Here is a 72,089-nt window from a genome sequence, read left to right on the forward strand (position 1 = left end):
TCAAACTTTTATAAATACATGATTAAAATCCTATGGTGAATACTAAGTTGTCTTTAACAAAGAAGAGTATAAGGAGCTCCAAAATCTACCAATAACTATTTTAATAAATATTTGTGAGTTGCATGAAAGTTGGATCAAACTAGTGAATTCAGTGTATATGTTAAGTACATGCTATGTTCGAGTGCTGCTATGTATGTGCATCTTGAAGATGAGGAAGATACAGTCCTTTTCCTTAGGATAATTCCAAAGAGATAATGCCATTTGGAAAGTTGTGATAGGATTTATATATATATATATATATATATATATATATATATATATAGTGTGATGTGCAAACAAGTCATTCAACTTGGCTTCCAGGAAAGAATTCAAGGTGGGAGACATGTCTGAGCTTAGTGATAAAGGATGAATAAGAATTTTCCAAATAAATAATGAAAGGTATGCCTGGTATCATATAGACAAAGCCATGAAATATTTAACAAAAAGTTTAAGAGAAACAGAAATAGCAATATTGCAAAACCAAGTGAGTTCAGTTATTCTCTAGTAGTGTAGTAACCAGGAGAAAAGAAAATCATGATCCTATCCCAAATGTCTATTATCTATCTATCTATCTTATCTAACTACTATCTATCTATCTATCAATCTATCATCTATCTACTATCTATCTTTCATCTATCTAACATCTATCTATCTACTATCTATCATCTATCTATCTATCTATCTATCTATCTATCTATCTATCTATCTATCTATCTACAAGTCCTTTTGACTGAAATAATAATTGCATAGAAGGAAAATGCAAAAAGGCACACACATAAAACAATATGAATGAGAATGAAGGTTTTTCATTTATAATCATTCTCCTTTTATTCTGGTCAATATTTAGCCTAATAATGTTCAATAATTAACTGAACATCTTGATAGATCATAAAACCCCATGTTTTATTGACTTGTTTAAAGGGTAAGCTTGGCCCCAAACTGTATTATTCTCAGGTTATTACACAAGCATTAGGATTCCTAGAATTTACTCATAATAACAAGGTCCAATCACTTTGCAACAAATTTTAAACATCACAATATTTGCTAACACAGGATTGATCAGCATATACTAAATAAAATATTTTATTTTAGTTGTCCCTCTACTTACTATTTATTAGACGTGTAAAATGAAGCTAACTAAGCTTTGTAGAGAACTGGCAATTGAACATTCTAAGCATAGAGTGGAGGATGATCACCAGTTGCCCTCCTTAAAAGTGGTGTATGCAGCATTTTATTATAAAAATTTTAATAAAAATACTTTTAATTTGCCTTTAAATCAAAATGTAAAAAATAAGTCACAGGGATAAGGTAGCTTGAGTTAGTAAGTCATTTCATATATAATATTATACTAAGTTTGGTAAGGAAATTGAAATAGAAAATTATTCCTGAACTTGTGGAATTTACATAATGTTCACTTATTATACAAGTGGCAAAATGGTGGATATTGCCTTTATCAATGTCAGTTTTGTTAAGAGACACAATTAGTTTTAAAGAAACTCCATGATACATAATTTATTAGACCTCTGATGTTTAATTTTTAAAACCCAATGAGGTATTACTTTCATAATGAACAAATATTAAATATATATATATATATAGTTTAATTTCCTATCATAATAGTAACATTACCTTAAAAAAACAAAATACTTGAAACTCTTTATGTTGATCATCTTCTTACTCTAACTTGTCTTTGTTTTTCTTTTTAAAATATCAGTTGTAAAGTGATGCTATTTATAGTTTTGGGGAATCCATTTTTTTTGAGAGAGAGAAATAATAAAGATTCTATCCAACAAAAGGTCCCCCTGCTATGGAGATGACTTAATCTCCTATTCTTTCTGCCGATTTATGATCCATTACTCCATTCTGAATCTTCTGCTTTCTCCTCTGTTTTCTGTCTTCTGACATTTCCCCAGAAGTCTAAACTATAAAAGGGACTAGGTTTACAATGGTCTCAAAACAAGCATGAAATAATTTCTTGCTCATGTATCTAAACCATCTAACAGCATTTCAGTTAACTTTCTTATAGACGAGATACAATGAACACAAGTAAATGTTACAGCATTTGATTTTTACATGAAATTCCATTGCATTTTAGATGAGTTTCATTTAACTGGAAACTGGCAGCAGCTATAAATGAGGTTCTGGAGCAATTTGCACTGTTCAAGATAGGGTTTGTAGCATGAGTGCCACAACAATAACACATTGTTTTCTAGTCCAATTCGTGGCAGCTCACTATTCATCCTTATCTCAGGAGGAAAGAAGAGAATGCAAACTGAACAGTTGATTTTAAATGTACATTTAGAAGAAAAAGTATCCCTATAAATTTGAATCTCTTAGTGTGCTTGGCAATCAGCGCAGCTTTCTTCATGAATTTTTAGAAGGCAGGACACAGTTGCTTTCGAATATTGTATATCTATTGTTGTCATGTTTATCTGGTAATAATGAAGAGGCATTCATCATTGTTCTTTTGAGAAATACTAACAACAAAAGCAACAAAATACATTTTCCTCCTCTTTCAAAAATAGGTTTCAAATAATTAGGCATAAAATTTCAAGATAGGCAAAATGAGTATTGATCTTATAGAATTGCCCTAAGAATCCTATGTTATAGAAAATTTACATTAATCTAGACTCCTCATTGAGTATTTTCTACTTTATTTTCTGAGCTGTTTCAACAGTAGAAAAGGCACACTATATTTGGCAAGAAACCCATATTTGAATGACTACAAATATTAACAAAATTTGCCTTAATTACCTTAATATGTTTCAAGTATTAAATGCAATTTTTTATTTGAATCAATTTTCAACCACCTGCTATTTTTGTACCTTATTCACTAAATTTTACTTAACACATTTAGCCAAGTTGACAGAAAAGGAGTTCACAGCAGTGCCTTACATCTTTAAAGGAAATTTGCTTTATTTCTCCCACAGAGATCTCACTACAGGTTCAGCATTTACATTTCTCAGGATTCTTGATATTCTCAGCAGGGTTAAAATAATTGTTTCAGGTATTTATTGCTATAATAAATCAATACTAGCCAAAAATATCTGAAACATGTAGAGAAGTTATGCCAAAACAGCTGCATCTCACATTTTAAAACAACTATTAATTTATACTCTTCTCTCAACCCCACTCCTCAAAAAATGTAAAAACTAAGATTAGCCTAAATTTATAGACTTAGCTTGAAATTGTCTGCCTTCATGAAAATATGAAAAATGTATACATTTAAACTAAATGTATTTACAAAAGTAATTCAATTAAATATTTCATTGTTAATCAAAAAATAAATTATATAATGTGATAGTTTATTACTAGAACTATAGCATATTCACATTCACAGTGTTAGGGAATCTTAGAACTACAATCCCCTCCAATAAACACTTTGCCAATAATCAAAATCTTGGATGGCCATACAGCCATTGAAAAGCACATCGGTCAGTGAAACACTCCATGGTATTAATAACAGCTTTACAGTCTTACTTATATTAACTAAAATCTACATTGTTCATTCCATTCCTATTATGTCAGCTATGGAACCAGCTCAACCCTCCCTCATGAGCACACAGTTTGAGCCAATGCATGTTCTAAGCAACAATCCTTACTGAAAGACACAGGAAGAAATGGTGGGGGGTGGTTTCCAAGGGACCTGTCACCTCCGTTGATGTGGAAACTGAGGACATAGTAGAAGGCAAAGCTAAAAATTCGGCAGGAAAGGATCAGAGTGATACAATTCAAGGAGTGCCAGGTGGTGTCAGTTAAGTGGAATGCACATGAGCCAGAGTTGGCAGTTTATGGAGAGCAAGCCCAAGAAAGTCTAGATCAAAGACAGAAAGCTGATTCCTAGTTAGTTTCCTACAGAACTCAACATTTTTTACTAATTTTTATTAGGTTGAAATATGATCCCAGGTTAGCCTAGTTTAAGTGGTAATTTAAGTAGAATGAATTCACTTGTGCTTTGACCTGTTCAGTTAAGGTCTCCAGTTATTATCAAAATATCCCACATGGCACTTGCTAGTTTGTCATGCTATACAGAAAAATGAAGCATCTAGAATTAAACAATGCTCCAAATAGGAATTGATCTGTACTTTCTACAGTAGGATTAACACATTCCTTTGCATTAAAATAAATAAATTTATTTTCTAGACACAGTTTCGTGTGCTTTCCCTATAAAGACCCATTTTCTGCAGTTCTGGATCCATAAAGCTATGAAAGCTGAGAGTTTTCTCATGTTTGCTGCAGCACCTGATTTGACCCATCAAGAGGTAACTCATAGTCTTCATTAATCCCACTTGATATGAACACAGGCAGTTTTCCCTGCAGAAACGTCAAGGTGTCTTCAAAACCCACTGGGTATAATGCAATGTAAGTACCATTTCATCAGCTAAAATTGGAAAGATTTTAAATTCTAAAACACTGCTGGGCCTGTGATTTCTGGTACGTAATTGTCAATGTGGACTCAGTTAACTCTCAAAATGAACACATGTAGTAGATACCATCACTGAGTTACATAATATAGTGTGTGAGTTGTCCAAGGTCATAGAGCTAAATAATAAAGGAGCCAGGATTTGAAACAGCAATCTGGATTCAGAGTCTATTCTCCTTCTGAAATTTTATTATCCCCGAAATGACCCCATATAAAATTCTCAAAATCCAGCAGTGACAACATTCTGTTCAGTAAACATGATTTACTGTCTATTTTTCTGGCTGTTTAAGTTCCTCATCTGCCTCCAAACTTTGCATTTCTAAACTCCATTTTGTTCATCCTTAAGCCTTGCTGCACAATGCAGGAGAAATATTCAGATGTTGTACTAAAGAGTCCTTATACTATTTTGTTATGCAGTAAGTAAGACAAAGAAGGGCAAGATGTTGTTGTTTTGTTGGTTTGTTTGTATATTCATTTATTTACCTATCTATTTATTTTTTTATTTTCCTGAAGCATCTAAATAATCTATGGGGAAAAATAAATAAGAATAGGATTATGGGAAAAACTCTGTCTCTTAAACCAACATAGAAGAAAAAATATCACTTATTCATTTTTATTTTGGGGGGTTATTATATTTTCTTTTGTTTAAGGCCCATTTTTATCCAAATTTTGTAATGTTCCAATTCTCTCTTACTACAGGTATATTATTGACACCAGTGACTTTGTAAAGTTTGAAATAATTTCATGGTGAAACCTCATCTAAAGTCAGATATGATAAATATATATCATATATATATATGTAACCTACACATATGATACATATATACACATATTCATATACACTATCTTAGTGCTGCCACAAACTTAAATATCACAGTTTAAATAACAGCACAATAGTTACATAGTAAGCACTTCATCTTTTTAAAAACTAAATTTGAAATATATAACTCCCTCTGAAATACAACTCAATTATGTGTTGGTCTTACGTGTATTCCTATTAACTATATTTTTCTTTCAATCTATTAAGCATCTCTTTCAGCATAACTTTAGCTAGAGACTTTTATCTGTTGTCTTCAGTAGGTAATTTATATTCTTGTGATTTATTACATTTGCATATTATGCATTTATAGCTACACTTACTAAAAAAAGATCAGATTTTTGAAGAAGTTAACAAGCTTATGAAACTTGTGCATTAAGAGATTTATTCTTTCATTCAAGAATTATTTGTTAGTTTTTCTACAGTGTGCTAAGTCCTCCATCAGCACTAGGAATACATAAGAAATTAATGCAAAATGCCCTGTCCTCCTGCTGCTTATGGTCATTTTCCTATTCCAAAAAAAGGCATGTAAATAACACAGAACTTCTTTAAAATATTTGCCTTTTTCTTCCTAAAATAAATTTCTAAGTTTTAAACCTATGAGGTCTGTTCTAGCACTGTCTGATAGAAGAATACTTATTCTCTTAAAGTAAACAAGTAATTAAATCCTTACAATTACAATATTTCTGGAAATTGATATAAAAATGTTAAAATAGTCCTCTGAAGACTCAATATTTAGCAAAATGAAATATGTAGGCATTCATACTCTAAAGGAAGAGGCTAAAGGAAGTTGATGTGACAACTATTCCCTTTTCCAGTCTTATCAGTGTTTGCTGAATATATTTTGTGACATTATTAGGTAAATTCATGTTTTAAACTGTTGTTTTTCTGAGGAATTAATCATTTTATCATTATTATTATCTTCCTCTTTGTCTCTAGAAATATGTTTTGGGATTGGATTCTATTTTGTATGATATTAATAAAAACACACTTGGTTTCTGAGCAAGCATTAGTATTTGCCTAGTATATTTCTCCCATTCTATTTCTAACCTGTCTGTATCCTTATATTTAAATTAGGTCTCTTACAAACAGCTTGTTTTGTTTTGTTTTATCCACTCAGACAACTTTGTCTTTAATTGGATTGTAAGGTCCATTTGTATTAAATGCAATCTGTGGTATAGTTGGATGTAAGTATACCATTTTAGTATTTGGTTTCCATTTGCCACTTGTTTTTTTCTTCTTAATTCACTACATTTTTTAAGATCTGTTTTCATATTTCCTCCACTATTGGTATTATTTACACTTCTTAGTGGTAGTATTTTTACTGGGTTCTCTAAGGATTAATATGTGTCATTAACTTAGCACAGTTTACTTTAGACTAATATTGTGCTTCATATACAGTAAAATAACTTTTTAAGAGTATAATTCATTCTTGTAAGTGAATTTAAGATTCTAAGATTTACCCCATCTTTCATACTATTGTTACATACATTTCACTACTGCATATAAGCCCCACTATACATATTAAATTTTATTTAAATCATCAATAATCTTCTAATAATTTTTGACATGTCCTTGTGTATCTACTCCCATACTTACCATTTTCATTGATGCTCATTCTTTTATGCAGATTAAGGCTTTTACCTACGATTATCTATCTTCACCAGAAGAAATTCTCTTTGGTATTTCTTTCAGTGAACCTATACTGGTGGCACAAATCTCAGGTTTTTTTGTTGAAATGTCTAATTTATATTTATTTTTAAAACCATATTTTTCACTTGGATATACAATTCCAGGTGGACAGGACATTTTTTTCCTCAAAGCTTCTTAAAAATATAACACATATTGCTCTGTATTCTGATATGAATTGCTCTGTATTGTTCTGGTAAGAGGCAACAACTTTATTTTTGTTATACTAAAAACAGTATTTATTTATTTCTCTCTCATAGTTTTTATGATTTCTTTCTTTATCTTTAGTGTCAGCAGTTTGTCTAAATGTGCCTACATATGTGATTGTTGGGTTCGCTGAGCCTCTTGAACATAGGGGTTGATATAGTTCATCAGTTTTTGGGGAAAAAAATAGCCACTATCTAGAAATATTTGAGTCTTTCTCTCTAATTCCCTCTTTGATTCAAATGGTATGTATGGTAAACTGATATTGTCCAGTTTATCTATTTTCTTCAAAATCGTCCACCTTTTCATTCATTTTGTCCACTTTTTCTGTTAAAATTTTAATATATATACATATATATGCATGTAATAGCTATTTTAATGTCCTTGCCTACTAATATCAGCATATGGATTATCTATGGGATCCCCTTGTATTCACTGTCTGTCCCTCGATTACAAGACAATTTTTTGTTTTTGTTTCTTTTCATATTTAATTTTGTTTTATTTCATTAAAAAAAATTTTTTTTCTAAACATTTTTAAAAGTGTAATATAGAGAATTTAGTTTGTGTTATCTTTCCCTAAAGTGTATAGAATGTTATTCTGACAGGCAGTTATTGCTTGAGGGTTACTTTTATAATATTGAGCCTTGATTAGAGGAAGTTATTTTGGTTTTGTCCTCAGTCCTATAGCACAAATATGACCTTTATGGTATTTCAACTGAATGCCTGAGATGCTTACCAAAGGAACTCGTAAAAATAAACAAGAAAATAAATTCTAAGTGTGTAATATAGATGTGATTATTTGTGGTAAATAGAGAAATAGGAAAACCAATAATATGATATTACCACAAGATAAAGATATTATCCCTTTACAAAATGGAATTTCAAACTACTCCTCACTACCCCTTTCTATACAGAACTAAAATATGGGGTATTATCTACCATGCAGCAGTAAATATTTAAATAATAAATCACACATAAATTAGTGATTCTTAAATTTCACGTCTATTTTGCATTTCTATTATATAATTCGAACCTTGATTTATGCATAGGCTAACAATAATTACTTTGGAATGATTATTGAGATCTCTCTAATAATATATACTTTCCTTAAACTGTGTTGATCATTTAATCAGCTGATAGTATTATGGCAAAACATTTCTATGAAAACACTTTCAATTCCTCAATTTTTTCATTAAAGAGATCACAGTATTTCTGGCTTTTGTGTTTCACCTAGCTGTGAGAATACAGACACAATATTTTACTCTTGTACCCTTTTACTTACTGCTAAAATTGGGGTTATTGGATAATATAATCTCTTAACTCATTATCCATATCTAAGGATAAAAACCCCAAATGATTACAGTTTAATCATTTTACTTATATGTTGCAGTTAGCACTGTAAAACATTCATTAAATTATCATTTATTAGCACCTACTATTACTACAATGTAGTAGGCAGAAAAATAAAAATATAAAATATTATCTCTTCCTAAAAAGTTCACAAATTAGAAGAAACCAGTAAGTATATAGACAATTTGAACAATATGATGTACTTAGAGATAAAAATAAGTAGCCTTGAGAACAAAACTCCACATGGAATTTCCTAGTCATGTCTTCAAAAATTCAGGTAAGCAAACATTCTTGTTTCCAGTAATAAAACTTCTTAGCAAATTGGTTTGAACTGGAGTAAGGGAGCAGAAGATAATTTGTGGCATAAATGCATTAAAACTTCGCTACAATGGAACTATGTTGTGGGTTACTTCATTTTACTGCTCCTGTAACTTTTAATTTTTTTAAAAATCTCTCCTCTACTCTTTTCCCTTGTTCATCCACTCTTTGCTTTTTCTTCATTTTTAAAATATGGCAAAAGCAATTGCTTCTGCTCTCAGTGTCAGATGTCTTACTAACCCTTTAACAAAACATTAATTCATCTAACAAATTTCAAATCGTGTAAATTTACCATTTTAATCATTATTTTGTACTTGCTTTACAACTGCATAATACAGTCACAAGGAAATTAAATCCTGACTTTTGGAAACATTTTTTTCTCACGTGTATAAACAGATGAGAAATCACCACAGGACCCAGTTAAATATTGCAATTAGTAATACAAGCGCCCCCCCCCACAGGCTCCACTATTGCAACAAGGACCTTAACACATTTTTAACTTAATAAATATTTGCATTAAAAAAATCCTGACAAAGTTTTTAGGGTAGAATAGCCTGAAATAGCTAATGAAATCATCATATCTGGGGAAAAAAAACAGTAGGAAATGAGTGGATCATTAATTTATCAAAATTAAATGTTGGGTACATAAATATATATACAATTTCATCTTCTTGATGAATAGCTCCCTGGTCTGGCAGAGCTGCTGGTTGTGTTCTGTAGTTAAGTGGGACCACTAACTAGGCCCTGCAATTCCTGTGGTCATGCAGGTTCATAGGCTCTGTTCTCTGGCAGGGTGGTACCACTGGGGGGTCTCTGCTATTTGGCAGGGCCACAGGCTGTGCTGTCTGATGGCTCCTGTTTGCAGGAGGGCTGAGTTTCCTGACCAGATGGTTCTACTGGCTGGACTCCATGTTCAGGCGGGACCTCAAGCTGAGTTTTTTGATCATATGGGGCCTCAAACTGTGCTCTGCAATCAGATGGGGCTTCAGGTGTGCTCCAGCATTTGTCGAGGCTGAAGTCTGGGCTTTGTGATAAGGTAGGTAAGTTACTGACTATGCTCCACTTCTGGGTGAGGCCACTGGCCAGGCTCTCTGGTCTGGTGGGGCTTCCAGCTACACTCCAGAGTCAGGCAGGGCTGGAGACTGTGCTGAGCAGTCAGGCTGGGTGACTGGCCAGGCTCCCTGGTCAGCTGCAGCTGCAGGCTATGCTCCATGATGGGTTGGAGTCACTGACTGGGCCCCCTGACTTGTGTGAGACTTCAGGCTGTGTTCAGCCGTTTGGCAGAGCTAAAAGCTGGGCCCCAAGGTTGCCCAGAGTGACTGCTGCGGCTGCCTGGTTATACAGGACCGGAAGTTATGCTCAAGAGTTGGGCAGGGCTGCTGGTTTGGCTCTCTGCCTGGGCAGCCCATAGGATACAGTTTGTGACTGCTGGGCATTGTGGCCACACTTCTCATAGAGCTGAGGCTGCATACTATGCTCAACAATGGATGGAACGACAGAGTTGGATCCATACAGCTCAGGATCCATGTGTAACCCATTGGCCAGGGATCCAAATCAGGCAGAACTGCCAACTGAGCTTCCTGGGCAGACAGGCCCACCTGCTCAGCTCTGCAGATGGTTAGAGCTGCTGGCTGGTCCCTGCTCAGGCACCACTGCACACAGGAACGTGGTTTGCCAAGACCTGAGTGCTGGCTGCTCTAAGCCCCCGCTCCGTGTCTCTGTTTGATTCCCCATGGTTGAGCTCCACAGACTCTCCCAGTGCTCTCCATGAGGTGAGACTGAGTGGGCCTCCTGAGGCACCCAGCAATGCTGAGGAAGATGGATGTCCACTGCAAACTATATTCCATGGGGCCTTTGGGTGGGGCCATGCTGGCCTGGGGCAGGGGTGATAGGTCAAGTGTGGCTACCTGTCTCATCCACTAGCACAGTCCTCACTCTCAACCAGAAGGGTGCTTCATGCTCACCCCAAGTTCTGGGATTTTCTCAGTGGTGTCTATGGCTAGTTGCCAATTGCTCTTGCAAAGGGAACTGAAGTCAAAATGACCTATGTCACTACACTTATGGCATCATTCTCCTAATACACTCTTGTAAATTTGACTATAAAACAATTTATTTACTCATTCTTTTTCGGTTTGGGTTTTCCCTTTTTGTTTGTTTATAGTTTTGTTATTACAAACTATATTACACTATAAATATTCTTGTGTATGTATTCTGCTACACATGTACAAGATTTTCTGTCAAGTAAATATTTTGGAGTTAATTTCTGAAATGTAAGGTATGTGACAATTAAATTTTATATAATAACACCAAATTATTTTCTAAAGTGATCATACCAATTTACATTCTAACAGTAACATAGAAGCACTGCTTAGATACACATTTTCTTTACTACTTTGTATTTACCTTAATTTTTAAAAATATACAGTGGAGGTAAATATTTTTTGTTGCATTTCTTAAATGAGTAACAAATTTGAGTATCTTCTCAGATACATATTCTTCAAATGTGCTTTTTCTTTGGGGAAATGCCTATTTTTATCTTGTGAGTGTTTTTCAATTGGATTGTTATTTATCTTTTTATATTAATTACAGAAGTGCTTTATTTTTTGGTTATGTGTGTTTTAAATATCAATTGCAGTTTGTGGTCTGCTTTTCTCTTCTCTCTTGGTGTCTTTTGAGCAGCAGACTTTCTAAATTGTATGTAGCCAAATGTATCCATCTTTAAGTTACCAGTCTGTATTTGTTTTTTAAAAACTTCTTTCTATACTACAATCTTAATATATTCTTCTATATTGTCTTCTAAAGTTTTCAGTTTTGCTTATAACATTTCAGTGTTTATATACCAAGAATTATTTTTTTTAATTATGTGAATACTTATTCATTTTCCTGCTAAGGATAGAAACTGCAATGTATTGAAAACCTCATCTTTTCCCCAAATGATCTGTAGTACTCTTCCTGCATACATCAAGTATCCCTACTTGATATATTGATGCTATATTGTACAGTCCAATCAGTGTTTCAATTTATCTGTCACCATCCAAATACCACACTATCTTACTCACTATAGCTCAGTAATTAATTTTGATACCTAGGAAGGAAAGTTCTCTTCTTCTATCCTACTGACCTTTACATTTTCATATTAATGCTAACTTCAGATTTTCATTTTTATAAGCATTTGATTGGGATTGCATTTAAATTACATATTAGAAGAATTGAGAACTGTGACAATAATCAGAATTGCTATATTATTGTTTTCTATAAGTAAATTTTATCTTTTTAATAAAAAATATATCATACAGGCCACTAAAAAGAAATAAAGGTGGGCTACTTAAGTTCCTATCTTTTCTAGTTCTTAATTAATCAGTCTTCTAGAACTTGGCAGAGAAAGAATAAGGATATAGTTCTGCTTCGTAGAAATCTGTTGATTCCATTTCATTGAAGTCCATAAGTCTCACGAAGTTAACTGTTCATTAATGCGTCATATGTTAGATAAAGGGGTCCATATATATATTTATGGACAGATACAATTTACTTTGTTTCCAGAAAGCATTTAACAAAATGAATGCATACTTAAATCTAATTTGAAAACCAACACTATGATATTTTGTTGGACTTTTTCAGAGACCTTGCTATATTTGAGATTTTTTCTTCCTAATGAGCATCTCAGTTTCCAACTAATCTAGATCTTCTGTAACAGACTCCTATTTGACTTCATATATGAGCCTGGTCCATCCAAAATTATCATGATTAAATCTACTCCATCAGCAAATTACTGTAAAAAACAAATAAAATATTTTACTTACATTGATACTTGGCTCAAAAATTTTGATGGTTTCATATTAGATAAATCTTTCTTTAAGTCAAAGCAGACTCTTGGAGTCCAAGACCTTCTACCATCAGTCACCAACTCATCTTCCAAAAGGTACTCCATCACACGCCATTAGACAAACCCACCAGTCACCCTGCTTTCTCAAAACCAGACATTTTCAATAATAATTTTGTGAGTCCTTTATATGCAACTGACTCTTGAACAAGTTGGGGGTTAGGGGACTAACCCCACACACAGTCAAAAGTCCTCATGTAACTTGACTCCTCAAAACTTTAACTGATAGCCTAGTGTTGACCAGAAGCCTTTACTAATCACATAAACAGCTGATTAACATATATTTTATATCTTATATTTATTATATATTGTATTCTTACAATACAGTAAGTTAAAGAAAAGAAAACGTTGCTAAGAAAAGCATAAGGAAGATAATAAATATAGACAGTATTATATAGTATTTATTGACCCATATAGATCAAACCATGTTGTTCAAAGGTCAACTGCATAGTGAACTGAAAATGTTTAATCTTTTTATATTTCATCTTTTTCTTAAGATTCTACTAAGTCTAAAAGTATTGTGTCACCTTCATCTCTTAAGTCAACCTAATCAAAAATATTTTTTAGCAATTTAAATTTAAATAAATCCTCATGGAATTGTTCATCATTATAAATAACTATAAGGTAAATTACTTAACAGTCATATAGCAGAATAAAATAAGTCCAACAGAAAATAAGGTTGTGGAAGAATATTAAAGAGCCAGAAAATGTGTATAAAATATATTGATAGTAAAAAGGAGTGGTTTACAAATTAGAATGTACTGTGTAATTCTATATTTGCATAAAAGTATTCACAATGGTTGTTGTCTGTAATAAATTTATATTTTTATGCAATTGGAAAAAAATGTAGATTGAAACATCCCTATAAGAGAAATAACTTTTATAACAAGTCATATTTTGAGAGAAATCTTATAGTTTTTTCAGGTAGTGCATGCTTATGTTCTATGACTGCCATTAACGCATTTATTCATAAATCAAATAATCAAATACATACTCTGTGCCTAGTATTGAATGAAATGCAAGGGATATGGTGGTAGACTGCAGAGACATGGGTCCTACTCTTAATAGAAAAAGAGCAATTAACAAGTTATCTTTTTTTCCTTCCACTTATAATTAACTTCATTCTATGCACTTTTTAAACAAAATGCTTATTTCTAGCAATAACATTAGAGAATGATTTAGTGAAAAGATTTAAGCTATGAAATAAAAAAGATATTTAGTATCTTTAAATTAAATGGCAATAAGCAAAAAGTCAGCTATTCTGCCTCTCAGCTCCATGCTGAACCCAACGAAAAAAGTGAGATGAAGGTTAAACAGAAATATTTCTAATCATATCAAATTTTTACAAAACTATCAGGTCATTTTGCATGAATATCCACTGGAAATATAAAACAATTAGGCAGAAATAAATGAAGATTTTGCCTTTATGGGTCATTTCTCTCAAGAATATAAGCTAGTTACTCAATTATGCTTGCCTACTACCAATGATATGAGCATATTTACTAGACACATTGCTTGTGGGGGAAACTATTTGATATCCTTATTAGCTGCCCCAGATATTGGGATCAAATCCACACTTGACAACACAGACTGAGCTCAGAGTCTTTATTGTAATTGGAAAATACATGGCCTGCTTGCCAAGAACTAAGGAGCCTCTGACTATGTGATGTGATTTAATGAGTGTTTAATCCCAAGTCTTACTACTGAAGAGTTTCAAATTCCCTTCATTAGTATAAATTTACTGTGAGCTGGAATCTTAGTTTCCTTATTTATATGTTCCCAGATCTTGCACAGTACTTGTCATACAGCACTTAGCCAACACATATTTGTTGTAATATTCTCCTGGAGTGTTTCTAATCTACATATGCATTTCAATTAGATTTAGTCATTATTACCTAAATGAGTAAGACTTGAGACTAATATACCCCTAGCCAAGGGTACTGGGAAACAGGGTAGTTGAGTGTTCATGAAAGTTAGAAGAGGGAGAGATCTACACTAAGGAAATTTCTAGGAGGTCAGATGTTAGTGGGGTGGAGGTATTTAAAGCAAAGCAAGAGGAACCAAGAATGAAGGGTAGCCTTGATACAGCAGGAAGAATTGAGTTCCTGTATAGAAGATGTAGAGTAAAGGAGAAAAAATAAAACTATAATCATCCTATGGATTGAATAGATCCCACCCAAAATTCGCATGTTGAAGCCCTAGCCCCTAATATGACTGCATTTGAAGACAGAGGCTTTATAGAAGTAAATAAAGTTAAATGAGGTTGTGAGACAGGGACCATGGGCTTAGACAGAATAGGGTGAGCGCCTCTGGAAAAAGCAAGGAAGGATATTTGCAGTCAGAGCAATGTAACTACATGCAAGGAAACCCCCTACCAAAACTGTGTGTTAAACATTAAGCTCTAGAGTCATTCTTCAGTGAGATCAGTTGATACTTCCCAAATAAAGGAAAGTAGCCCATGTTTTTATTATGCTAATTGTTTGTAATCATGTGTAAGATTCACTTTAGCATGCTAAAAGGGATTTAATATCTCATCAAGGACAAACATCCTAAGGCCACTTTTAACAAGTCCATACCCTATTTTATTAGTTCCCCCAAATCCTCAACTGCCTATAAATCCCCTAGACAATGCACTACCCTGGGCAGTCTTGTCCGTCCTGTCATGAGCCAGGAGCTCTGTCCTCTCACTGTATCTCTAAATAAAAGCTTCTCTCTGGCTCTCCTACTTTGCAGTGTTTGCTGAGTTCATTCTTTGTCTCCGCAAGCAGGAACCCGGGTATCAGTTGTAAATCTGGGGGGAAAATCCTGGGGGCAAAATACCTTTGAAACCAAAATCAGTTAAATGGAGAAATAAAGTGGGAGAAACCATTTATTTCTTAAAACGAATCATCCACTGCTGCTCTCCCGTGTCTCTTGCAATCCAGCTGCAGAGGAAGAGACTCCCACCCAATCTTTCCAATTCAGATAAGCCCTCCTCCCCCTTATAACTACCTATTGATATTGTTTATGGGCTACTCTCCACCCTTTGGGAATGCCCATTGATGTGGAAATGCACTAAGGCCAGGAAATATTCCAATTTTACCCTCAGGTCCTAAGGGTAGGGCTGTCATCCAATATGATTAGTATTCTTGTAAAACAAGACACCAGGGACTTTCCATCTCTCTGCCACGTGAGGACACAGTGAGAAGGCAGCCATCTATAAACCTAGGAGAGGGCTGTTACCCAATCCCACACTAATGGTACCACAATCTTGGACTGCCAGCTTCCAGAACTGTGTGATAATTAATTTCTTAGGTTAAAGCTACCTTGTTGATGATATTTTATCATGGCTTCCAGAGTTGACTAAATCAAAGTGTAAACAAAGCCAAAGAGATTTGACATTAAACATATCAGATTAAATACACTTATTTACCTCAGGTGCCTTCCAAAATGGACACATTCACAAAGAAAAAAACAACCAGGAAATATCAAAGCTGGTTGCAAAACCTTGAGAGTTACACCCCTGAGGAACCATGAGAGGAAACCCCCTGACATGGAGATATCTAGGAGAAACCTTCAGGAGGTGATACGGAGCAGGTGCATGCATAAGGGAGGGGGTACAGGGGCAGGATGCAGCCCCACCCCATTGTGAGAGAATATAAATAGGAAGGAAGTTACAGTTTTGTTCCTGCCTTTTTCTGCTCTGTGTGGGACCAACCATGCCAGAATCCACCTTGGCAGAACTCACATCTCTGGTACAGGTTTCCTCTGAAGCACAATCACAGCCAGCACAGAAACCATGGCTGGATGAACTGCTGAGGAAAGCTGGTGGTGAGTGGGGGGGGTGTCTACACGCCGTGGGCAGGTGCCGTGCCACCTCTCTCCTAACATCCCTGGAATTGTGAACAAGAGTAAGGAGTCCTCCTGTCTGTTCTACATCTCTTTGCTTAGCTGTGGACGGCCTCTGGCGCTGAGGAGCTGGGGAAATGCACGTCTGGAAGGAGGAACTGGAGAATCAAAGCTACTGACAGGTCGGTCACACTGAGGCAGGAACAAAGGAGGAAGTTCACAGAGAAATATATTAGGAGCTGTTGTCTCTGAGGGTCCTCAGGCAAGTATCCAACAATGGGGCTTGAACTATTTTTGCGCAGGGAAAGAAGCGCTGTTGAGATATCTGAGCACAGAGCTGGGGAGAGCAAGGACAAGCCGGACCCCTCGGTTACCTCAAGGCTGTTTCTCATTGCATCTGTACCTACAGCCGTCCAGAGAGTGATGGTTGCTGCTTCACTCCTACCTTCTGAATCTAACATAAGTTCCTTTTTTGACCAACTCTTATCCAGAACCAAGGAGAGCAGAGGATTCAATGAAATGTAAATTCAACTCAAGCAAAGACGCAAAATAGAAAACACCATGTTATACTTTGAGCTCCCTGGAACTGGCGCAACTTAGAACTTGCTAATTGTGCCTTCCTGATGGAGTAATAGATAAGCACGTAACAATAAGTGGGGGAAAAATACCACAAATCAAAATACCAGGCATTGAGAAGCACAACTATTTTAAGTTGCATCAACATCTGATTGCATCAGAACTATAATTATTTAATCAGAGGGACCAGTAATTCAAAAATAAGCCAAATAAACATTTAACACAGGATAGGAAAGACATCAGAGATATGAAAGTAGAAAAAGGAAATTGAAAAAAAGAACAACGACTAATGCTGAACCATATAATGGCTGAATGCAAGAATACATTTGTTAGGATAAATAGTGGAAGAACACAGCTAAAGAATAAATTCGTAGGTTAGAAGAGAAATTGAAGCAGTGCATTGGTGAAGTGCATATTCGTTGACTCAGGGCTACCAGTTGTTATGCTAGCTTGAGGGAGAACCTGGAGAATGTGGGCCATGTCAGACTTCTCCATGTTTTATCTTGTCTCACCATTACCTGAGTCCTTCTAAATTATTAGCAAAATTTGATTTCTGATTTGTGAGTCTGATTTTGTAATCCTGTACTTTAAGGTATCTCATGATAAGCCTTTGTATCATTATTATTTGATTAAAAATAGGGAAATACATGCACACATATATGTATTATAAGTAATATACAAGTACATGTATGCATTGTTAAAGAAAACTAAGCAATTATCAAAAACAGTGATTGTTTTAGCTACAACTTGAAAGTCTTGAGTTTTTGGGATATTTGAGAAGAGCAAATTATAAGCCAATGTGTTTAATACTTATTCAATTTTGAAAAAAATGCTATATGTGGCTATCCTTAGATATGTGAGTATTCTTATACACTTTATAAACTAAAAATTCCTGGAAGTATAAACATCTCACTGTTATTAGTCATGAGTTTGGGAGGAAGAAAAATACCTTTTTTTCACTTCAAATACTTCAATATTATTTGAATTAATTATAATTATTATTTATATTCTATAACTTTTTAACATACATAAACAAAGCAGAACAAACAAAATCTTCTTAATTGAGGGTCAGAATTTCAAGTTTTATCTCTGTCTTATAGAGACACCAGCTGTGTGATTTTAGGCAAGATGATGCTCCTACTTGAATATTTATTGTAATTCTTGCTTCAAAATTTTGGTTCAGGTCTAATGTATTAGTGTAAGTGGTCTCTACAATACTTTGCAAATAATAAGGCAGTACTGCAGAAACACCCATTTTTTTGATACAAAGTAAGAAGAGAAGGACTCATTTCTTTCTCTTGGATATTTTTTCTTACAGCGCTATGGGACTTTGTATCCCTCCAAAACACAGATTTGAAGTAAAAGGAAACTAGTACAGTGCTAAAGCTATAGTTTAACTCACCACCCACTATTAAGTGTTCTTTGCGGAATTCCATTGTATAAAGATTAGCAAGGGACAATACAGATGGGCAGAGCACACAATGTTATATAGATCTTAAAAATGAAAAATACCCCAGGACCTCAAGCTGACTTGACTTCATTCAAGACTGCCTCACACTTGGGGAGATCTGAGTAGAGCAGGGGCACTACCAAACCACGGAGACTTCCCTATTCTCCACTCTCGGTTAGAAACCCATTCTCTGGCATTTCCCACATCAGTTCTATCCATACAAATGGCCCCTGCCAGTGGAAATTAGGAAAATAATTCAACAGTGGAAATCAGCAAGTAAAACTCATCAGTCACTAGCTCTTAAAGAGAGAAAGATCACAACCACAGCAGGAAACAAAATGCGAGTCAGATCTCTGAGTTTTATATACAGATGCATAGACGACTTTGCAAGATGGACACCCGGATGCAAAACAATTTTAGTTGGCTGTCAACTCAGAGACATCCCAGACTGTGGTTTTATAGTAACATCACACTAACCACATAAAGATATTCAAATCATGATGACTTAATACAAGAAATCCAGTTTATTGCTAGATTTCTGTCGTCACACATTCTGAAGAGCTCCTGGGGATATTACACTGGCCCATTACACAGTCTGCTTTGCTGTGAAATCAAGAAAGCAGAAATTCTGCTATGATCACTGTGCCTGATTTTGTGACGCTGGCCTCTGGAAATCTCACTGTGTAGGCTGCATCCACAGGAGCCGTGGGGCCACCAGGACCATGGGTGTCAGCTGGTGCTGCTGAACCTGAATAAAAAGCGCTGCTCACAGCCCCGGCAGACCTCTGGTACTCTGCTGTCACCAACAGCAAGGCAGGTTTCTGCTGATTGCCCCAGGCCTGGGTGGCTTCTCTCTTACCAAGCAGTGGCTCAACTTCAATGTTGAGCCCACTCTGTGAAGAACCCGAGCAAAAGGTTTAGGATTATAGTGAGACCAAGTTGTCAGGACTAACTCTTAGACTTTATGCATACCCATTTTCCCAAAGGCAGAACCACGGTGAGCAGGGGCAGGGAACATAATTGGGGATAATGAGAAAACTTGGATGGCATCACCAGACTCTATTGTCCTCCCAGACCTCAGTTAAGTTATAGTAATTTCCTTACCTTCAAAATGTCAGAGAGAATTTATCACACTTCCTGCCAGCAAGGCTAGAAATCTGATGCGTGTTTTGAAGTGGAACTGGCTGTTACCATCTTGGCAACTGATTAAAAGCACTGCCACTATGGCAACTGCGATAACATTGCTGAAGCAGGGTGTAAAAAGAATTGGATGGGCTCACGGATCCTCTTGCTGACTCTGTGACTTGATGTGACCCACCCTATGTGACTCTGATGCCACCCTGACTCCCAAACCTTCTCCAAAATCCCCATCCTTCAGTATAAGGATTTGGAGAAGGAATTAAAAGCCTCTCTCTTCCAGTCTCAAGTTACTATTTTTTGGCTCAGGACAAACCATCCCCCAGATTGATTCAGAAAGGAGTTTACATTCATTTTAAGGTTAAAAGCTCCACCCCACACAGCAGAGGCAAATTTTCACACAGAGCTTCAATAGATCATTCCAAAAATATCAGGAAATTTACTATAGTGGTTAAGAGCCAGACTCCCTGTTCTGTATCTCATCTCATAATTTATTAGCTGTGTAACCCTGGGCAAGATACTTTCCTTCCCTGTGCCTTGGTGTTATTTTTTTCATTGAAAGGATTGTTGACAGTCTAGCACTCGGCTATTGTGAAGATAAAATAATCTATTAAATATGTAAAATTAGTGCTGCTGTAGAAATAGTTTTCCTTCTCAGGCACAGGTTTGTTTCACATCTGTCATATTCAATTATATCTGTGGACACCTTGTAATAGTATCTACCCTAAGCATGTCATATCACAAGAGGTAACAAAAGGAAGAGAAGAGTAGACAGGTTATGCAGAAAAGAAAAGAAAATGTAGATAAAACTTTGACACTGTTCTCAAGATACTCAGTATAATCATTGCCTAAATCTGGTACCTCTGGATGACGAGAAGCATTTTTTCCCTAAAACACTGCTTATCATTCTCCATCCTTTCAAGGACAATAGGAAATTGTGGCACTTTAAAACTAAAGTGACTGCACAATGAAAGTATAAAATGTTATGTTGTATGTATTTTAGCTGCTTTATTGGGTGGTGGTTATTGTAGTTTTTCTGAGAAAACCAATAGAAATACAAATGCATTTGGTAGCCCAAGCCTTGCTGAAGGGCCATTCTACTGACTAAAGATCTCCAGAAATAACTCTCCAGGAGAAGACTTTCAGAGACTTTTAACTTTTTCTTTTTATCAGGCAACTCTTCCCAATTATTCTTCTGTGCTGTCATTTATAAACGGTGAATAGCTATGAAGGAAGAGCTTTTCAGCAAAGGAAAGCTGTGACATCCAACCCTTAGTTGCCACGTTCTATTTTCTGACTCTCTTGTTTGAGACAGTCATGAAAATGCCATGATTTAAGTGGGGAGAGCCGGTGACAGTATTTCAATAGGCTCCAGGAAAAGTTTATGGGTGCTTCTGTTCAACTTTTATTGAATAATAAAGTTTCTTATCTTCATTGTACAAAATGTAAAATGCAGAAGAGCGGATAGAAGAATTAAGAGTAACTCAGATGCAACCACTTGAAAAAATTGTGTGTGTGTGTGTGTGTGTGTGTGTGTGTGTATGTAAGAGTGAGAAAGAGAGCACTTGAGAGAAAAAAATTTTCACATTTTACAGTATTTACAATGCAATACACCTAGAATGCATTATATACGTAATATAAATTATATTTATTTTATATTACAATGGAAATATTGTAATATAAACACTAACTGGGATCATTCTAAAAACCATGCTGGTATTATTTGTTTGGTATTCATTAACATCATATTGTGAGGATTTTTCCATGTATTCAGACATGCTTTGAACACATGATTGTTAATGGTTGCAGAAAATGTTATCATACCATCAGTTACTTAACCTGAACTGTATTCAATTATTTAATTTATTAAACTATCCCTCTAGTTTTGAATGTTATATTATCTTTATTATTTTTCTTTATTAAAGTATTAATCTTTATGAAAGTATTATTATCTTAATACTTTAAAGAACTTTCTGGAACATAAAATATTTTTATTCCTGATTATTTCCTTATGATTTATTCTTAGAAGTAAAAATACTAACCAGAGAGCCAAATTTCCCTCCAAAAATCTTGAACCAACATTCATTTTAACCGCATATGAGAATACCTAAATGTATTATTTACAAATTTTAGGTTTAGCCAGTTAGAAAGGGGTACATGTTATCTTATTGTCCTTATAACTGCATTTAAAAAATTACTGGTGAGACTGAACATTTTTCCTGTTTTAGTCCTTTGCTTTCTTTTTAAAATTTGAATGTATTCATATTTGTAAGAATTCTTCAAGCTTTGAGAAAAAAACAGATAGAAAAATATTTTCATCTATTTGTCTACTGGTTTTATTCATGATGTCTTTTGCCTGATAACCTTTAAAAGACCAGGTAAAACATTATTGAAATTAGTTTTTGTGTACTTGGGCTATTCACTTATATTTTTAGAATATTTATATTATTTTGTTTCATATAAAAAATTATTATTTAAATTACTTTAAAACTCTGGAATTTATTTGGGTATATATTGTAAGCAAATAATCTAACTTAAAAGTTTCCCAAATATCCACTCCTTCCCACAGCATTTTATGATTTATCAGCAGGGCTGTTGATAGTATAGTCATTTTCAAGGATGAATATTCTGTTTCATTTACCTATCTGTTGATTTTAATGCAAACTAATTTTTCACATTTTTCTATTTTATACTATACTTTAACATTTTGTAGGGAAATCTTATTTCATTATTTTCTTTTTCTTTAAATAATTTTTTATTGAAGAATAGTTTATATACAATATTATATTGTTTTCAAGTATACAGCACAGTGATTCATCTCATAGTAAATCCTCACCCCAAAAAGGGTATTACTATCTGTCAACAGAGAAAGATGTTACAGAACCATTGAGTATTTTCTCCCATCATTTTCTCTTCATTATTTTTCAAAGTACCTCTATCCTCGCTGTCTTAAGGATAATAGTCACCATAGATCTGACACCTCCCTGCTACCTTTACTACAATGCTTCCTGATTACAACAAAAGTTGAGGATCATTTTACCAAATTCCAATAAAAATCTCTATGCATAAGTATATTTTGTTACATCTGTAACTTGATTTGGGAAATTTTGAAATTCTAACACTATGCAGTTTTGCTTATTGTGTCTAGTTTATGAAAATGCAGTTTTCATTTGTTAGAATATGTCTACTGAGTGCCTACTATGTACTAGATACTGCTCTAAATTTTGGAAATACGGAAGTGGCAAACCAAATTAAAATCCCTGTCATCACGTGGTTTATATTCTAAAGAAAAGAGACAATGAAAAAACAAGAACAAAAATTAAAATATACTATGTCAGATGTTTATAAAACCTATGGAAGAAAACAAAGCAGGGTAGAAGGACAGGGCATATATGTGCATGTAGGATGATCAGGAAAGACCTCACTGAGGAAGCGGTTTGTTAGCAGGAGCTGGAAGCTGGAAAAGGCGCAAGTCAGTCAAATATCTGTGTGAAGAGCATTCAGGGCAGAGGCAAGAGCCCGTTCAAAGCTTTTTGTTTTTTTCATGTAAGATTTCTTCAAGTTTTGGCTTCTTTAGATTGTCTCAAATTCTTTCTTACACAGTTACTTCAGTGCATTTTACATTCTTTATAGCTAAGAAAGATAATACAATTATTATATAATTGCTATCATTATCTTTATATCATCTAGGTCACTGCTATTTATAGAACAGAAATTGATTTTTTTCTACTTCTTGTTTAATTAATTTGGTATTAAAATATATTGATATTAAAATGCTATTTCATATAGATTTGCATGGCCTATAAGTAAAAATACGGGTTTGCCCAGCCCTCCTTGTCCCATTTTAATGCACCGCAGATGTGGGAATTTCTTACTATTACTTACTTCTTTCGATGGTCACATCCATATTTCTAAATAATATGCTTTTCATGCTATTTATCAAATTTTCAGTTTTAGCTACTTCACCACCTTCTCTCATTACCACCCTCACAGACCCTTCTAATAGTGTCATGAGTATACTCACATTATGGCTTTTATTAAATCAATACTCTGTGATTATAGCAAAGTAACTATTTTTCAGATCTGTAAACTTAGTTATGACACTTAACTTTTCTTGACTGACTTTTGGGTTTTTGTTTGTTTATTTTAACCTATGAATTATCATCTCATTTGTTCTTTCTTTTTCTCTACTCGTCATGATTACTCCTCTCCAAGGCTCCAACAATCCTTGAAAGTTCTTCTAACTACAGTGAACACACTGAGAAATCTATTAGTTTGTGTTTTACTTTGCTTGGTTTCATTTTGTTTTCCTTGGAAAAACTTCCCTGGTCCATCCTGGACTGGCAGATCTTGAGGTCTTGAGACATTGGCATCGTGGTGTTCCAAAGATCTCTCTTCACCTTTGTCCTGAGGATTCCCTTGACCTCTTTTCTGGGTTGGATCTTTTGTACCCTTGATTTTATAACTTCCTCTTTGGTTAATTCTGTCTAGAGGGAACTTATCTTCCAATAGTCCAGGGGTCAGCAAACTATGTGTCTATAGCCAAGTCTGGTCTGCCATCTATTTTTGTACAACTCTAAAGCTAAGAATGATTTTCACATTTTTAAATGGTTGGGGAAAAATAGTATTTCATGGCATATATATAATAATTTTTGAAACTGAACTTTCAGTATACATAAATAAAGCTAATTGGAACACAGTCATGCTCATTCATGTATATTGTCTGTAACTCTTTTCACACTACAGAGGCAGAGCTGAGTGGTTGAAACACAGACCTTACAACCCATGAAATCTAAAATGCTTATTATCTGTTTCTTTACAGAAGAAGTTGTTGACCATTGCAACAGCCTAAGGGTGGGGCATGAGATGGAATTGCTTGTTAAGTTTTCCAACTGAAATATCTTTATTCAATCCTCATACCTAATTTACAGTTTGCTTAACTATATATATTTTTTAGGTTGGGTATCTTATTTCCTAAAATTTTGAATTACCATTGGCTTTTAGTTGTCCAGGACTATTGTTGAGATGTCTAGTAACATTTTAACTATGTCTCCTCATTATTTTTCCTCTCTCTGAGTTCTTAAATTACTATATTTTCTGAAGAGCTCTGAAATTTCCAAATGATGTATCTTGCTGTGGATCTTCTTAATTTATTTTACTGAGGTCTCAGTGGGTTTTTTTTTTAATTTAATCTAGTAATACAATTCTAGTCCTTCAATTCTGGGAAGCTTCCCTGAAATAGTCCTTTGATAATTTTCTCCTGCACATTTCCTCAGTTTTCCCTTGCTGCAACTCTTTTCATTCAGAAATTGAGCCTTCTGGGCTAACCTTTTTCTCTTATCTCCTATTTTGTCATTGAAATTTCAGTATCCATAAGTAAAGCTAATTGGAACACAGCCACATGCATTCATCTGCATGGTCTATAGCTGTTTTCACAGCACAAGGGCAGAGCCCAGCAGTTGCAACAGAGTCCATATGGTGCACAAAGTCTAAAATATTCATTTTAGACTCTTTTTATCAGACTCCTATTACTCATTCCTTTATCCTTTTGTTATCTCTTGGCTATTGCTTTAACTTAATTTCCCAATTCTCCATTCCTTATACACACACACATACATATAACATACATATTATATATATATATGTATATATATATATATATATACACACACACACATATACTTAGTATATATAATTTACATATATGAATATAGTATATATTCATATTCAGAATCATTATTTTAATGAATACTTTTTATATCCTTCTGTTTGCTTTTCATACTTTCACACCCTTATGCTGTAAAGATACTAATAAGATATTTTTTTGAGTTGTTATCTATTTCTTATTATTTCTTTCCTTTTGGCAACTGTGTATAACATGGATTTTTTTTTACACATACTGTTCTATTTAAGGATATTCATATTTTACTTAGTATTCTCCAAGTCTAATAGATATCAATTACTATGTAACTAAGTACCCAACACACAGTGGCAAATATATACATATACATACATATACACATACACATACATATACATACACATATACATATACATACACATATACATATACATATACATATACATATACATATACATATACATATACATACAGTTAGGAATTCAGGAGCCACTTAGATGGGTGCCTCTGGCTCTGCACTTCCCAGGAGTTTGTGGTCAAGGTGTCAGCAGCAGCTGCAGTCATCTCAGGACTCAGCTGGAGGAGAATTCACTGCCAAGTTCTCTCATGTGACTGTCAGCGAGATTCCAGACCTTGCTGATTGTTGACTGAAGACAGTTCCTCCTCCTTAGGCCTCTCATGGGTTTGCATGCTTCCCCCAGAGTGAAGGATGAGAAAGAGAGAAGGATGAAGGGGGAGCAGGAGGGAGAGGCCCCAGGGCAGAAGCCATAGTTTTTTATAATCTAATGACAGAAAGGGACATCCCTATTTCTTCTGCTGCACTCTTCCCATGAGAAGTGAGTCACTAACCCACCAGTCCAACCAACCACTAAAGGGAGGAATTGAAAAAAGACATAAATACCAGGAGATGACAGTCACTGAAGACCACCTTAGGCATTGCCTCCCAGAGGAAGTTTGAGTGATGCTTTTCTTCGTGGTTGCAATCTATCGACTTACGGTATGATGGTTGTGCATCAAGGAAATAAATGTGGTAGTTTTCCCTCTTTTTCTGTACTATGGAAAATTTGGCTTGCTGATTACTTTTATTCTGAAATGTTTGAAACCTGTCTGGCTCTGAAATATTTTAGAAGGTTAATCTTTGACTTATTTTTCCAGTTATTCAATGATTATTTGCCTACAAATTATGTCTTGTTTTTTGAATTGGTGTTTCCCCCTCAAACCAGGACACTACTTGCATCATTGAAATTTTTATAATTTATTTACATATATCAATATGTATGATCAATGTAAATAATAATATATATATTATTTGTAATGTTATTATAATCTCACTGTCCTACAAACTTGCTCCCCCCTATAAGAAAGTAATTTAGCATGACTTTATGTTTCTGTGCTGTCCAAGACTGGACTTTATTATTCTTCTGTTTGTTTGAATATTATTCTTATACATTCTTTTGTTCAGGATTAATTAATTTTTTCAGCTTTACTGAGGCATAATTGACATATAAAATTATAAGATTTAAAATGCACATTATGATGAATGATATACATGTACATGAAGTTAACACAGCTAGTTAATTAACACATCTATCACCTCACATTTATCTTTTTTCAGATATGTTCTTCCTCTGACCTTTTAGTAATGTGTTTTTACTCTGAAGAAACTCATATATGCCACATACTGATTTTTATTGTTAATCATTCTTGGATGAGGAGAGAGGCATAATCTTTGGTTTTGCATCACCCAAAGGTATATGGAGGCTGCCCTTGTATTTCTTGGCCATAGAGTTGCCAGTTGAATCCTCTTGTTTATCCATATCTAGATAGATGATTGGTGCATACACCTCTTGCTTAACTCCCAGCAATTAGCACAAGTAATGTGAGTTTCTTCTGCTCTACAACCAATTTGATGCTGTGATAATTTGAAAAATGATGAGGAAAAAAATGCTGCATCTTCTAGAAGATTAATTTCTCCTGCAAAAGTCTCCACTTTCATCAAAGCATCCTTTCTTGTGAAATCTACACATCCTGGGATTCACTGTAACCTGCCCCCCATCCTGGACTATCTACTCCTTCCTTGTAATGTATCAATGCCTGATAATTGATCATAAGGTGTATCCTTCTATGATTCCAGGGAAACAGAATGATATATGTCTAATCTTTCGCTTTGTCTATGTCTCATTACTGCTTTCAAACATGTGCAATGCTATTAGACATAATATTTTTTTTTATGTTCTGGCAATGAGTTGTCAGCCAGTCTTAGCTTTCAATGTTGTGAATTGTATTCTTTTCAAGTCTTGATAACTGTTTAGCATGAGGAGATTAATTCTAAGAGTTAATAAGACACTATCTTAAACTAAAATTTTAGGTTTAAATAGAAGTATCTCTACCAGTTGATGGAAAACAAATGTATATTACTACTTCTGATGCCATTCCTTTGGCGATAATGTTGATTTTCTTCAAGAATAGTAAAGTATTTTAGTGCAAATGCCTGTGTGTCATAGATCCTTATCCAGACTGTAATTTAAAAGGTGACATTGTTTCTTCTTAGCATAACAATTTCACCAATTTTTATCCCACTAGGAATAGTAAAATGAATGCATCTAAATAGAAAAGTAGTGGGTTTTTTTTCCACCATAACACATTATCATTTTGATTTATCAACCCCCTACCCCAAGTTTTAACAGTTAATTAGCACATTATGTTATTTGTGAAGAGGAAAACATCCTTTAGAATGGCAGGTGGCTGGGTCACAAGTCATTAGAAATTTATGCCATCTCTTTTGAAGAACAAAAAGTAACTGGTAAAATATGTAAATGATAATCTAGTTTAGGATTCTGTTTGGGGGAATTATTTTTAAAATCAAATTGTCCTTACAGAATGTTATCTTACAAAAAGATTGTTTAAATTCATCATTTAAATGTTTAGTACAAAGTTAAGCTGTAATTATTATTACAAATGTAATTTTAAATTTTGTGTATTCACATTGGTCAAAAAATATAATACAAGCAACTTGTAAGTTATATTTTTAAAAATCATGTAAGTATACTTTAAACCATAGCCACAACCATTGACATTTTTAGTTTCCTGTAATATGCCTTAAAATAAAATGAATTATAAAGAAATTATAAAACAACTGCTATCAAGGTCAATTTGCTAATATAAACTTATTGATATAATGTGCAGTTCTACTGTCTTAAAATATAGCTATGCCTGCAAAATTCTGCCAGTTACTTTCTACAGTTGAGGAAACTGCACTGATTTGCACTGACATTCAAGAGCTTCCCTCAGGCAAATACCTGCAGACAGTCATCTGTTGATGCCTGTCTACAGACAGAGGAAAGCCTTAGAACTGTAGCTCTGTAAAAGCAATTATTCTCTTGACTGTCACAGGAAGGACATTAAAGAACACAGAAAAATATTAGTTCCCATTTACAGAGTTCTTTTCATTCCAAACACTTGCAAGATTTTCATTGATTTTTAATGTAATTTAGAAGACAAATTAGTCAATATATTGCTAAGATCTAGGTTGAAAATAGTACTTATTGGTATATATGACTTGCTCAGTTATAGTAAACCAAACTCAGCACTGAGCACTGTGCTTGGTCCAATGGGTCTACACAACATAAATTTTTTTAAGTAGGGTGTAAGTCGAATAGCTTTGAAGTTACAAAGAATAGCAATAGAATCCTGTTGGTGCCTTTTGGATGCATATCCTTTGTCAAATTATGTAGTCTCCTTAAGAGTTAGTTTCTTTACTATGAAGTGGAGGTATATTGTTTAACTCCTTGTGTGGTTATGATGATTTGGTTTTATAATCTATTTTAAGGTTTCAATCTAGTAGTCCAGTAATCGATCTAGAAAAAGCACAGAATGAATGCAAGACATTATTACTACTGTATTATCAGAAAACTGCTGGTATCAACTGTGAAGACAGTTATATAGCTGTTACTTTTCCTCCTACTTGAGAGGTTCTTAAAATATTTAAAATGAAATCCCAGGAAAATGTATTTCAAAACTTCCTTAATAAAGACTAGATTACAAATTTGGACTGAACTGAGTGGACTAAATTAGACTTGAGAAAAAATTTATAAATATATTCTTGTATGATTCCTTTAGATGGTATTTTCAGCTCTATTGAAACATTTATGGAAAAGTATGCTTAAAAGCATAATTAACTGAATGAGAATGTAAGTACACAAAGTTAGATTTCTGATAGTAGGCCTTTCCTTTCAGGGAGAATTTTTTTTTTTAAAGGTAATTCTCATTCATATCAACCAGAAAGGAAGAGAATGATAATAAAGAAATCATAATTATTAAGAGTCACGAAATTGGTAGGAAGGTACTGTTATGGGTTGAGTTCTCCCCAGTTCCTGTCCCCACAGCAACTAAGAATTGAATGGCAGAGACACAATAACTAAGCAGAGTGGAAATTTTATTTGAATACACTCCAAGGGAGGAGCAGGTCAGAGTCAAGATAGACAAAGGCCCTGATCCGTTAGGTGGGAGGCCTTTTTATGACAGTGTGGCTAGGAGGCGCTGCTGTGATTGACAAGGTGGGGTCATTTGATTGACAGGTCCATCTATATAACCATCATTCTCCTTTCATGAGATGCACGTCCTTTCCCATGATGAGGTATGACTTGGGCAGTTCTTAGTTCTGTTCAACTGTGACCACATTGGGATCTGGGTGGGACCTGGTCCCAAAAGGCAAGGAAGTTATCCCCCTGCAAAGCCTTTGTGGTCTTCACATGGGACCTCCTACCTGGGCAGTTTTACTTTGAAACTTATCTGTGCAGCTTTTTCTTTGAACCTTATCTTCCCCTCTTCTGGCTGTTCATGTCTAACTTTCTACCTAACGGTATCACCAAAAGCTGGTTTGCATCACCAATAAGGACTAAAGGGTGAAAGTGAAACCACTAGCTAAGCAAAATGCAAATCCTATATGATCTCTAGAAAGGTGTTTCAAAGAAGATGTTTATTAAAAATTAATTGAAATTCTACATCAAGACCAGAAACACTCCAACATAAAACTTATATGTTAATTTATTTTAATTTTTAAAAAATATTATTTCCTCCCAAATTTATTTATCCACATACATATAAATTTTAAGCCAGAAATATATTTTTAAAAATAGTAATTTATCAGAAGTGCAGAAATAATTACTTTAAACATGCATAAAATATTTTTACTTTACTAATACCCCGTGAATAATTTAAGCGATGAGATTAATCTACTGTAAAGTTCAAAAATTTCTACTCATCAAAAGATTTACATTAAGATAGACATACTTTAGAGTAGTTTAACCAGCCTTGAGAAGAAATGATGTACAAAACCATCTTTACTAGATGCATAAATAAAATTTAGTATCTTTAGAATACAATATAAATACTTTTGGTGAGATTTTAGATGAATAATCGACACTACTTTCATTCTTGGTTTAGAACTAAGTGAAATATATGACATAGAAGACTCATAAACAAGAATCAATTTGCCAGCTTTGAACTGATAAGAAGATTCCCAAGTGTGGATTTAGACTTGTTGCTCAAAAGGCTTGATGATGACTTGATAACAAAAACCTATCTTACAGGAAACATTCTTACCCAGTATCCTAACCCAGCTGCTAATTATGTTTTCATAGGTTACCTCCATTAAATCAAGAAATCTAAGCCAATAGGAAGCTTACCTAAAAGCTGTATAGCCTGAAGAAAGGCCTATTTTCTAATATTCATCTCAGTTGTTATCAAGAAAGATAGTTGAAGAGAAAGGACCTCTCAGAGCCTGGGGTCAGGAGTCACAGAGAGAGCAAGGATGTGTGTCACTTCTGGGTTAAAGCAATGAAAATACACTTCAAAATGTTTCATGTTCTTTCTTCCTTTCCTTCCACATACACTATAGGCACCCTATCCATGGAACACCGTGGAACAAAAACCATGGAACAAAGAAGTTTAAAAACCACACTAAGAAACATGACCCAAATTAACTTGAATTCTGCCCATCATCCAGAGAGCAGAATATGAGATTAATCAAAGTACCTACCTTATCTTCTGACCAGAGACCTAACGAATGCTTTCCCAGTGGGATTTAAAAGTTGTTTTAGGTTAGTGACTATGGAGTGTTTTATGATCTTCTTTCTTTATGGAAGTGTTCTTTGCAATCTTCCCATACTTGTCTCACCACTCAGTACTCAGAGTACAAAGGCAGATCATGATGGAGCCACATCCAATTTGACACAGAGACCACTGTGCATGGCCAGAGATGCTGGATGTTTGCACTGGCTTCCATGGTGGGATGGAACTTAGAGTTGTTTCTCATGGAAGGAAGGCAAGAAGAGTGTTTCGTTCATGGAAATAAGGTAGAAAAAGGATTTTTGGTGATCAGAACTGTTACTGGTTCTGGCCTGTGCAAATACACTTCAAAATGTTTCATGTCCTCTCTTCCTCTCCTGATGCAACCCTGGACCTGTCATATGGACATTGTGGAGGCACAAGATAGAGACAGACACATGTGTGAATTGCTACTTAGGTAGAGTGTCCTAGAGAGTTTCCCACAGTGCTTCAGAATCTCCTAGAATGGACAACAAACTTCTATTTAGTTAAAAATCCTGGTGATTTAATTGTTTAGTATAGCTATAACTTTTATCTTATCTATACATCATGTATATGATGCCATAATTTGAATAAAATTAAGCTTTTACATATAAAAATATAGACTAAGGGAGAACAACTACAAATTGGGTGATTTGCTTTTCTTTACAGAATGAGAAGTCAAGACAGGCATTCTTACAGAAGCCATGCTACATAGGAACAAGATGTCAGGGGGAACGGAGTTCTACAAACAAGCCTGTGAAAGGAATAAGCATTACGTATTAATTGGGACATTAGCTTTACAAAATATATCTATTACTTACTTAGATAATATTTTAAAATGTTTAAGTAAAGTGTGTTTAAATTGTTTTTTGTCTAAATGATCCATTAATTTTAGGCATAAAATAAATAAATTTCTGTAATTAGTTGGCTATATAACTTATCCTCTAATCCATGACATTTTTTAATGTTCAATGGGACACAATTAATAATTATGCCAGAACAATGAATGTAAACTAGGACTCATCTGGGAAACCTAGGACATATACCTAGAAGCTTTTAATTTCAAAGTCCTGGAAGGTGTCTCTTATCTTTTTCTTCCTTCTTCCTGAAAAAACAGAACAAAACAACATCTTCCTTCCTGCCCTTAAAATACATTTGATGAAAGGCAGATTTGCATTCCATTATTGGAGTTTAGACTTACAGTGCAAATACCCCTGGAGAACACGCTTACTAGTGTATACTCCTCAGAGCAGGTAGTGGGAATACATCACTAGTAACATAAAGAGGACAGGGATGAGAGAGGGTGTGAGGATTTCCATAGAGTAAAACAAAGGGTAATAAGTAGTGACTAGATGCGCCAAAGCTAAACTTCACTTACTTTAGTCTTGCAAAGAGCCGGCCATGTCTCAGTTCCTAAAACCGAATTATCATTAACCTTGAGAGAAATTTCACGGTGCGTGTTTTATTGTTCTCATTTTATTCCTAATTTCAAACCGAGATCTACTGACAGCAACTTTTCTTTCTCCTTCAATAATTACCTGAAACCCAAACTTCTACATGAAGTTTTCAGTGATTAAGTCATTTAAAGAAATTAAACAGTCTTGAGCAATAATTAGTCAGAGCAGTTACCCATTTTAGATGAGTCATCTGAATAATAAATGTTTAAAAAATCCTCTTCAATGGTACTTTAGCCTGAATTTTTTCTATAATTGCTTTAATCCCCAGCACAATTACTAAATGTCCACACACTTCTTTTACAATTTTACTACCCAAATCACTAGCTCTTACTCATCAGCTTTACAAATTAATAGTATGTTAAATGCACCTGGGTAGCTTACTTGAAAGGAATTCTAAAGTGAATTTTTGTAAGTGGTTAATAAATGTGTCTTAAATAACATTTAGTAAGTTTAAGATTTCTTATTCTACAGTAAACCTATATTTCTTTCTAAATTGCATTCTTTCCATGACATTGAAATTCATTACTGTCAACAATAGTATTAATAATAGTAATAATAACCATTCATTTAGTCAACAGTATGAGGCAAGTGCTATGCTGGACATCTCAAGTTCATATTCAACTTTTAAAATAAGGCTGTAAGTTATTTTTATTTCTATTTTAAACTTCAGACCTTATGCACAAATCAGGCATCTCCAACCTGAATGATTCTTCTACATATTTTCTTTTAAAATTCATAACAAACTCAACAGAGGCATAGAACATGTCTATTTTTATCCTTGCCCTGTACCATCTCTACCTCATTCAACAATAATAAAAGCGTTACATTTCAGGAATTTTTCTTACTCATAAATGTCAAAATTTCAGAAATTACTTTCTATGAAAAAAATAGATAAGATGTAAAGTAACAGAGCTAACTCAAAATAAACAAAGTTGTTTTGCTTTAGCTTGATAATATCTGTTGTGAACTTCAGTTATTTATATATCTCCATGTTTGTATTTCCTCATCTACAAGAGCATGAGACTATTACTCACTCCACATGGAAAAACATGTTAACTAGACTGTGAAGCACAAACTTATAAATGACGAAGATAATTCTGTGTCAGATACTAAAATTGGTCACCAGAAGTCATGCTACACTGTAACTTCTTGCTAATAGAACCTTAGTTTTGTTGTGTAACATTGTGACCAGTTGCAAGGGATAAGCCTTCCACTGAATATAAGTCTATCTTGGCAAATGAGTTTCCTCTGACAGATTTTTATTTTCTCAATCTCCCTTGCCACCTGGAATAGCTCTGCAACCCATCCCTGGCCAGTTACATATTATCATGTGGGAAATGACCTTGATACAATGGTAGCTTCCATATACACTATAGGCACCCCATCCCTAAAACCATGGAACAGAAAAGTTTAAAAACCACAATCATAAGGATTACCAAAATCAATTCAAAATACAATGAAAGCAAGGGAGAGAAGAGGGATTAATATATTTTGGACAGGATGCAGGCAAGACAGAAGGACCACTTTACCTAAATCCTGGGTATGTAGTGTTCATATGTCCTACCTCTTTCTCTATCACCAACCTTCTCTGCTAATGGGGCAGCTGTGAGGACCAGGGTTCAAACTCTATCAGTGGGGCCAAAAGACAGAGTTGTCCTAAGACAAGGACACTTGCTTCATTGGAAAGACACAGGAAAAAGTACCTCTGGCCAAAGTGGTATCTTGGCAAATATTTTGATGAACAGCATGAGATGTGTTTGTGTATCTTCAGCAGAGAATGGAGCTAGAATAGGTGTTACTATAGAGCAGCCAAATAAGAGCTCATAAATATTTAGTGCCTGAATATTTTGAGACTCTTGTATATTGAGTCACATGTATATTTAGATATATCATAAATATTTAGTACCTGCCTCATGAAGACTAGGTGTCTCTTGGTCCTTCCATCACTTTCTACTTAGTTTAACACACACGTTCTACTTATTAAATAATATTAAAAGTAGTATCTTATGAATTCTGCCTATGTCTAACAAACTCTTTGCTTACTGGTTACTTATCTGTAACAACAACATCTTCAATAGTTTTAACTGTTTTACAAACTACAGATTTATTCATCTAAGAGAACTGAATATTCTCAAAAGCAAATGCACATTTCAAATGTAAGCAAAAAATGATTGAAGGCATGTAGGACATTTTTTTTTAACTGATAAAATCAGACTTTCTTTTCTGTCTGCTTACTTCCTTTTAGCTTGGGCTTCTGGTGAAAGACTGGGAGCTGTGAGAGTCGTGCTTCTTTTGTGATGTTGAAAACTGACAGGCTGGAGAACAAGTTGTTGCAGGTTGGAAAAAAATATCTGTGTCTTTAACAACATGTTTGAGCCATTGAATGAAACCTGGAAGTTCTTACTCTAGATTTTTTTGGTGTAAGCAAAACATGCCTTCATGATATAAGACATCATTAGATTTTCCTTGTTTTCACTCAAACACAACTAACTGATTCAAAGGCTTAGCATCACCCTTCACACACAGCTTCTCCATCCGAGAAACCACAGATAAATCTAGCAATGTTTTGAGCTAAAAAAAGAAAAGCAAGCAAGGTGTGAGGAAAAATGCAAAGGTGTTTTTCAAGAGGTCTCATAAATTTCATTACTATATATAAAGTTTTTAGGAGCATCAGCCCATTCTTTCTAAAGCAACATTAGAAGAGAAAAATTGTTTTATTCTTTGGCTTTATATATATGTATGTGTGTGTGTGTGTCCTCATGGTATGTTAGAACTATCCATATTAATTTTTTGTCACACACACATACACACACACACACACTTGCACACACTACATATATTTATATTATAAAAGTATATATATACATATATATACACACACATACATATATAAAACCTCTAGTGAACAGAAGATGCAACCTCTTTATTCCTTAGAGATTATGTAAATATATATGTATATATAAATACACACATACTCTAATATTTGTTTTTATCAATATGTTTATATAAATATATATGTATATATAAATGTGTATACACGTACTCATATTTGTATCTATATCAATTAATACATATTTATTTACTATGTACATTATATAAAGAACAGTATGTATATGTATGCATATATATATGTATATATACACACACATTTATTCTTGGAGAGAGAGAGAGAGATATATATATATCCAAAATAATACATATGTATATATAGATATGGATACAGACAAATATACATACACAAATGTGATGTATGCTATAACAATTATTTGTTGGTTAGGATAATACTATACCAATTATTTATTTCATATATGCATATATGTGTGTGCCCATGTATGTTGTATTAATAAAATAAATAATCAAAGCAGTGTTAGATTACATGAAGGAAACATGCCTTCCTTTTCATTATCCTAGAAAACAGCATAGTACTTGACATAGTGGGTACTCAATGAAGGCATATTGGAGTGATATTGAATCTTTAAGGAAATTTTAAAGTCAATTTAAGCATAATTATTAAGAAAAATAACAAAGAATTTGGAAAAAATAAAACTACATATTAAATTCAGGAAATAAACTTTGAGGAAAAGTAATACCACTTATCTATAAGAGATATTAAATGTTCAGCTGTTGTTGCCAGTAACACTGGGCAATACCTAAGCCATGGAACAGTGACAGCTGATGCCATAAACAAGCAGCTATAGCAGAAAGACAGCAGTGGTGAAACTCAAAGTGGCCTTCCAAATGCTCAAATGTTCTCTCTACCAATCTTTGGAAAACTGAGCCACAATCTTTAAAGAAAATAGTAGAGTAAAGCACAGCCCATTTTAATCTTAAACAGTTTAGTGACATCAGACGTACATGGATAAGATTTTAAAACTTTATTTTAGAAGTTAATGCACTGATAAATTGAAGAGGAAATTAAATAAAGGACAGTAAATTATAGGAGAAAAATGTGCTCTAAGGAATGCAAGAGGCATTAGTCTACAATTTGAGTCATAGATTAAGAATATGAAAGTTTCTGATCCAATCATGACACTGATTAGACATGAAATCTTGGTGTCCTTTGTTGTGTCTAGTTTTCTAGCAACTCTTCCTTCTTTCTTTTCTTTAATAGATACTACTTTTCAAGCAATGGTTATCAGTCCAAGGTGGGCACCTGGCCTTTCTAGATCATAGTAATCCATCTCATGATTACTATGAGAGGCAGTATAGAGAAGCAATTAAAAGGACTCTGGAGACAAATTTTCCAGTTTTAAATTCTGCTTTTCTGATACTGTGTGACTTAGGGCAAGTAAGTTAACAGTGACGAGGCCCTCTTACCCCTCACAGCCTGAAGGCTTGGCAGCACCTGGGTATTTCAGGTATTTCATGCTATTAAGGCAAATCATTTTTTAAAAAGTGCTAAAATATTAACTAAAGACACTATCAAGTATAATAGGGATACTCTTTATATTCTTCAAGGTTTTTCATCATTTCCTTCAATTCAGTAAGCTTCCTAATCATCTTTCCAATAAAACTTTGTTTATATTATGGATGCTAGAATGCTGTGTATTTCCTATACCTACCTGTGGCTATTTTTCTCTCATGAGATCTAGGTTCTACCAAACAGTCACCACATAAGATGTAAAAGGAAAAAGTAAGCCAGTTTCAAACCTTCATTCAGGGAAATCAGGGTTTAAGACCAAGGCATTTAGTTCTTCTAAGTCAGGGATTCTTAACTTTTTTGTGCCATTGACCTCTTTGGTAGTCATGGGTAGCACTAATACTTTCCTAGTTTGCAGTTTACATTTAAAATTTAATAAAAGGCAAATTTCAGCTAAAGGACAAGGAAAATACTGAGATATAATATTTTTTCTATTCAAGTTCAAGAAATTATAGGACATCAATGAAACAGGATCCATTGCCAACTTCCTAGGCACATAGGTGCAAATATGTGGGCATAGATGTCAGTACAGTTGAAAAGATAGATTTCAAAGTGATGCCAAATTATTTTCTTGCCCAACAGGAACAATCCTATGTTGTAGTTGGACATTTATTTTAGGTGAATTATCCTATGTGTCATCCAGATTATAAGGTACTCCTAGAAATTCTGTACACTGACTATTATTTTCTAAAAACATCTAACTTGAGGAAATTCTGTTGTCTGCAACTAACAACAGTGATCAATATAGTAACTGGTAAAAGAAATGGTTACAGGTAAATAAGCTAAAAGAAATAAGGATCTGAACTGTTTTTCTGACCTAGAGTTAGAAGTCAGTGGGATCTGGTTAACCTAATTTGAATAAACACTGGCAATCTATGGCACACTATGCTGAAACAGTATTTAAATTATTAAACATGGGTACTTGCAATGAAATATCTATTGAAAGCAAAACTTAATGGCTGTTACACTAGACACTTTGAAAGATTATGATGTGAGCCAGCTGTTTCTAAATTTGATGGAGAACTTAAAGAAAATTACTCATTTAATGAAATTCTTGAATAAAAGCCTGGTCATGGGACCACTAGGTTTCTTCTTGTAGCAAAGTTCAAGTAACTGAATATCTTATGTGGAATCTGAATTTGAGCAGTACTAAAATATCCCATACAAGGTATTCACAGCATTTCCAGAGTTGTTATATGAAACTTGGACCATTGTTCGGAGACGAATGGGAAATTAGGAAATACATTGGAGACAGTTGCCTCTGAATGTACCAAATGAACACATTTACTGAGCTTCCTGCACAGTAGGAACTGTCCTTCCAATGTGGAATTCTTAAAGTGATGACACTTGGTAGTTATCTTAAAGGGGTATAAAATTTCCCCATGTCTCACTTATACCACTCTACATTGTCGTTAGGCCTGTAACCCTATCTGGCTGCACAGAATTATCAGCAGAAGTTTAAAGTATCTTGTTGTCTTGCCCAGTTAATCCAGATTCTCTCATGGTGGGATCCAGGTATTTACCTGTTTTAAACTTTCCCAAAAGAAACTTACTTATCTCCATAGAAGCATGAAGCTGATGGTATCCCATATACCTTGTGCAAAAGATAATCCTTAAAGAAATTTTAGTAGTCTGCCACTTTCATATAGTTTCTGTGAGTCAAATAAAGTATGGCGTATTGAAATGAGTACTTCATAAAGACTGAAAAAAGACAAGTTTTACATCATGTAACTCAGTCCATGTGAAGATCCCTGGATTGTACAAGAGCTATTATGAAATTTCTCTCCCTAAGATCATCGTGCCGTCAGGATTCCTGGGTCACACTTGGTTTAAAATCATGTAAAGTGGATTGAATCCTCATCTCATGTAAAAGAAGAAAGGAACGCCCTTCTCTACCTCCACTCACTATCATCCTTCAGGGATTTAATTTTTTCAGTACAGTTTAGAAAAAGAGGTTGTTCTATTGTTCTTCTGTGTCTTTACAGGCTCTGGGTGTTTGTTTTCATTTTTAGGTTTTGTTCTGTTTGTTTCCTGCTGACTCTTATTGCTTCCAGCACCATCCATGTTTCTTTCCTGATGGCAATTGCATAGAATTCCCAAGCTACCAACATCTTTTGCCATGCCCCAAAGTAGCACTAAAATAAGAATTTGGAATAAAACATATTTTACTCAAGACTTGGGGTAATGACAAATGTATTAAAGCTATAGTTATGATGCTAACTCCAGCTGCTGTGACAACCCCTAAATCTCAGTAATTTTTGCACAACGATTCTCAGTTCTCTTCACAGTTATATGTTGGTGAGTCTTCTTGGTGGCTCTCCACCAAGAAATAATTGTGAGAACCAGGTTCCATTTATATCATTGTTCAGTTGTCCCTGTGAAACCATCAAACATCAGCCATCCCATCATTCAGCAATCTTCTGCATTCATCTGCCCAAAAACCAAAGCAAGCATAGAGGATGACACAAAACACTTTACAGCCAGGATAAGAAGGGGCATATTTCACTTCCACACACACTGCGGAACCAGTAACATATCCCATCTGAAGTCCAAGGAAGGCTGACAAATGTTATCATGTGTTCCAGATTTAAATAAAGATTGATAAGCATCCAGCTAGTACATGCCCTTGACAGCAATCATGGGAAAGGTAGGAAACAAGAGAAAATTGAATATTAGATAACATTATCCTATAACATAAGGCTCTCAATTCAATATAGATTTACATGAGCCCTGACTCCCCTGTCACATTGCTGGGACCTTACTCTTTTTAGCTTCTTCTCACCCCTTAGGATACCAACAGACACTGCCAAAGCTTAGGTAACTATATCTCACAATTATTTTAACTCTTAAGTTTTGCTTATTTTAACTCTTTTCCTATCCACTCACTTTTCTCACAACCATGACTTTGTTATATAAATGGACCCATGAATAATTTTAACGCAAAAGAGATATTCTCCTAAGAAGGAGTTTCCTTTCCTTTTAAGCCAACCAGCTAAACATACAGATAACTTTTAAAATAAACAGATTTCCTTGCTGTCATAGAATCTTTCGAAATCGCTATACCTTCTCTTCATATAGGAAAAGCTGTCATCAGCACTGAAAGGTGGCCTGCGAAATGAGAGATAGATGTAGGAAGACGAACTCCTCACAGTTGTGTCTGCTATTCAGAGGTGTTGTGTGAATTATATGAGAAAATATATGCAGGTGCTATGTCACAAAATATGTGCTCAACAGATTTTTTTTCTCTCCTTTCTTCCTTTCCTCCTCTTCTCACTTAGAGGTTCCCCTCTTGGCTCTGACCTCCACAACATGCACTCCTGTGGTTCACTTCTTCAACCTAGCCCTTATTACCTTCTCTGGGATTTGAGGTCTGGATATAAGGGGTCTGGCCTTTTAAGAACACTGCAGGTAAGTGAAGAAACATTAGAAATATACTTTCCCAGAATCTACTATTTAAAAAAAAGGTGACTACTTAAAAATGTATTCCACATGGCTGCTCCTTAATACATTTGCCTCTCTGACTTATTTTGTTGTTTCTGGTGTTCCTAGAATGGTAACAGGCACTGGAAACATACTCCCAGTGTGGCTTTTTGTGTTATAAAATCATTTCCTTAGATTAATATGCAATACTTCAGACAGGTGAGCAGCCTAATTGCTTTTCATCATTTCTCTATACTGTTTAAGAAACAAAGGGTTGAATATGTAATTTAAGATTTTTCCTCCTATTGCCTATATTTTTAAGTAACTAGTTCAAATAAGGCCTCAATTTTCTTATATCCATGTGGCCCCAGCAATTTATATAAACAGAAATGATCACAAATGCCTTCTTCTGTCTCTATCCCACACTTGTTTAATAAGTGTTTGTGAAAAAGTAAAATAATGCTAAATTATACCATAAAAACATTGGCTGAGGTTAATAGTGGCTGATATATATATGTCTACAAAATTCTGCTTATAACTACTTGTGATAACAATTTCCCCAAATCTGTATGAAGAACAGCTCAAATCGTGCACATTAGTTACAGGATTTCTCCCTGTATAAAAGCCTTTCCCCTTTCCTTAGTTTCACAAAAATCCCTACCTTTTTCTTGAAAAACAACTTCCAGTTCTATTCAAAGACTAAACGAGCCTGCCTACCCAATACCAAATTTCTAGAAATAAGTTTAAGAATTCAGAAATGAATGATTTCACTGGAAAAAGAGAGAGGCAAAACCATGTTTCACAAACTATACACAATCCTTCAGGCATACAAAACAGACAAAATTAATTTGAAGAGGGAATTAAACTGTGTGCCAAAGCATACTTCTGTAACGAAAGGCTCGTGGAGAGAAACATCAGAAAAGACAGGAGGTGATGCGGTGGCAGCCAGCAATGTAGTAGTTTGGTCATTGCTGTAGAGGCAGCCAGGAAATTGTTCCCCTGTACACTTGTTCCCTGCTAACTTGTGTCAGGAAATAGCCATGAAGGCAGACATCTACTGGCAAAAGCACTGAGCGTGGGACTTTTGAGTTGGAGTGAGCAGCCAATGCCCAAGGTAGCTGGTGAGACCCTGGAAGAAGTGGGATGCCCACACCCAGAAGGTGGGCTTCTAGAGTACTGTGCCCACTGTCTCTTCCCTCCCCCTGCCCCAGGCTCCCATCACTCCCCTGGAAAAGCGATCTAACAAAACTGCAGCATCTGCTGCCAGGTCTTTATCCACAAGCAGGCCATGCAAAGGAAACTACAGGCAACTGAACAGCTACTTGTATGACTGCCAGCAACAAGTAAAAGCAGCATGATGGCTTTAGTCCAAAAGGACGTCCGAACAGGAGTGAGGAAGGCACTCTGAATGCGGCATGTGGAACGATCTTACCAGATGAGGGAGAGACCCAGGCTTCATCTGATGTCTCACACTGGACATGCAGACTGATGTGAGAAAGGAATATTGTGTTTTGCAGAGGGGTGGCCCCAGCCTCTGCCTCTCTCCTGTGTCCTTGGTTTTTTCCCTCTTGGATGAGTCATTTCCATCAGTATCTGGGTTGAATGATGCCCCCCCAAGAAAGATATGTCCATATCCCACTACTCAGACCCCGTGAATGTTATTTTATTTGAAAAATGAGTCTGTGCAGATGTGATGCAGGATCTTGAGATGAGAGATCATAATGGACCACCCAGGCATGCCCTAAATTCAGTGACAAGTTTCCTGTAGAGGAGATGGACACACAAGAATAGGAAGAGGCCACATGACCAGGGAGTGACAGAGCCAATGAGGCCAGAAGGCCAAGGAGGCCAAGGGGACCAGGAGGCCAAGGAGGCAAGGGGGCCAAGGAGGCGAAGGAGGCAAGGAGGCTAAGGAGGCCAGGAGGCCAAAGGAATGCCTGATGCCTGGAGCCACCAGAAGCTGGAAGAGGCAAGGAAGGCTTCTCCCCAGAACCTGTGGGATAATACAGTCCTCCTGGCACCTTAACTTCAGGCTTCTGGCCTCCAAAGACATGAGGGGATAAATTTGTACTGTCTTAGGCCACCCAGTTTATGGATTTGTCATAGCAGCCAGAGGAAACAAATGAAGCATCCAAACATAATATTCTCTCTCCCATCTAAAAAAAATACAAAAACAACAAATGCACCTTAACTCCTTTTACCCTCCCATTACCATACCATTTTCCTTCCTTTTCTATGACTATCTTGAAAGAATTGTTTATACCTGCTACTTCCAATTTCTCTCTTCTTTCATGAACATATTCCAATCAGAGTTTTCTTTTTCCCACATCACCACAAACTGCTCTTGCTGGAGTTACCAAAGACCTCATTAATAGATTCTAAATCTAAATTTCATTTCTTGGCTCTTATCTTACTTGACCTGGGAGCAGCCTTTGACCCTGGAGGTCACTCTCTTTTCCCTAAAGAATTTCTCCACTTAGCTTCCAGAACACCTCACTCTCCATGTTTTCCATCAGCCTTATTCTTGCTGCTGACTTCCCATCTCTGCAACTTCTATCATTTAGATTTCTCTAAGACTTTCTCTTTGAATTTCATCATAAATTATTTGAATTAACTCCTTATATAATTTAATCCAATCTTGAGGTTTTAAAAAATACCTGTATGCTGATGAATTCCTAATTTATATTTCTATTCCAGGACTCCACTGTGTACTTCATATTCATATATACCACTTTCTACTTATTACCTGTAATTAGATGTGTAATAATTATCCCAATTGTAACATATCCAAAACTAAGCCCTAATATTCCTCCCTAACTCATTCTTCTCCCATGACAATTCCACATCTCAGCTAATGGCAACCTTATTTTTCCAGTTACATAAACCAAATTTGTTGAGTCATTTTTGATTCACCTTTCACTTGCTTCTCAAACCCATCAGGAAATCCTCTAAGTGATCCTTCAAAATAAATTCAAGATTAGCCCATTTTTCACCCACAATTGCTCATACTCTGATCTAAGCTAACAAGTTCTCTTACACGGCTTATTGAAATAGCCTTCAAAATTGTTTTTTGTCCTCTGACTTTTCAGTTTCCTCTCAACATGGCAGTCACTGTGACTAATTAAAATATAAGCCAGTTGATGTTCTGTCTTTGCTCTAAACCATCCAATATCTTCCCACATCACTCAAAGGAAAAACCAGATTTCTTTCGATGACCTTGAAGGACCTACGTGATTTTCCCTCCTCCCATTATTTCTGGGATCTCATCTCCTGCTACCACGCCCTCCCTTGCTTTCTCTCATTAACTATAACAATTCTCATACAGTTTATCAAATAAGCCATGCATAGGCCAGCCACTGGGCCTCTCTTTTCTTTTCTTTTTCAAATCTTCTCTCTTAATGAATTGTTAACTTCCAGATCAGTTCTTTACAAAAGGCATGTTCTCATACAAGACTCCTCTGACCTTGTCTAAAATCTCATTCTCCTTCCTGCATTCTTTTTCCTCTTTAGTACATATCACTATATATTTTACTTATTTATCTTGTTTATTATTTGTCACCCTCATAGTTTGGAAATAACAATATTTATGGAATGATAGAAATTATAGAAAATGAAATGAAACGATAGAAATGATGATTTGATGATAGAAAACAGTAACTCTGAGGTAGAACACCACAAACTAAAACATCGAAACAAAGATATCTGATTTATAGCCTATCTGAAATTTTTGATAATAACAAAAGCTTCTCAGGTCACACAAACACTCAGAGCTAGAGGTTGGGTGATTCAAGTAATATTTTTGTATTAAGCATTTAAAGTCATACTGTTTAGATTTCAGTATTTATTTATAACAATCTACTTCTTTTTGATACATGATTTTATATTTTTCCAAAATCATTAGTATTAACTCCATGTCAGAACACACATATTGTGTGGTAGAGAATCGAAACAATCCTAATGAAGATTTTTAAAAATATATCATTACTTTTTTGAACTGCCAAAATTATTATGGTAAAATCTTCTATTATATTCTATCAGAAAATATAAATTTGTTTCTTTTTAAACAAGAAAAAGTAGAAACAATATATCCATATGCACGATTTTATCTAAACTATAACTTAAATTTGGACTTAAAAATATTCTTCTTTTAAAGATTTTAGGGGGGAAATGCTTCTACAACTTTCTAAATGCTCATGTTTTAATTTTAGCACATAGTTTCTTATTTCTTTAAACTTTCTCTGGTGTTAATTGAGGTCTATTTTCAAGAGCTCTACCTGAATTTTTTTATTTAATGATAACTTAGATCAAAATATTTCATTAGGTATCACCAATTTCTTATATAACTAATTCTAAAGTAGAATCACTGTTACATAATAAGGAAAGTTCTCAGATGCCAATGTGTCTTGATTCTAGTTTGGATTCTTTGAGCAGTGGTTATAAAACTTAGGGAATTAACCTCTTTTGGCTTCTTTGCACTCATTTGTTTAAAACAATGATTTTTAAATATATGTTTTGATTGTGCTTGCTTTGGCAGCACATATACTAAAATTGGAAAAGACATATATATATATATGTATATATATATATATGTCTAGATTACTTTTAAGAATGGATAGACTATTGAGAAAGAACAGGGAAAAAAGAAGTATCTAAAGACAAGACAAGTATGATTATCTGGAGAAAGTATTGTAGTAGTCACTCTTAATATCCTTTATTAATTGCATAATCTTTCTCTATCCCATTTCCCTCTATAAAATTATAAAATAGTACTTGCTTACTCTCTTCAAAAGATGGGAGCTTTCCCCTTCTCTCTTCTTATTAGGTAAATACATCATAAATCTATATATGATTTTTAATAGTTATTAATGGAATGACTCCCTGTAGCAGAAGTCTTTTGAGAAACTTTAACTTTGCTTTTAATAGCAGAAACCAATTCTGAAAATGTAAGTGTTCCTATGAGAATTAAGCTAAAGTTTAAGTGACTCTCATTAAAACTAGAAAAAGAAAGAACAGAAAAAAGAAAGGAAGGAAGGAGGGAAAGAAGAAAGGAGGAAGAAATAATTCTTCATTCTCCCTCACTCTCTTCTACTGGAGTTTTCTTAGTTAAAGAAGAAAATTAACTGTTCCTATGAAGAGTTAAGGACTTTAATCTACAAGAAATAAAGTGATTCCTTTAGGAAAACAATACTATCATGGTCTCTGGGCTGTCTAGATCTGACTTCTGTTCTTAATGTTTTTCTTTAATGATTTTTTAGGACATTTTCATTTTAGAATAGTTGTCCACTTACAGCAAAATTGCAAAGTTGTACAAAGATGTTGTATACCCATACTCAGGTTCCCTATCATTAACATTTATATTAGAATGGTACTTCTCTTACAATGAATGAGTCAGTATTGATACTGTATTGTAACTAAAGCCCATACTTAATTCAGATTTTCTTAGTTTTAACCTAACCCCTTTTTAAAATTTCTATGATCCCATCAAGGACAAAAATTTAATCTTCATGTCTTTTTAAGCAAAGTTCTTTTCCTTTGGGGAGTAGGCGTTTGTTATAGAGAAGGCTCAGGGTTCTGATAGCTCTTACAAGGATTGTTCTTACCCTCCTGTTGGAAGAGAGCCAGGTGGAGTTCCTGGAAGTAAAGCTCACAAAAGTGTGCCGGACAGCAGCCTCAGGGCTTTCTCACTTTGGAACTAGTCACAAACATTTAGCCCCTTGCATTTAAAAAAATGAACACTAAGCATTCCTACCACTTCATGGCTTCAGCAGCTTCTCCTCGTAGGCAGGTCTTGATTGTGACTAAAGATTTGCTTGTCTTTCCAAATCTCAGGGTATCAGCTTGCTCTGAAATTTCAGATCTCTTATGGGTAAAGAAAAAAAAAATCTCTGATTTTTCAGTTTTTGAGAATGAGATTCACAGCCTCCGAACTGTTTACATGCTGTACCTGAAACCAGAAGTCTCTGACTTTTTGCAGTATCAAGGCTGGACATCTATTGCTGATTTTTTTTATAGTTCTTAAAGCTTCATCCTTTAGGTGATGGTTATATGAGACACTTAAACTTTAGCATGATTCCTACAGGAACACTTATGTTTTCAGCAATCTTTTCTGCTATTTAAAGCAGGGTTAAAGTTTCTTAAAAGACATCTGCTAAGGGGAGTCACTCCACTAATAACAATTAATTAAACATCGTGTCTAGATTTATGATCTATTTACTTAATGAACAGAGCAAAAGGGAAAATTCCCATCTTTTGAAAAGAATGAGCAAGAAATATTTTATCCTTTTGTAGGAGGAAATGGGATACAGAAACTCTTTTTCTCCTATGGCAACCATTCTTTTGTTGAGAATGTTTATGAAATCTAAAGGGAAAAGAGAAAGAACTCTCTATTTCTGCTGAACAGGCATAGACAGAGGAATCCTGCAGGAATTGCCAGTTCCTGATTTCATGTGTGACCCTGGCTAAGGCAAATGCTTCAGTTTTATCTTTTGTAAACTGTAGGTGATATTTCTTGTAATTATTTTAGAAAAATGTAAATAAAGGTTCAAAATCAGTACATACAGTTGATACTGAGTGATTATTAGTTTCTTCTCTCTTTTTTAAAAATTCAGTTGGCTTCCCTTCCCCAACTGAATTCACCTTTTTCGAAGGCACATGAGTCCTAAAATTCTCACCTGACCTCTGATTTGCCCTTGTGAAGGAGACATAGTATACCAATAGGGAAATTATTATTTTGAGTTATTTATATAGTCTGAGAACTATGCCGCTTACTTATAACATGTTATCTCATTTAATTCTCACAGTGTTCCAGTATTTACTTTTGTAGACATGGATCCAAGAACCAAGAAATATTCACTGTTTGCCTAAGGTCACACATCTAGAAAGTGACTAAACTGGAATTCCAATCAAGTTCTATCAGAAAGAAACAACTACGGTTTCACAGGCAATCCAGAATTTTATGTAATGTATCTTTCATATACTAATAATGTCAAATTCAGGAAATCTATAGAGAACAACAGCCCTGCCTAAAACAAAGATATGGAGTTGTATTTTCTGAGTCTAAATGCTAGGTAGGCACAAATTCAAGAGCAAATCTGAACAGAGTATGTTTTGTATAATGAAGTTGTGTGAACACTGAAAAAGAAGGAACTGATTATGTTTTCTTGTCAACGGCATCTTCATGAGTAACCAAACAGCATTACTTTCATGGTACCTAGGAGACACATGTTTAAAACAAAATCATAGTCTTCCAAAATGTCCAAACTTCCCCTGCCTAGCAGTGAAACTAAGCTTAGTCTGCCCTAATATGCTGACTTGGTAAGGTTTAGAATAACAGAATAACAAAAATAATAGCTTAAAACAAATGGAAAAACATGATGTTTAAAGATATATTTTAGAAAAGTGGAATTTAGATTACTTAATGCATAAAACAATTTTATGAGAGATTCCATCTGGATGAAAAACAGGAGAATTAATTTCTTGACAACAGTGTTTTGAGATATGCATGAATGTTAAAAACTACACTATCTATATACCCAATGACTATGAGATCAGCATTTTTCTTCTGATAGATTACTTTCAGATTTGACATGTTATCTAACCCCTCTTCTTTCATCCAGTTGTAATTGATACTTGATCTATAGTCTTAATACATGTGCCCCAGATGACACAGGGCCAGAATGGAATTTTTTAGGTTGATAGATAATTTGCCAATGAAATCTCTTCTTTTAATGACAATAGATCTAAGTAAGTATTCTTTAATCCTGGCTCGCTGGTCCTGTTGCAGATGTGTATTTTGCAACTTGGACACATTGAAATCCAAATTCTCCTACCTAGCAGCACTTGTACCTTTGCCCGATCATTCAATCTCTTCGAGCCCCATGGTTTTTGTGAAGATTGAGTAAGATAATATTTTAAAGCCAATATGGAATATATTAGTACTTAATTTTCTCCTTAAGATTCATAAGATAAAAAATAATTCCTAGGAATTGTATTTTTTCATTAGATCACAACAATTTGCTTGTGAAAAACCTGTGTTGTGTGATAGAGCTGAGATTAAGATCATAAACGCTAAAACTGGGCAGACTCCAAAGTGTTTAAATCTAAGTTCTACCGCTTATAAACTGTGGGACAGATGTTCTAACCTCAATGGGTTTCAGTTTCCTCACCTATAAAATGGAGATAAAAATATCTTTCATATGTGGTCATTGTGAGGAATATTTTTTTTAAACACATCTACAAGTCATTCAGTATTAACATTCAATTAATATTACGCAGATTTCTTCACTGTCTTTTATTCTTACTATTGCTAAGGGTAACAGTGTAATTCTACTATTGTCTTCTTATGTAACGAGGAAGAATGTAGTCATCAAGCAGTATTTCCAGTTCCAGATTACTACAGAGGCAACTATATAAATAGGTAAATCTGAAGTGCAAAATGATACAAAAGGGATGAAGAATGTGTAAACTGGAAAGTGTATGCCCACTAAGAATCTTTTCAAATTGAAAAAGTTTTACATGTTATTTTGTCCAAACAAATTAAATCTGTAGGATTAATCTGGTCCATTGTTTCTGTACGTGGCTAACACATTGCATAAAGGAGTCAGAGTGTAAAATAAATAACTTTGTTCTCTATAACACTTTTTTAAAATTTATTTTTTGTCCCAGGGAAAATACTTCCATGTGTTCCTACTTAGACTGTATATTCTTCAAAGGTGTGTGGCCCTGGAGGCTGAAAAATAATTTCAGAAATCACACATCTAGTGGTTCAAAATCCAAATAATAACTTTTGATGGAACTGTTTTTGGTAGGTGACTTATACCATTTTTTTTTGCAGTGGGAACTAAAAACAAAACAAACATACAAGAAAATATGCTTAGAATTTTTATTTCTTTGTAAAAAAAAGTTTATTTGTATGCTCCTCTCAGGTCAATCCTAATTCAAGACTAATGAAAAAGCATGAAAAGCAGAAGAAAGATACTCTTGCTGGCCCTAACTTGATGTGGACATGTATTCTATACATTGCTCACATATCAAAAGGGAATATATGTTAGAAAGCAACTTTTGATGTTGCCTTTATTACAGAAAAATGAGTTTGCTCTTAGTGTTTCCTTAAACTGATCTATCAACTCCTAGTTGATAGATCCAACATCTAATACAATCAATTCCTAGGCAACTTTTCCTTCCATTAAATAAGTTTGGACAATTTTTAATCTTTAATCAATCTTTTGTTGTGTACATCTGGCATGTGAAGAGCTGTTGGAGGAAAATCTTACGACTGGAAAATGAGGCCTTCTACTGGCCCAGCTCCTCTTCTATGCTTCTGTAGTCAGTTTCTTTCCCATGATTTCTAACAGCCTTTTCAAACCTTCTCTACTCTCAGATTTCCAAATCCATCTCTCTAGTGATTAAGGGTCCACCTTCTACTTTCACAGAGGAAGATGAGGCTCTCAGACAAGTACAGTAGAATTTGTTCACCTTATTTAGGATAATAACTCACACTTTCTGCTTCCCACCATACACAATCCCTCCAACACACCCCAAAACAGAAGCAAACAGTAACAAAAACTATGGAAGGTAAAGACAGACTATGGCTTCTAAATAAACTGGTCATAAGGAAACTTCTCTTTCAATTTGCAAATTGAGTGAGGTGCCTCTTACTAAAAGTTATAAAAGATTCTGTTCTTTAAGATAGGCAAGAATACTGTTTTACTTCTCTAATACATTCTGTGTCTTTCAAAATAAGGCACCTCATAAATGTTTGACTGAATATATTACTGTACAAGTATAAGCACCAGAAACACCTAGATACATTTTGAAAGACTAAAATCTACAAGAATCTTTCACTGATATATGATTATCCGAGAGTGATTTGAAAAAGAGTATTCTGAAATTTAAGTCTAAATGGAGTACTTAGAAGTAAAACAGAATATCCCTTTTAGAAATAAAGACACAATAGCTACTCAGTTGTAGAAAAAATATACCAAAGATGAAAAAACAATTGAATTTGTCTGTTTTTTTCCCAGTGAAATTGCTTCTTTAAAAAAATGTGTACCTCTCTTTCAAATCATATGGAAAGCTACATAAGTAACAGAATCTTCATTTCCACAGGTTGCTTCTCAATGTTACCATTTTTTGTTACAAATAACTTAAATAGGAGAAACACTAGGCCATTTTCACAATGCGAAAGTTCTTATTCAATCCTGACCATTCAGAGGTGGGTAGGGGATATGCGAGAGGGAGGAGAGCAATAAAAGTAAGATAACGAAAAAGGGAAAAAGAAATAAAAATGGAACAGAGTAGGAGTGCAGAGAAATACTGGAATGGTATAAGTAGAGAAAGCCTGTAAATTGGGGAAGGAGATATTTATGCCTAAATTATTTCCAAATAGATGTGTGCTCCTTGAGGAATGGCGGTTTGCCATCTTCTTTTTCTCATTCCACACAGCCTCTGTTCTGTCCCGTTTGAGGTCATGTGGTCACTGAAAAATTATATTTACTCACCAACTAAGTAATCTAGCAGCACAAGTAGAGGTATTCTCTCACTGAATTGCCTTAAGGTGTGAATTAAAATGTAAACCTGTGAAATATCAATAAAGCTGACATAAAATTTTTTGTTCCCAAAGATAGAAAACAAAAAAGAGCATGCATGGCCTTAGGGTAATATACGATGCCTAAAGGCTAACCAAGTCTCCTGCCACACATTATATTGGAGTGTTATTACATTTTGTCTATTAAAGGCATAGTGCCCTTGGGATTTTACAGGGTTTTGAACATAAATCCTTCAGCAGCTCAAATTTTAGTTGATGCAGAAGTATATACACCATGGCGCTAATGCTCATGAGTGGGACCAAATACCAAATCATTTCTTGAGATGCCTAATGTGAGTGTCAAATTACCAGCCTCCACCATGCCAAAGGGAATGCTAATTAAAAGGGTAGGACATGTTCCAGTTGTTCTAATCAAAGAGAGCTTAATCCCTCCATAAGCTGGCTGGCTTTGTTGGAGGAAATTCTGAACAACCTTGTTACTTTTGATAACTGTAAGCCACTGACTCATGGCCCCTTGACAGCTAGCTGAGCATGTAATAACATTTCTCTGTATTTGGGGACTGGCTTAGCTGGCTTTATAATAGATTATTGTGGATGTTAAAGTGAAATGTTAGTCTTTCCTTAAAGCTCTGTATTCCCCAGTAATTAAGGTTATAAAAAGGGCACTGAGCACAATATAGTTTCAAGGTCACCAAAAACAGATATAACAGCCTGCAGTTTGTGTAAATAAGGTATTAACCATAGGTTTATTCTGCAATTGTGTCATGAAAAATAGGTTTTTCAAGAGCAGTTTGATGGGAAAGTACTTTCAGGTGAATTTAAAGATGTCTTTTTTTTTTCTTTTCAGCTCCAAAAAAAAAATAGTTAATGAATAGAAAGAAAAGCAAGTCACATTGCAGAAAGTCAGAAAAAAGCAAAAAATATATATAATGAAAAATGTTGAATGCTATCAGTTAAAGAGAAAACCAGATACCAGAGCAGAGTTTCATCCAAAAGCATTTGAGGTTATTGGCTATAACAAGAACCTTGGAGAAATCACAACCTTTGGCATGAAAATGTCTACAGAGGCCAGACAAACAAGGATTTCACTTTAACTTTCAAGGCAATGACAGTTATTGGCTGTTTGTGTTTCCAATTCATTGTAAATGGAAAAAGTGAAAGAAAAAGTTCACTCAAGAGAGCCATTTAGCTACTTCTTTCAAAGGAAGAAATTGATACAGTTTCATTCAGCGTTAGAGTTTTGCTATTCGCTCGCGATTTGAATCATATCCTTATGTTCATCACTATAGTCTCCCTATATGTTACATTGTGTGTTTATAACAAATACTCCTTTGTGATGTTCAATTGTCGTATCATTTGAGAAGAAAAGAGAAAAAAGATTTCCTATTTAAGTATTGTGAAGGTGAAACAACTTCCTATAGAGCAAAAAGAGTCACATTAATGGTGTAGATTTCCATTGCAGAAGTTTCCTAGAGTTGGAAAAGCGTAATTTATAGTGTCAGTAAGGCAATCATATTTTCACTGTACCAGATAAGATCAGGGCAGTACTCCCCAAGGATTGAACCTCTTTGCTTCAATTTTAAACTGATGAAAGGGAGGATGTGTGATGCTTTATAGTGCAGACAAAAATGTCACACCAGTAATTGCTATGCGGGTGCTTAAGTACATGCCAAATAAAACTATAAATTATATTTCTCATGCATTAGGCATTAATTGTGTCAGTAGTTAAAAGAACAATTACCACATAATATGTACCTTTTTAAAAGATAGAAATGCTCAGGAAAATCATTCAGATAACCTTTTGTGAGGAATGAAGGCTTCCTTCCTTTGAGCTTATCTATCTTCTAGGCAGAAATCTTCATTTTAGGCAAATTCTTTCCATTACATGCCATATATAATATATTGAAGGCTTCCAAAATATATCAAGTGAAACTATAATTAGTGATATAATGAATTCATTTACAGTTACATCACAGAATAAAATAAAGCTTGCATAGTCTTCAGGAAATAAAAGCCATTCTAGTCATCATCAGCCTCTTTTTTTCGCCCGACACATTTTACACAGTTCCTCCTTTGTAACAGACAAAAGAATTAATAGACATGCACCTCATACCCATAAACCCAAACCTTGTTGGATTTCTCCTCTCACCTGCTCTTTTCTAGGCATAATTTCTACCTCTCACCATCTTGGCCAACCAGAGCCCTTGCCTGGTATTCAAACAGAACTTGGGGGAAAGAAGTGTCTGACTGTAAGGCAATAAGGATAAAAACAGTGGGCTGACACTGGCTGAATTCCAGTATTATTGAGAAATGAACACATAGACAGAAGCAAAGAGAAGAGCAAGAGATGGAAATCTAATGATATTCAAGTTTCCAATTATCCCTAAGGCTCTGTCTACCACTGACCCTCCCTGGAGTGCAGTTAAGGTTGCTAATTACCTAATCCTTCTGGTGTATGATATTTTGGTTTTTCTATACCCATGAGCAAAGGGAATATGGGAAATACATCTATATTCCCACTGGACATTATTTATTTGTTAAGCTCCTGTGTGTCATTTGCCTAAGATGTCTAGAACTTGCATTTGACTAAATCTCAGCCATTTCCCACATGAGGGATTTTGGTCAAGTATCTAAACCTCTCTGTGATTCAGTCCCTTTATGGTAAGTTAGGTAATAAGCACATCTGCCTCATGAGAATGTTATGAAGATTAAGTGAATTAATATATGTAAAGGACTTAGACCAGTACCTGGAGGATGATAAAAACAATAAAATAATAATATTAGATTTTATTAAGGCCACTTAAATTATTACCTTCAATTAATAAAATTACCTTTTATTAATTATTATTACCTTTTATCGACAAAAATCCATATCAGATTGCTTTTAGTCTTCCCATTTTACAGATAAGAAAAACAACTTAAAGAAGACATAGATAGTCCCAGCACTGAATTCCAGATTCATTTGAATCTGATTCTTATATTATTTATCAGGCTACCTCTCATAATGTAAATATGAAACCTCTCATTATATTACTGTTTGTTATATAAGAGTCTGTCTGCTGCTAGATAAAAAATTCATGTGAGAATAGTAACTGTATTAAATTCATTTTATTAAGCCGACTGCTTAGCAGTGCACCTGATCTCCCTCCCTTTTCTCCAGCTCTTCCCCTTCCTCCTCTTCTTTCCTCCTTATTCCAGATCGGTGTACTAATGTTCAAGAGCCCTGCACACTACTCGCAATGATTCAGTCTGGGTCTCTTGGCTGCTCAAAGTTCCCCTGCATCCACAGAATACTGTCAGTCAAGGAAGAGTCATTTCTGCTTTCTTCCCCTGTGGCCTGAGAACTGCTCCCTATTTATTTCTTTCAGGGTCTATTTCATGGAGATGATCTTGTATCTATTCTCACTGGTCTGGATTTTGTACAGAATTTCTCATATATATCACTTTGTATCTATAGCTCACCTCTCTCCAAATCCTTATTGCCTTTGATATGATCACCGAAGATCACATTGCCTTTGATTCCTAATTCCCAGCATAGAGCTTGTATGGCTCTCTACTGTGTACCTGTTAAACTTGGTTGTTAATGCCTGATAACTTTCATTTGTTGATCCATATTCCTTCTTGCTAGCACCAACTCTTCCTACTCCAGAGAGGAACACCTTTCCCCAGCACACACCATATACACACACCCCAGAAGGTCATGTTATCACCACAAAGCCATGAATTTATAGTATATATAAAGCCAGAAGTGTTGAGGGCAAAGATGGCTAGGTACCCTAAAGATGGCTAGGTAGCTAAAGCTACCCTGTGTATCAAGGGCTGAGGAAAAGCCTAGAAAGTTTCCAGTAACAAGTTATACCAGCTGAGATCAGTTACGATTATATCTCAGCAAAGAATGGTTTATATTGTAGGAGGTTCTTTTTTACTTTTAGTCACATATGGAAATATCTTTATCACTACACCAACTTCCCTAGTGTTTGCAATATACTTCTAGTTAATATTATGCTGTGTCAAAACATCCATTACCTAGTACTCTGAAATAATACTAAATTTCTTTTAGTAATTTCATATACTTATTTGTAAAAATATATTTACTAATAATGAACAAGCTAAAATATATCTATAGTCAATAATGGAGTCTAAAATTACTTAATTGATTTTAACTTAGAAATGTAGAAACAGCTTTAAGAGTGTAACTATACTTTTTTTGGGTATAACACAGTGGCTGTCATCACAAATGAATACCCAAAAATGACAGGTTAGAAACATATGCAGATAGAAATTATGGACCCCTTTCTCAATAAATTTTAAGTAATAGAGAATAACACAAACAATATCTCAGTTAGTTAGCTTTCTATAGGCAGTTCATGATAAATAGTCAAACAACAGATATTCCTTAGAGACTGCCGGTGAGAGGGTAAGGTGGCATTACTACTAAAGATAGGCATTTCTATATCCTATGAGCCAGCAGTTCCACTTCTAGCTCTATGATAAATAAATAAATGAACAATTATTCCAAAAATTATGCCAGAAAAAATGTGACTAGCAACACTGTAATAGCTCCAAAGTGGAAACAAATGCCATGGTTTATCAGAGTAAAATTTTAAAAAACATTGGGACATACTATCCTAGAAAATACTAGAAAGTAGTGCCAATGAAGCAATAAATGCAACATACAAAAATATAAATGAGCTTCACTGACATAATATTAAGGAAAAAAACTCAGGTCTAAAAATGTATGTATAGTATAGTACCATTTAAATAAAGTTCAGACAAAAGCAAATTGTTTTGTTCAGAGTCAGGATGATGGTTATCTTTGGTGGTGTAGAGAAATCGGAAGGTTGTACAACACATTCTTCTAGAGTACTTACTGGTAATCATTAAATGATTATACTTATGCTGATATGGGCACCTCTCAGGTTGTATGTTCTCCTACAATAAATAGCTTACTGAAACTAGAAAAAGAATCATAAAGTCAAATATTAAAAATGACAACTTCTTTAGAAGTTCACAGAGGAGTTCACTCAATCCCACAGTGTTGAACAAGGGCTTGTGGAAAGCATGAAGATTAATTAGAGTCTTGAAAGAAGTATCGGAGTAAACCCCTGTAATTCATCTTGGTAGGAGTACCTGTCAGAATGAAGTTTAGCTAAATAAAACACATTAAAAAAGAGAGAGAGAACAACAAATGAATTAGGGTAGCTTAAACAAGATAGAAATGTATTTCCCTCTCACTAAAAAAAGATTAGAGATACGTCCAGGTGAGGTATGGCAGACCCAATGTTTTCACCAGACTCTGGACTCCCATCGTTTCAGTGCATTATGTTGGCGGGCGGCTATGTTTTCAGGTACCTCATGGTTTAGTATGACTACTGAAGATGCAGCTCTCAGAGATAAGCTGTTGATTGGAAGAAAATAGCAAAACAAAAAGCAAAAAAAAAAAATCTTTTAAGTTAAAAAAAGGATTTTAACATTGAGTCAGTTTCCTTTAAACTATTGTCTAATGAGAGCCTCATTCCCATTATGTCTCATTAGTCACATGGCCACACTTATCCTGTGAAGAGGTTGGGAAACTCAGTCTTTCATTCTGAAAGGTAACATGCCAAGTTAAAAATGAGTGTATTATTAGTTGAAACAGGTTAAAAGAGTTGTTATAGGCAGATCAAGTTCTCTGCTACTGTAGAAAGCAACAAACTGGTTTTCACTAAGGACTTAACTTTCCTAAAACACTGGTTTGGAAGAGAACTGATTTTAGAGTAAACAAATACATGACTTTGTCACCATCAGGAACAGTAAAATGTGGTATATGCCTTTGTGGAATGCATATATAAGTGGCCATATCTTCAAGTCCTACATCATTTACTTTCATTTTCACTTATGCACTCATATCCAAAGTAAAGAAGAAATAACTAGAAAAAAACACATCTTCTAGGATAGTTGAATATCTAAACGTTTGAGAGCATCTTTTGCAAATGCTTCAAAATACCTCAGAATCCAAACTGGTCCCTATATAGGTAGGGGCCATTATTAATGGGGATTCTTTATTTTGAGAAGTCTTTGCCCTGTCTTTCCAGAAGAGATACTGATTATTAGGGCTACTTGACATATAGGCTTTCCCTAAAGTTAAATGCACTTAGAAATAGCTCTAAGTGATACTGTTGTGGTCAGCTTGGGTTGCTAAAACAAAAATGCCATACACTAGATGGATTCTAAACAAGAGAAATTTATTTCTCACAGTACCAGCGTCTGGTGATCCATGATCAGGGGCTCAACCTAAGAATTGTGGATGGAACAGAGTCTGCCCATAACAGGCACTGAGAAAACTTTTACCCTAACCAAGGGATAGAGTTTCAGGGTACTCTGCTGAGTTTCTTCATGTATAGAGGTTTCAGTGCAGAGGAATTACCTCTGGGATGATTAAAGACACCTATTAGATTGTATATCCCTGGTGTCTGTTTTCTTTGGACTTGCCAATCTGTTGTATAAGAACAATTCATTTTTGTGGGTCTCTTGAATCTTAGGAGAGTGCTTGGTTATTAATAAGCTTTTAAAATTTGATATTGGAACAGATGAATTGTATTTTGGTAGTGAAAATCAGCTATATCCCCCAAATTTATTATCTCCCTTGTATATAGTAAAATTAATGAGGTATAAAGTGAAACATGGCTTCTCAGCACTTCTTGAATCTAGGTGTGGTTGGGTGACCACTTGTCATCAATGGAATATGAGCAGAGATGATTAAGAAGTCCCTGGGCCCAGGCTTTTGAAAAGCAAGGGCATTGTGCTCTCTCCTGCTGCAAGTCTGAAGTAGATATTCTGAAGTCCTAGAAATGGCACAGTCAGAAAAATGGAGTACATCTAGGTCACTGTATCACCACGTGGATACATGGTGATTAAAGCTACTCCAGAATAAGAAAAGCCACTTCCAACCACGTTGGATTCTTGACTGAGCAAGAAGGAATCTGTTAGATTAAGCCATTGAGATTTGGGGATTTTTTTGTTGTTCTTAAAACAGCTACCTAACATAAACATAACAAAAGAAAAGATTACTCCCTAAATATAGAATATGTACGTTTATTTTCTAAGATAATGTGATCTCTGAATAGGAGAAAGTCAAAGAGGGCTTATCAAATGTGGACTGAAAGTCTTTCATATACCAGCCTTTAACATAGATACACATATGTGAGAATATTGTTACTTAGTCATTGCCATCAGTAACTTGGAAGAGAACTATTAAGGCTCTACTATTAGATACCAGTTCTTATGTTCCCTACTTTGGGCTCCCAAATGGTGTGAATGCCTTATCTAATTCAGTGTTTCTCAGCCTCGGTGTTACTGGCATTTTGGGTTGGATAATTCTTGTTGTGCCAGATTCTCTTGCATACTGGAGGATGTTTAACTCCATTCCTAGCCTCTCTTCGGTAGATGCCCATAATATCCTACCATTTGTGACAACCAAAAACATCTTCATACATGAGATATTGGCAAATACCCCTGGAGGAGCAGAAAGCCTCCTGGTTCAGAACCACTGTGATGGAAATCTTCACATCATTGAATGACTTGCATTTACTTCCAAACCGTAAGTCTGCATCACCACAAAGGGATACTTGCTGGATTAATAAACAGCATGTCTCACTTATTCAAACTGAGTAACCTCATGCTAAAGTATCCTTGTTGCTTTGTAATTTAAAAACTACAAAGCAAAAAAATCAATAATAGTGAATCACCTTAATATATTTCAGTGTTTGATGAGAAAAACATCTTCAAATTCTATCAGTGTGTGGCACATAGTGTGCATGCAAAAAACTCTTGATAACATTTTAACCCTTCCCTGTGCTAATAATTCCACCAAAATGTATGTTTGCTATGGAGGGATGTAGTTCCTTCATTTATTCAAGAAATTCTAAGTTACTAGAAAGAATTTTATGCTAAGTACTCGATTCACAAAGAAGAAGATATTTGATAATCATGATATTCTCCTGAAATATTTTCCAGAAAGACTTTGTGCTCCATCAAAGCCCAGCAAAGCATACAGTGCATATCATATCCATAAATTTAGGTCTGTGAAAATAAAGGTTTGCAGCTGATTTAGTTTAAAATTCTATCTAAATATTATTCAACAAAAATTTTTGATTATTGCGTTTTATAGTTTTAATAGTTCATTAAGAATGTAAACATGGGTATTTCTGAAATATACACACTTGCATAGAAAATGGTATAGCCATCATGAGTATAAAGATACAAAATGTAAAACTTGTTATAATATTTCATTGTTTATATTTATTTCCTAAATCATGGTATTTGTATTTTGAGAATAATTTTATCAATTAGTTTATGAATGTTCATTCTTGTTTTTTTTTCTTTAAGGTGAACGATATCTAACAGAATGCATGCTCCAAGATTTCAAAATAGAAAATCAAAAGAAGGCTTAGATCAATACAGATATGTTTGAAATCTTTGATTTGTTCCTTCCTTAAGATCTTGTGAAAGTGTTTAAAACCTTGATCCTAATCATTTGTTTTACCTCTTCTTAAACTAGACTGAGAACAAATTACAAGACTTAATCTTTCCAACTCCTAGCCTCTTTAGATGAGAATTTGTATTTCTTTTATACCAATGCATTTGCTAATAATTCAAAGCTAACTTAAAGAGTTTCTTTTCTGTTTGTGAATATAGTCATCAGAGGTTCCAGATGACGTGGGTTGTTCGTATCTCGACAATCTCTAGAAAGGTGGAACTGTGGAACTGTACAGGGAGTTTGTTTCGTGGCTCCCCTTCATTTCCCGCGTGCTTCATAGGACACCGTGCCAAATTGGCCACAGTGAGGAGCCGCAGTCAAACCTGCAAAGTGAAATCCTGCCTAGGTGGTGGCTTAGAAGACATCTCTGAGTGACTGCAGTGTCTAGCATTTAACAGGCCCTCAACTAACATTTGCTGATTGAAGACCGAATGCTTGAATATCAGAAAGTTACCTGCCTAAAATGGTACTCTATTCAGACTTACCCCAGCTATGCATGTTTTGATAAAGAGAGACAATTTGGTAGCTTCACAGCTTGCTTTGCTTATGAGGGATGTCTGGAGAATGTAGGACTGCCACTGCCTTTAGAAGTCATACTGCTAGTGACAAAATATAAAAGTAGAAGTTAGAAAAACATTTTGTAATTGTTCCTAGAAATAGAGCTTTCCCTTTAGAGCAACATATTCCAAAACAGATTTTGAAACATTTACCTAAAACATGAGCAAATAAATAGATTTTTCAACCTCTGGGGCATTTTCAGTCTGTTTATATTTTTAGCCATTCTCTTCTCATTTAAATAAGAACACTAGTTTCCATCATTCCGTAACTGCAATATTTACTCTGAGACTTAGAGTTGCAAGCAGTCCCTTTAGCTGCTGGCAGTTTTGTTGATGGATAACCTCAGTGTTTCAGGACTTGGAAGCTTCAATATTCCTGCACTTGAGAGTCTGGTAAGACTCTGTCTCCTTCCACTACACACGAAATTGTTAATTAGCTGATTATCCTAACACTCTTATCTGAGAATACCTTCTGCCTACACTGGCATGATACAAGGACACTACCTTGTTCCTGGCTTCTCCCTGCCAAAACTTGATGCCTCGGTCCTTCTAGATGAAGCAAAAATGATCTGGGTAGGAATGGGTTAGAACAGATGCAAGATCTCCCTCCTCTGTAGTTTATGTAAGCTTAGCCCAGCTTTATGGTATTTCCCTACTGATCATGATCAGGTTTTAACATGAATAACATGGAGAAGAGCTTCTGCAAGAGCTTTTGGAAATTGTATTTTTTCTCTCCGTTTTTGGAGAGGGGGAAACAGTCCGTAAGTACGCCTCTTCTGAGCAGGGAATTTTAATCAATGTTAATTTGATTCTTTTCCTCTCCTAATGTGATTCTCTCCCACTAATCTTTTCAAACCTGTTTCTAACACATACATGTGTTTACAAATCTACTTAAATACACTCAGATACATACACATACAGACAAATCTTGGATATTAACAGTAGTTGTCTCTTCAGGCACCTTCTAATCCACAACATCTCTTTCTTAGAAATACCTTAGGCATTAAAATGACATCAAAGAGGCAATGACATGGCATTTACTATATAAATACTAATCTAGAGGAAATAAGGAACTATTAGAGTTTACAGTCAGAACCTTTAAGGTTTCACTTTATCAAGTTAATATATGAGTACTTTAGAGGACTAATGTATGTTTTATTGGGCAATTTAGCATTCATTTCGAAGAGAAAAATTTATTATCCTTAACATATCTACAATAGCTGAAGTTCGGGTCAACCTTATCTAGCTTGTCAAAGTCAATTATTTGATCAGTAGTGATCCCTTCATCCTTGAAAATCCTGCTTTTGATAAATAATCTCCAGATAATAATTGTTACTTCCACTACTTCATAAAGACTTTGAGTGTGGGGTCAAACTAACCTTTCATTAAATCAAAGGATTGAACCAGATGCTGGCAATAAGGATGATAATTAAGCCATGGCCTTGTAGAAGAACAAAGGCTCATTTGAAGAGGGCATTTATATGCTACAGTCATTTCTTTTGTTCTTGTTTTTTTTTAGCAGCTCATGGTAATTTAATTCATAAACGATTTGAGAAACATATTGGTCATATTTATTGTGTGGCAGCATATCAGCATTTCAGAAAATCTTCCTGTACTTCAGGGATCAAGTTACCTGTTTTATGGTAAAATTAAATATACTTTAATTTTCAATCTTATCAAAAGATGGACAATAAATTCCACATGATTTCATGGATTTGATACTTAGAAATGTTCATTAATAGATGTCTCCCTATGAAGACACTAAAGAAAATAGATTCAAATGAGTTTGGGTAAATGTGATTAGGTCAAAATAAAACATTTCATGCATTCATGTATTTAATTGTTAATAAAGCCAAGTTCTAATCCTCATTTAATATTTTGTTTAACTTTTGTGTTTTAAAAAAGAAGTTTTGTGATACATTCTCTTTTTTACAAAGATACTTCTAGTCCTGCTTATATTCTTTTATTTCTACTGATCAAAGCTGAGCATATTGAAATAATCTAAAAAACACATTTCCTCATATACTTCATATATTCTCATATATTTTAGAAAGAAACTCATCTCTAAAATATAACTTTGAAAATTAGAAATTTTATGAACCAGATTGGCATTGTACACAGCCAAGTCCTAACAGACAAAAATAATTTTCATTCATTTATTCAACAAATATTTAGCATGCACACCCATATGTCACTTACTGCGCTATTTAATGTAAATGTAGCAGTCTATGTTGAAAATAAAAAACATCAATGAAAAATGAAAAAAAGTTCTCTTAGAAACATTTACAGAATGCACAGAATTAGCAGCCCACAGAGGAAACTGGGAAATAATCAGAATGAAAAGTTGAAAAAAGACAAATAATTATTGCATAAAAAATATCCAGCAATTTCAAATATTGCCTGTACGTCAAGTAAAAAAAGTACTAGTATTTTCTAGTGATAATAATACAGTGTGGAGGAACTTTACTGAAAGAAATTTTACTTCAATGGTGAGGTGATCATCAAGTTGCTCCAGTAGTCTGAGTGAGGGATATAAAGAAATAGAGAAGCCACAATGTTGCAAACTCTTGGATTGGTTTGAAGAGAAGAAAGCTATGGGGGAAGCTAGGGAGAGAACTAGAATGAGGGGGTTTAAATGGGATAAACTGGTAACTTGATGGTTATACATTGGAAAATGGAAAGGAGTCAACAAGAATGACAACAATTAAAACAAAAAGATAAAGAAAAAAATGGCATAAAATTGAGAGGTAACATTGCTTCCTTTAGCAATAAAAGACTAAAGAACAGTCTAGATGCTGATTAGTACATGGGTTTGGTGGCAGAATTTCAGGCTGATCTAAAAATGATTTCTATGTTAATGCAAAGTCTTATTAATTCAATAAATATGCTATCCACATTGTTATAAATACTATTGACTATAGGAGAAGAGGGAGAACATGAATTTAAGGAGAGATTTATGGAGACTTATGCAAAATATTTAAATAGCTATTTTAAATAGGAGCAAGAACAAAAGAAGGAATTGTGAAAAGATTACAAGTCATGATTAAAGTTCCAGGTGAGACTGGGTGTCATAAACGTGTAGTATCACAAATCTACAGTTACCTACATCATTTTGTAGGCTTCTCTAGCAGTGTTCAGTAGCCAGGTGTGTGTGTAGAGAAGATAGGCACATTTTTTTTCAGACAGTGTGAAAAGAACAGTCAAACAAAGGAGCTGGTGAAAAGAAGAATTAGAGAATGTTTGATATGATGGACCAGGAATCTTAGAAAGATAAGGAAGGAAAGCATGAGAAAGGGAGTAAGGAGAGACAATTGAGGGTTCGAGCAACAGGAAGACTGTATGAAATTGAAGAAAATGTATCTTGATATTAACTGAGATGAATAAGCTGGTTTGTGATTTGGCAGAGGAATGTTTCAACTCAAATTTTAATTGGTTGAGAGTTTCCAGGTGATAATAAAATCCAGTGGAGGAGAATATTGACTAAAGAAAAATGTTACTAATAGTAGAAAAAGAATAACCAAACTGAAAGCTTAGGACACTAAATATTGAAGACATCCAAAAAGAATTTAGATTGTTTCTCATTGTGAGAAGTGCTCCAAATAAAATGCATAACCAACAGTAATACTATAACCCACCTGGCAGAAATAGCAGCCAAGAAAACAGCCAAGACAATAGTTGAATGTTTCAAACTGGATAAAGAGGAAAGAGAAAGGAAATATTTCATGATGGAAAGAGCATGGGATTTGAAATGCGACAGACTTAATATTCTTATCCCAACTCTACCATCTGCTAGTTCCATGGCATCATCTTTTGAGTCTTGGCTTTATCCATAGTAAAATAGGGACTCACTTAACATATATTATTGGGCCATTTCTCTATGCCAGAGTATGGGTTAAATGCTAAAATAATTATATCTTGTTCTTAAGATTGTTGTCAGGATGAAATAAATTAATGTGTAGAATCAAATGTGTAAACGAATAAATATTGTTATTGTATCATTATTCTCAGAAATTTCTAAGATCCTTTAGGAGTTATGGTTCAATAATAAAAGAAATAATAATAGTTAAGTACATGCTTTACTACTGCTATGTGAAGACACTTAGAGGTTATGAAAATACTTTCAAATATTTTCATTTTTGAATGAAATATATGTTTACAATTCTGTTGAGCTTTTTTAAGAATTGGATTGTTACCTACTCTTTGGAGGGTAACATGCCCTAGGATTTAGCTTAATTAAGTGATTTATTTGCAACTAATTAATTTGCAATTATAGCACTGTATAACTATAGCATATCTGTCTCTTTGTTACTGAAGCATAATATAAAGAGTTCTACATTATGATTTAAAAAAATGAATAATTTTGTTACTATAAATTCCTTCTTAAAATAAACTATTTTAGCTCATATAACTATAGAATTAAAAATTTGCACATTGTCTTACCAGAGGGTCTCAGCTCTGAGCAAGTTAATTCTGGATTTGGTGAGACCAAATAATGATAATGGAATGCTGAGGTTCAAAGGTCTTATACCAAACTTTATTCTAGTAATGACAGGTTGAGTGCTAGAATCATGCCCACATCAGGCAAGTCTGCAATCCATCTGCACCTTCTCCACCCACCTTCAGGGGGAGAACTGGGTGGAGCTCTTTATATAGTCACACAGCCCATAATAGCTCATTGCCAACATGTGCAAGTATGTGTTTACAGTAGGCCAATTACATCATTGCATATACATAGCAGGCAAGTAAAAAATTAGGGTCAGAGGATCCTGGCCATAGGAACTTCAATTTTTCCTACAATCCACCCCTCCAGGATTCTTGCTTCACAATCTACATGTCCTCAATCTTCCATGCCATGATGATCCTTGTGCAGGAAAACTGGTACATTGTGCAAGATTTCATAAGTAACAACAAAAATTATAATAGTCATCCTCAAGCCTGAGAAGATTGATTGCCACCAAGTGGTCATTCCAGATGTATTCAAACCAGTTCCAGTTCACGATTCACACTTTCCACAGGAGAACAGCAGAGGAACTGATAGGGAGCTATGTGCACACCCAGCAAGCAGCAGGTTTGCTAGGGTGTGTGCCCAATTTATGAATACATAAGAGGAGATTAAGCTAAAGGATGATAAGACACATGTTTTAATGAACCTAACATAGGCAAATATTGTCTGTCAGGTAGGATGCATGCAAGAGAGTAATCCTGTGATAAGACTGTGGAAAGAAGGGGGTCCTGTCCGAGTCTAGTATACCAAACATTTACCCCTCTCCTGGTGGGGTCTATGTATAGTGCTAATGGAGGTGCATGTGCTAGCCATAAGATAAAACGAAACTCTCCCATAAGATGCTTCTATGTTCCAGCTGATTAGTGTACACTACCATGATCCTTGGGCACCACTCTGCCGTTACTCCAGGAATATGCAGGAGGCCAGACTCCCGACCTTGCCTCCAAGGTGCCCGGAGGGTCAGCCATTGTTGGTCCATATGTTGAAATGTCCAAGGCCATGTCCACTGAACAGAGTCTCTGGGGTTTATTGTAGTTGGTACTGGTAGCAAGATGCTATTATGGTGTCCAAACCCCAACTTCAAGAATTCCTCCTTAGAATGTACTTACAGTTGTATAGAGGAGGCAGCAATGTGTGTTGGCATGTCTACAGGGCTAATTCTCCCTTCCAGAAATTTTCATTCAAATGCCATAGCACTGTCCATAAGCTGACTGACTCCACAGATTCATGGTGTCTGACTTCATGCCATATTTTAACAAACCATTGTAACTTTCTATGAAGCCTGCCCCAGTAGGATTTTGTGGTACATGAAACTTCCATTATAACCCTAAGTGCTGCATCCATTCTTGTAGTGTATGTCTGGTAAAGTGGGTGCCTTGATCACTCTCAATTACCTGTGGTCAGCCGTAGACTGCAGAAAGATCCTCTAGGCCTCTTTTGGCCATTTTTGGTCTGTGAAATGTGCAGGAAAAGCAACCAGAAGTCCAGTGGCTTTGTACACATAAGTCAAGCATATCAATAACCTTCTGATATGGGCAGATGTCCAATATAGTCTATCTGCCACCTGATGAGGGGTATTGGCCCCTTAGCTACCATCCCAGGTTGCTGTGGGACTCACTGTAAGTCCCTTCTGGGGCACACAATACACTCCTTCCAGGCTCTTCTGATTTCTCCACAGGTTAAAGGCAGGAGACACAGATGGGCTACAGTCCACATTGTTTTCTGCCCTACATGCAATGAACTAATGTAACCATTGGGCCACATCACAGTCAGGCTTTCCTTAGAGCCAACATACCTAGGTCAACTTATCTGCTTCATCATTTCCTGGGGATACCAACAGCAAAATGTCTCTGCTCCTTTCCAGAGTTGTGACCAGAATCTGATAGGTTGGTGAGTTCATTCAAGCCACTGCCAGAGATCCCAGCCATAACTGTCTTTGGTTACATGGACATCCAGTTAACAGGGCCTTGACAGGTCTATCACACTCAAGGCCTACCTGTTCTTGACTGTCCACTTTGCAGACAAATGTGCATATTTCATTGCAGTCCCACCTGATGTCCTCTCATACCAAACAGTATAAGAGCTTCAGAATTTGAGCCAGGTGTGGGATAAATACTCTCCAGCAGCCTAAAAGACCCCAAAACTTGCAATAGCATTACAGTTGTCTGGAAGACAATAAGAAGTAAGTATAACATCATACACAGTAGTAGACACCCTAATTCCAACAGTATTTGGGTTTATTTTACTCTAATAGTCTTACCCCTTATCCATCTGTAATAGTGGGGGTCCCAGGAAATCACTTAGGGTTGCCATAAATCAGTGAGCATTCAGCTCCTGTGTCTACCAGAGTCAGCACATGGTGTACGTTCACTGGGGACCAATTGATATTTCAGCCTGCTGCCTTTGGTTCTCACCTGGTCCCACAAGGTGGGTGTCTTGACCTTTCCCTCAGTCAAACTGTATTGCCCAATCATCTTCTTGTACACAGGTCTAGGTGAGATCGTCTACCTTGTCAGCAGGAAGTCTGGCACACAGACTGGACTTGTGGCTTTGTCTCAGGCTTCCATTTCTTGGTCCTCACTTTAGCCAATGGCTGAAACTAGTGCTCTGGCTTCTATTGTTGCAGCTCTAGTAAGATTTTATTTGATTTCCCATCCAATTTTCTTTTGTTTACTCCTGCTTTATCAAGCCAACCCACATCTGGGGCCTCATGACTTTCACAGAGCCCTTTAAGCCATTCCTTTCAGTAGCTAACTGCACTCCACTCCATGCCCACATCGCTTCAGCCTCCCCCAAATCGGCCACAGCAAGGGTAACCCCATTTATGGCTTGCCCTAAGTGAGGGGAAAGAATGGCCTATAAGGGCCCAAAGAGAGACAGGTGTTTTCAGCACTGTATCCCTCATCTCCACTGTAAACAGCTCCTTGTCCAGGTCTTGATTTACTGGCCTATGTATTTCCTTTTACATTCCCAACTCAAGTTACAGCTATTGGAGCTCAGCATACATCTGCCATCTAGTGGGGTAAGATAATAAGTCACCCTGACTGGGCTATCTAGTGCAAAGGGTGACAATCAATCATTTAATAAGGGAATGGATCCTGGGGTCTGGTCCGCAAGACAGGATGAGTTGTCAGGGAAGCCAGCTTTCCCATCTCTGATTCAGACAGGAGGATACGATCTACCTCTATATCCCAAAGGCAGAGGAACCAGGCTGATATGAACTCGGAGGGTTTCTGCTGAAACCAGGAGCCCAAATCCACCACCTCTGCCTGTATATAGGTGCAGAACATAGAGTTCTCCACGACCTGGGGAGGGGGCTGCACCTCTCCTGGAGGAACCTGTGGTCACTGCATCTATACTTTCTTAACTGCAACTGGGTGGGGTTTCAGTACAGGAGGGGTTGGGGCCTCTGGCAACACCTCAACTTCTTTGTCCTTCTCCAATGTATCCCCAACCACTTCCAGAGCTGATGGCATTTTTCTTGCCAATCCAGAAAAGAAAGCACCTCTACTGCTATATCCCTTACCTTCTCCACAGCACCCTGCAGTTTTGTCCTCATGTTGCCTCTTATGCTTCTTGAAGACTATGTCTTTCTCCTTCGTGGCCTTTACCTCTTGCATGATACCTCACACCAAAACCATCTCATTCTTCAAAAATCTCTTACTCCTCCATGGCACCTCACAGCTCATGTCCTTGTGCTGCCTCTTCTCATGCTCCCCACAGAAGCGTGCCCTTCTTCTTTCTGGCCTTTCTTAATACAGTGAGAATAGCCAACCCATAGCTCCCACCACAACGTGGACACCCTGTTTCTACAAGGATTTGTCTATTTTTACAGGGCCTCTGCCACTGCCTCAGGTTTCACCTTCCCCTTCCCCCAGTCCTGGGGTGGGGGCCCACTCCTCTAAGAGGAAAGCCACCTTGGACCACATGCCCACTGAGGGATACCCACATATTTGCCTATCCACAGCGGCAGCCTGCTGAAGTACTCCTCCCATGTGGGCAGCTTATTCCATTTTTGGTCTGCAATGAACTCTGCAAACTATGCCAAATGTCTTTCTGGAGGGCCTCACTCTGGATTCAGTGTGACTGAATAATGACAATGAATGTTAAGGTTAAAAGGTCTTATACAAAGTTTAATTGTAGTGATGGCAGGTTGAGCACTAGAATCATGTCTGCATCCGGCAAATCTGCAATCCATCTCCACCTTTGTTAGCCACCGTAGGGGGGAGCACTAAATGGAGTTCTTTATACAGCAACATAGTCCATAATGGCTCATTGCCAACATGTGTGTAAGCTTGTGTCGATGCAGTAGGCCAAATACAACATTGCATGTGCATACTGGGCAAGTAGATTAGGGTCAGGTGAGGATCCTGGCCATAAGAACTTCCATCTTCCTTACACATATAAAATTAATTCCAAAGATTGCTATTTCAGAATAGTAGGTGGGTTTCCTAATTTCTATGAAATTTAAAATAATTCATCATTTACGTGAGAAAATATGCAGATCCTAATACTTATTTAAATTAAACATTTCAAATGGTTTCATCATTTATTTTCTGAACAATTATCATTGCCATGGTGGTCACTATAATATTGCTGAATCCTACCACACCTCAGTGATACCTGGTAGGTCACACTTTTTAGATTTATTCTGGCTGGATAGATTGCCTCCTGAAATAGGGAAAACATAAAATACTAAAATAATTATGAGAATAACTTGCTTCCTACTAAAGCAATTTTTATTTACTGCTAAACTCAAGAAATCTATCCAAACTTTCCCAGGTTTAATTAGAATTATAGGTGTTCCCTTTCAGTGTTGTGAAAGGCTTTTTAATTAAAATTGGTTCCATGACTTCTGGTCTAGACCACCACTGTGGTGGGGCTGTAAACTTCCTTTTCCGACCAAACACCAGAAAGCCTTTTGATTGCTCATAAAGATGACCTGGAATCACAGCTCTCACCTCCTATAACATAGGAGGTTGCAGAATTTATAACCACCTACTTCCTTTTTACCAGCTACTGATTCCTAAGCACAACTTTCCACACTTGTTTAAATAACTATTTCCCCAAATGTGGAGACTATACAGCTACTCTGAGAACAGATTATCACACTTTGGTATGTTCTTAATTATTCTCAAATTTCCTTTCTAAATCACCCACTTTAGGGTTAACTAAGAGTTACAAAATTCAGTATGTGGATTAGCAATTTAATTTTACTAAAGAGCATTGGCAGTTTAAAATGCCAATTTTGAACTTGGATTCATAATGCTCTTCCTACTCACAAAGAGCCTGTTTTTAAACTAACATCCATCTACAAAACATAACAAGCAGGAGTATATAGAAACACACAAGCAGAATATTTTCATCGTAACAGCTGAATGGCTTTCAGAACAGGAGAGAACCCATAGGGTATCCACTGCCATGATTCACTTGTCTTCAAAATCCCATCTCTCCTCTACATGTGTGATTTTAGATCTCACTGCTTCCCAGCATGTGCTGAGAGAGAGCCACTTGCTCCCTTTAAATATATTATGTTCAGTTTCTACCCTATGCTCTTTTTTTGGTGCCATTGTCCCAAATTTATGGGACTATATTTTCCTTCCTACACCTTTTTCATAACTTACCTATTTTTAAATTTCAGTTTTATTGAGTTATAATTGGAAAATTTTTAAGGTATTTAACTGTACATTGTAGTGATTTGTTCTATATATAATTGTGAAAGGACACCCCCATAAAGTTAATTAACACTTCCTTCACCTCATTTATTTATTTTTAGGTAAGAACATCTAAGTTCTGTTGTTGAAACAAATTCAATTATACAATACAACTACAGTCACCACATTTTACATTGCCTTCTCAGACTTTATTCATTTTATAACTAAAAGTTTGTATCCTTTCACCAAGCTCTCCCTATTTCTTCTGCACCCTGTAACCCCCAGACCCCTGTCCCTGGCAGCTACTTTTCTACACTCTGTTTCTATGAGTTCGACTTTTTAAAAAATTCTATGTATAAATTACACATGCAATGTTTCTCTTTTCCTGGCTTATTCCACTTAGCATAAAGTCCTCAAAGTCATCAATGTTGTTGTAAATGGCAAGATTTCCTTCATTTTCATGGCTGAATAATATCCTATTATATATATATATACACCACATCTTTTCTATCTATACACCCACTGAAGAACATTTAGGTTGTTTCCATATCTTGGCTATTTTTAAAAGAGCTAGTTGAGATACCATTTCCACCATGCCTTGTCTATTTTGCCTACTGTGGTCTCCCATTGTTTCTTAAGAATTTGTTTCATCAACTAGATGCATTATATTTTAGTAGTAGGTACTATTATCTCACCAGAAGGAAAAACAAAGAATATGACAATACTTGGCTAACTCAAATTTAGGCACATAATATATCCTCAGTTTTGAGAAGGGAGTGGATATTTCTACCTCTGCATTTAACATCTAGTCAATGCAAATAAAAGTCATCTTTCATCTTACATTTAATTTTTTACTTTTTATTTTTTTATTGAAGTATCATTGATACACAATTTTATATTGGTTTCAAATATACAACACAGTGGTTCAACAGTTATCCATATTATTAAATCCTCACCCCCCCCCCCAGTGTAGTTATTATCTGTCAACACAGAAAGATGTTACAGAATCATTGACTATATTCTCCATGCTGTACTACTATCCATGCTGTGCCCAACTTATATTATGATTGGGAATTTTTGTGCCCCTTTATCCCCCTCACCCACCACCTCAAACCCTCACCCATGGTAACCACTAGTCACTTCTCAATGTCTGTAAGTCTACTGCCATTATGTTTATTCTGTTTTGCTTTGTTTTTATATTTGCTTTTTCTTCAGTTGTTTGTGGACACTTCAGAAGTGTCTAATTATTTTTATTGTTGATAAAAGAATAATATACCTTCAACATACCCTATGTTTAGTCACCTTACCATCATACTTTATATAAAATGGGAAATTCTCCAACTCTCGCAGCTGCCTTTAGCCACAGAAGTATGGACCCATTATGGTGCAAGATCATTGCTCAGACGTCACATATTAAGAGTCACTGTTTCATGAATTCCCATATATTTATGGGAATATATTTCATGAATTCCCATATATTTAGAGTCAGTTTTTCCTGTATATTCTTGCTCTACACCCTCAAGTAACTTCAGAAATAACATATGCAATATAAACTATTCTAGAACTTTCTT

The sequence above is a fragment of the Manis pentadactyla genome, chromosome 17 (assembly GCF_030020395.1).
Source record: "Manis pentadactyla isolate mManPen7 chromosome 17, mManPen7.hap1, whole genome shotgun sequence".
In the NCBI taxonomy this organism is placed as follows: Eukaryota; Metazoa; Chordata; class Mammalia; order Pholidota; family Manidae; genus Manis; species Manis pentadactyla.